Source organism: Populus trichocarpa, chromosome 14 (assembly GCF_000002775.5).
Source record: "Populus trichocarpa isolate Nisqually-1 chromosome 14, P.trichocarpa_v4.1, whole genome shotgun sequence".
Taxonomy (NCBI): domain Eukaryota; kingdom Viridiplantae; phylum Streptophyta; class Magnoliopsida; order Malpighiales; family Salicaceae; genus Populus; species Populus trichocarpa.
In genome coordinates this window covers 13,310,605-13,382,693 of record NC_037298.2, presented here as the reverse complement: position 1 = coordinate 13,382,693, position 72,089 = coordinate 13,310,605, and the positions used below count along the sequence as shown (strand labels likewise).

Sequence of the window (72,089 nt, the reverse complement as noted above, 5' to 3'; positions counted from 1 at the left end):
AAAAACACACACTTCCACATCACTTTTTAATATGTTTTTATGTTACAATGTTTACCACATAACATAAACTAAAAACATTTAACAGAAATTTAAATACATATTCAAACATGTAAAATTACAAAAAAAAAAAAAAAGTCCCTAAAAAGTCCTGGAACTGCAGAGGAGGCCCTCAGGAACTGTGGAGCAGTGGCGGCACGTCTCCCCACGCGCGGCGTCACTGGCGGCGCGTGGGTTCACGCGCCGCCGCGAAATCCAGAGAACGTGGGGAGATCCGTAATGGCTTCCTCCCCTCTTCGAGCATGTTTGGGAACGCGGCTGCGGCGGCGTTCCCAAAAAATTTGAAATTTTTTTTTTTTACTAAAATTTAATATGGTTTGTATGTTTTGGATCGTTTTGATGTGCTGATGTCAAAAATGATTTTTAAAAAATGAAAAAACATCATTGGCATGCATTTTGACACGAAAAGTTATTTGAAAAGCACCCGCAACCACACTGCCAAACACGCTCTTCACCTTCCTGTCGGCTGTGGGCAACGCCGTTACCTGCAAAACACCCAAAATGCAACAAGCAAGTCTGTTTTAATTTTTTTTTAAGATCGGCTCCTCTTCCTTCTCCTTGTTCAGATCTGCTGCATCTCTGCAAGTTTTTTGTTTCCTCTTCTTCTGTTTCAGGTGGCCGGTGGCATGACCAAGGGCTGCCGGTCGGTGGGCGCTGCTGGGTTGTTGCTGCCGCTGGAGGCTGTTCGGCGGCTGAGGAAGGAAAGACCTGCTGGCTGAAGCGGGAGCCGTGGGTCTGAGGAGATGGGGAACGGCTCTGCCCGTTCTCTGGTCGGGGGAGATGAGGTTGTTCTGTGGTGCTGCTTGTAGTCGGTTGAAGGAGAGATAGCTGGGTCTGTCGGCTGTGTGGTTGGCCGAGAGAGGGTCTCTGGTTTCTTTGCCAAGGGAAGGGAGGTGGCTTCAACAGGGAACAAGGGACCCCTGTGTGGCTTCTGGTTTTGGGAGCCAAAAATCCCAATGGCAGGGTGGCGGTTCCTCTGGTGGTGAGCTGGGGAAGAAATGGTTGTGGGAGCGAAAATCCCCAAAGCTCTCGTTCGGGTCAGGGAACTCTGGTTCTCTATTTTTCAAAAGAGACCCTGCAGTCGCGGCTCCCCAAGGTGGATTTAGGTTTTTTTTCTTTTCAAAGGAGAAGGGGCGGCTCCAACAGGTAAAGAGAGGGAGAGTCTCTGTGTTGTTGTTGAAGAGGGAAGACCAAATGGCCAAGGGGGGTGCGGCGGCCTGCTCAATGTTTTTTTCCAAAAGACAGGAAGGGGGTTGCGGCTCAGGAAGAAAATCCTTAGGTTTAGGTTTAGGTTTTTTCTTTTGTTTTCCCCCACATTTTTAAAAATAAGTGATTGTAAAATTAACGCGTTAAAAGTTGAACGTGTTTAAAATACTTTTGAAAATTTAAATTCTTCTAAGATGACATTGAAAATGCTAAAAATGATGCAGATATATCAAAATGTATTTTTTAGAGGTTTTCGTTGTTTTTTTGCTATTTTTGATTTTTTCTAAAAATTTATCAAAAACATGGGTAAAAAATTGAGTAGCAACAAAGTCAAGGTAGGAAAAGTAGATTGTTGATAACACATGGTGAAGTTATATGTTTTTTTTGTTTTGAGCTAAAAGAAATAGATCATTGATAACAAAATATGAAATTTAATTTTTTTAAATTGAGGGACAAAAAAAGCATTAACAAAAAAAAACCCATATGTTGTAGACTAACTCATTAAACCTGTGACCCAACCCATGGACTCAATTGGGTTCAATCATTTTCTTTATCAATTTTTTTAACCCAAATATAAAATAAAATAAATAAATAAATTACAAAGTCTAATTCTCAATCAATCCAATATTGAAGGACGAGATTTAAAAATAAAATGAATTAAAAAAAGGACAAAATATAATCCAAGTTGACGCGAGTTAACCTTCTAAACCTGTGATTTAGGTCATAAGACCGGAGTTACCCCATAGAAAGAAAAACATAAAAAAAAAAATACGAAGCCTAATCCTTAACCAATCAAATGTTGAAGGATTAAAATGAAAAAAATCAAGTTAAAAAAGCTTAAAAAACAAAAATAAAAAGAACAGAGACCAAATTTTTTAAAAAAATAATAATAAGTCAATTTGCTATTTTGAATAGGGCTAGGCGCAAAAACTAAAGAGAGAAAGTAGAGAGGATAAGAAAGAAAAGAAGTAGAACCCAAAGAAGACTACATTGGATTCTCATCATTGTCATGCGCCACCTTATAAGGAAGCCTTCATCGAGACGATTTTAACAACACCAATGAAGGCTACCATTGAATCCCAAAGGAAGCCGCACATGACAACATATTTGACTTTTTCATAGCATTGTGAAAACCCAAAACCAAGCCAAACAAAACAGATCATCAAGTCTAATATCACATCAACAATATATAAAAGGATCAATTTGAAGAAAAAAGATTTAAGTGACAAAAAAAGGGGTTTGACATTTAGTCTCTGATTTGGCAAAAGAAAAGATTAAAAATTTATTTTACTTTCAAATTTAGTCCCTAAAGCTTCAATTGTTTTAAATAAATAAAATAAAATTTTATTTTGTTAATTCAAGCATTAACCAATCTCTAGACTTTTTCCTGATATTGTGAGAACCCAATATCAATCCAACCAAAATAAATTACAACCAAAATAAATTACCAAGTCCAATTCCAATTCCACATCAACTAAATGTAAAAGTATTAAATTGAAAAAAAAAGTTAAATGACCAAAAAGATAAAAACAAATAAAAAAAATCATTGAACATAATTAAAATTCATGATGGCTAGAATTGTTGTCAATGCAGACTTTTTGTCTCTATGCTGGAATCTAGTGAACCTCTCTCTCATCTCACAAAAAAATTAAAAAAATAAGGGAAATGAAATGAAATTTGGTACCGAAATTGAATTTCTAGAAATGAGAGAGACCAACCACCTATTAACTGAAAAAGATTGGGAACTAAAATAAACTTTTCAAATAAAATTTGAAATAACCACCTACTTTCCCTATTTGTTTTTACTTTGATTCTCTATCTTTCAATTCAACCCTTTCATCCAAAAAAATATGCAATTGGGCATCAGTTTATGCTCAAAAGGGTTCAATTGTGAAAAAAGAAGAAGTTTGAGGACTAAATTGAGAATTTAGAAAAAAATAAGTATTCCAATCCACAATTATTTGTAAGAGAGTGAGCAGTGCCACATTAATAACAAAATCACCACATAGCTTAGTTTTTTTTAATCAAATCCTTGGCCACAGGTTAGATTATTCTATGAAAAAATATAAAAAATATCAAGGTATTGCTAAAATGTTTGTTGGCAGAGAAAAAACCAACCATGAAATCAAGACCTAACGTGTTTTGGATGATATCCATTTAAAATACCGAGACAACGACATGTTGGACAACACCATTAAAAAAAATATTTAGACGGTGATATATTGGATTGACTCGGACCAAGTCAGGTTAGCCTAGAAACCAAATCATGAAATCGTAATAACCTCATCGAATGCAAAATGAAACAAATTAGAAAGGTCAATGCTTAATAAGCTAGATATGTAAGGAAAAAAAACGAATCAGTTGCGACACAGATGGGTATGCATGCTACGAAAGATAGGGTCGAGTCTGATACATCAACCGTCTACTCAATATCCTTCTACGAGTCCACAATCACGATAAAATATATTTAATTTAATAAATGGACCAAAAAACTCGGCGTAATTCAACTTAGGTAAACCTATTAAATCCATGACTTGAGCTATGAGAACTAAATTACCTCATAAAAAAAAGAATAACGAAGCCTAACTCTCAACCAATCTATTGTTGAAGAACAAAATGAAAAACAAAATAATTTTTTTAAAAAAAAACATTCAAGTCAACCAGGTTAACCTAGTAAACCCACCATCTAGGTATGAGACGAGGATAAATTAATAGAAAAAAAATAAAAATAATAATAAAAGCCAACTCCTGACCAACTAAATCCATGGCAAGAATCATGGTAACAAGATTACCACACATAAAACAAAAACAATTACTAGGTTAATCCAACAAACACGTTACCTTGGTTATAAAACCACGATAACTTAATAGAAAGCAAATAAAAAAATCATGAAGCCCAATTTCCAACTAGCTAAACTTACGATCCAAGTTATGAGAACGTGATTACCCCAAAGAGAAAAAATAATAATAAAATCCATCTCCCAACCAACCCATTATTGAAAGATAAAGTTTGAAACAAAATAATTAAGAAAATGATTCAACTCGGGTCAACTCTGCAAACTTGTGACCCAAGTTATGAGAATGTGACAACTTAACTAAAAAAAATAAAAAACAAATCATGAAGCCTAATTCCCAAATAAATAAACATTAAACGTCAAAGTTGAGAAAGAAAACAAAGTTAAAAAATCCTAAAAAAAGACCTGAGTCAACTAGACTAACTTTCCAAATAGTGACTTAGATCGTGAGACTAAGATAATCCTATAAAAAGTAAATTGAAAAGAATTATGAAGGTCAATGACCAAACCCACCTAATATTGAAAAGCAAAATTGAACAAAAGATCTAATTTTAAAAAATATAGATTAAAAAAAACCTGAGTCAACCTAGGATAACCCACCAATCTCGTTGACTAGATTATGAGATCGAGATGCCCCCATAAAAAAAAATTAATAATAACGAATGTCAATCCCCAACAAACCAAATGTTAAAGGATAAATTGAAAAAAATAAATTTTAAGAAAGGACAAAAAAAAAACTAAAGTCAACCTAAGCTAACTTTCCAAACTTGTGACTAAGGTCATGAGGCTAGGATCACCTCATATAAGGCAACCAATAAGAAAATCATGAAGTTCAATTCTTAATTAACCTAATAATGAGAGGTCAAATTGAAAAATGAAATCAATCAAAAAGGATTTAAAACAAAACAAATAACAATAAAAAGAATGAGTATCTAATTTGGAATACAAATAAAAATGACATGACCCCTTTTGATTTTGGAGAGTGGTGCAAAAACTTTGGAGAGAAGTGTAAACCCCTGCATAAATATAGAATTGAAGGTAATAAGATCTCGATGAGTAATGAAAACTTGGGATGAAAAGAAATAGATAAATGATGGAAATAATAATAAATATGATGTATAATAAAGGGGATGACCTCCATGAATAAATTTAAAGGTATTGTTGAAGTTAAAATAAGAATTATCAATTTTAGTTTAGAATTCACAACGTCAGTGAAACCAATAATGAGGTTCGACATATAGAAGAATTATGAAAAATTTAAAATAATTTTTTTTTAAGAATGATAGAATAATTTTGAGGAATTATAATGGAAATGAGGTATAAAAGTTAAGAACAAATTGCACAAACAAGTGTTAGTGTAAATCCCGGAAAAAAAAATTAGTAATGTTACCGAGAAACTGTAGTAAGTCTGTAAGTGAAATAAATAATAAAAATGCAAAATAAATATATGTTGGAATAAGAAAATAGTTTCGGGGACTTAGTAAAATAACTAATATGATTTCAGTAAGGATTGAACAAGAAAATTCAGATTTTTAACTTAAAATCACTGACTGACTAGTTTTTGTTATCGAGTATAACTTTTAACCTGACCATTGGATCGAGTTTAAATTCTATAAGGAATCTCCTGACATGTTTTTCTACCTTGGGTTAAGATTTTAGGTCAATCATAGTCGGTAAAGCCTTGGAATTTAGGTCATAAGTTGGGTATGTTTCACAAAAATACAGGGGATAATCATAAGGGGCAAAATGGTAAATTGTGATAAAATCTCATTATAAAAAGGGGTTGTTCCTGATGAATTTTCCTGTATCCATGATATCTTCACCTTTTCTTTTAAAAAATAAAAAATAAACATATTAAAATGGTTAATTTAGGGAAGATTGAGTTAATTTTAAGGAAGAAAAACATGAACCAAGTGGTTTCATTGAGAGAAAAAAAAATCATATTTTGGAGTGGTGAACTTAATGAGAGGTACTAAAGAATTTAAGGAGAAGGAAAGGATAACTTGAGCAAATCTTCCAAATTCTTTTTAATTTATGTTTTAAAAGGTAAGTACACATCTTTTCCTCCATTTCTATATAAGTTTGGTGTGATTTTGTTGCAAGATTGAAATGTGTGTATTGGAAAGTTAGGGATTGGATTAAAATGGGTGTATCTAAGTACTTAAATTGTATTGATGAACTCATAATTGAGTAAAAAATATGAACTAATGGACATTGAACTTGAGTAATGAATATGGTCAATTAAGGACAAGAGTCTTGATCTTTAAATGAATTATAATTCAAAATAGACTAAGGTATGAATTTATAAGTGATGAATGAGATTAAAGAATGTATTGTTTCAAAGTAAGACTTATGACCCTAGAAAGTGAGTCACAAGGTTAGAAGGGAATTAATACATGAACTAGGAGTATTAAAATGTTTAATGAATACAACCCGCTTTAAGCATGAGATATAATCATTGAAAATGGTCAATCAATCAAAGATGCAATATGTGATGATGAATATGTTAAATTATAGAGAGAATATGATGATAGAGATATTAAGGGAAATGAATATATATGAGTTCGAGTTATTGAAGTAGTGTTACTATAAAGTCTAACAAAGATAATTGTAGTAAGAACCCATGTGGTGAGATAAAATGTTAGAAGTCGTTGAAGGATATCATAGAAGAGGAGATGAAAACTTTAGTAGCATATTAAGGAAGAAAGTAAGAGGAAGGTGTGTCCTTAGATAAAAAGAGAAAAATGAATCCGAAATTATAGTTGAATATGAATATACTTGTAAAATGACATGAATATTTCCAAAAGTGTGATAAAGAAAATAATGAAATATATATCATTAATTTATATTCTATTATATTATGTGTAACAAGTATATTCAACCAAAGACCTCAACTTTGTGATCAACCAAAGACCTTAACTTTGTGATTGTTTTCTAGATTTTTCTATGAAATTAGTATAGAAATTAGGAGATTGTAGAATAATCCAATGTATTATATTTAGATTTATTTCTTGTATTGGCTTAGCATAATATGAGAATTTGTAAACAAGAAAGGGAAGACATTTTTTTCTTGATTTGTGGATATTGGTAATGGTATAAATATGTATAGTGAATTTAGTAAATGAAATTATATCTATGTACATGTATGGGTCATATAGGATTATATTCTTATGGAATAGATGAAGATTTTGTTGTTAAGTGGTATGTCTAAGGCAACCTCAGTTGTGATAAATGATGGAGATTCTGATATTTATTATATACGAGGAATTTAGTAGGATAAGTTATTAGATAAGAGTTCTGTATGAAAAAAAACTTTGCTGAAATTCTGTTGAATTAAGAATAAACTAAATTAGGTTAATGTTACATAAAGGTAAGAAAATAATTCATGAGTTTATAAATGTTGATGGATAGTAAAAAAAAAAATTACCCTATTTTCTTTGAGTATAAGACTTCAAGTATTATTAGACATTGTATTAAATTGTAGGTGTTATAAGGAAGAGAAAAGAGAGAGGAGAAGAAAAAGAAAAATATATTATCATGCGTCTCCGAAATCAAAATGTGTTGCACATCAAAACAAGCTTGCCGAGACACATTCAGAGACACCAAAGAAGGTGGTGGTTCGACGTAGAAGAAAGTTGCATACGCCGCTAGAGACCTTTTTTGTTTTTTATTATTTACCATAATTATTTTTTTAAAATTTGATCCCTTAAGTTTTAATTGTTTTAAACTAATACAATTGAATGTTAAGCATTAATTGCTTGTTATAATTTTTCCTTGACACCACGAGATCCCCCTTTCTAAACAACAAAAAAATTATTAAGTCGAATCCAAAATAAACTAAACTTAAAATGATTAAATTGAAAACAAAAGAAATTAAATGACAAAAAAAATCAGGCTAATCGTTTACCTAACTATACAATTCAGTCCCTAATTATTTAAAAAAAATGGCTAAAGTAAGCATCAACCAAACAACATTTTTTATTCAATACCTCGAGATCCTATAATTAGGCATTCAAAACATATAGTAAAGTCAAATTTCAAATAAATATAATTTTAAATGAAAAAATTAAAAAAAAATAAAATAAAAAAAATTAAAGAATCAAAACTAAAAAATGAAGAAAAATATCATAAATTACTATTGTAATCCATAATAACATGAGTGTGATTGAATATTACTTAGGTTGTTTATATTTTGTTGTGTTCCGAGTTAAACTTCTTTATCTAAAAATAATAATGTAAATGCCTACTAATATATTTAAAAAATAAAAAAAACTTTGCGATTAGGATCATAAACCCTATCATGTTTAATAAGATAATTTTATTTAATTATATAATTAAAAAAATAATGACAATAAACTAATTGAATTTAACAAAAAAAAAAATATAATGACCTGCAAAAAGAGAACGTATTTTAAAAAAATTAAAAAGTTAAAATTTAAGATAATTGCACGATAAAGTACAAAATTTATAAAAAAATAAAAAAAAACTAAATTAAAAATAAATAAATTAAGTAACCAAAATAGAAGAAAATATAACAAAAAAAAAAAAAGTTTTCAGGTTGTAAATAGACAATAAACCTCTCAGACAGCATAGTGAAACACTGCCCTTTAGTTTTTTTTCTTATATAATTTGAATTTAATTTAATTTTAATATAATAACTTTCTACTACCCACACTGTAAAATAGAGGAAGAAGCACCCCAACACAAAGAAATGGCAATATCAACTCTCAACAGACTCTCCTCTCAATTCAACCGCCTCCCTTCTCTCTCTCCCTTCACCAAATCTCTCCTCACCCGCTCCTCCGCCAAAGTCGCTGACAGAATCGTGAAGCTCTCCGCGATCGACCCGGACGGTCAGAAACGAGAGATCGTAGGGCTCTCAGGTCAAACTCTTCTCAAAGCCCTAGCAAACAACGGCCTAATCGACCCAGCTTCGCACCGCCTGGAGGAGATCGAAGCTTGCTCCGCCGAGTGCGAGGTCAACATCGCGCAGGAATGGCTTGAGAGGCTGCCCCCGAGATCTTATGACGAGGAGTATGTGTTGAAGAGGAATTCGAGAGCTAGGGTTTTGAACAAGCATTCAAGGTTGAGCTGTCAGGTTGTGCTTACCCAGGATCTCCAAGGTATGGTCGTTGCTGTCCCTGAGCCTAAGCCTTGGGATATTCCGTAATTTGAATGTGCTAACTTTGTTTGGGATTAAATTTTGAATAATGTGCACATTTGAAATGTTTTCTTGTTTTGATTTTGTTGGGTATCTGTAAGACTTTCCTTCAATTGGGCTTCCTATGAATTTATTTCTTTGAAGTTTTTATGTGCAGTTTGATATTTATTGAAGGTGTTGATGAGCATGTTTGGTTGGCTTTACAAATTTACTAAGTTAGTGACCTTTGATTAGAGAAAGAAACAAGTAGGAAAACTTAGGATCACTTGTATAAATCGGTTCAACTTTGTTCGATAAGGATGTTACTCGGGAGTAGATTTCTTGAAGCAATTGGGGAATCATGTTTACTTTATTTGAACCTTGGAATGACATTTTGGTTTAGAAATGCCATGTATGAAACTCTGGCAATGGCTATCTAATCAGGTTCCATTTTTTACGGTTGCAGAGGTGGAGACTCTTTGAGGGTATATATATATATAAGGGAAAAAAAAAAAAGAGCAACTTGATAGAAATTCTTCCTTTGGAGTGAGACTTTTCCTTTTAGTGTTGGGTTATGAGGTGTTGTTAGAATAGTCAGCAAATGAAGGTGAGTGTGATTATAGAGAGTATCGTTGAGAAAAAAATGCTCCAGATGAGTCAAATGACTGAACTTTGTAGAGAGAAACCAATATATATATATATTATTTTTAGGGCCTGATTGCTGCTTCTAAAGCTTGCGACCATAATCATCTCAACATTAAATTTTAGAATTTTGTATGATTTTTATCCATTGAAAGGGTTTTGACTTTACTTGAGATTCTATGTGGTATTTTGAGATTAATGGCGAAGTTCAAGATTCACACGTAGTTTGAGATATTGTAACTCTTAGTTTAGCATTAGAAAATTTGTGTTGTGTGCGCTACTTTGAAGATCAACATTCAGTTTTTATGCTATGGCGTGTGCTGCCAAAGAAGTCCTAGGCAACATGGAGTTGTAAATCCTTGGAATCCTACATCAAATAACTTTAAGCAAGCCCATGCTGGGGTTCCATTTCGAGAGAACTCTGCATGGGTTTAATCATGAGCATATTTCCTACTGCAATTGAAGGGTAAAAGAAAATTTGAAAATTGTGGGGATTATCTCCTCATTAGGGCTTACCTTGGGTGCACACCTGAGTCATTCAAAACAATCCAGTCTAGGGAGTTTTTGTTTTGGTTGCTTGTGCTGTTGCTGGTTCCTGGGTTGCCTGTATTTTTAAGTTTGTGAATATACAATGAAAAATGAGCACGAGGAATATCCCAGTTGTCAATTCTCTGTATAATTGTGATATTATGACCTTCAAGTTTATGACAGTACACAATGGAGGAACTTGTGGGTTGATTTTGGGTAGGTCAATCAATCTGTGAGAATCGGTTTGGGAATGTCCAAGAACTTCTATTGAAATCACATCCTTAATTAATCTTTTGAGAAATGAAAGTATAAGACGTCCTTGATGCCTTCTGGCCTCAAAATTGGTTGACAAGAATCTCTTAGAACACCTGTAGAGAGGATAGCCTTATGCACTCCCCTCTCCATCAGTCTCACCCTTTTTTGTTTACTTCACCCAAAAAAGGGAGATTATTAAGACTGTTCTAGACGTGAATAGAAAGAGCGTCCTCTTGTGCTCATCTGTGTGAGTTAGAGGTGAAGAAAAGTGTTGGTCAATCTCATTTCCTAATGTTGTGGCCATCCATCCATCCATCCACTGGCCAGTACGGGGCTGAATAGTTAGAGAACTGCCCTGCCTGTTTTTTTTCCATTCCTATTTCCTCCCACTGAAGTGCTTGTAAATTTAGAAGGGAGGATTTGTTGTTCCTTGTTGTAGTTTCAACCTTCAAATCTAAAATGACTGTCACCACTCAACTTATAGAAGTTCTAGACTGGGGAATGTCTTGCACTTAGTATTTCAAAATGTTGATAATGGTAGAAATTGTTGCTTATTATTCCCAATCATCTTGTTTTGTATCAACACTATTTAAAGAATCACAGGGCAACACGATGACTTTGTGTGGTCACCCTTTCACATGCAACAATGATATTTTTTTTGGTGATATCTGTGAATGGCTTTTCAAGCCTTTTACGATGGTGTTGGGAAAATTGCCCTGCCATTTATAAGCATGCCATTAATGGGTTTGTCCGTGGCTTTGAAAATACTTGCGAGAAGCTTGTGGTTTAGGTGTTAGGGAGTATTTATTTTTTCGGTTTAACCTGCTTTTCAAACTTTTTTTTATCTAATAAAGCATCAAAATGATGTTTTTTGATAATTTTAATATATTGATGATAAAAATAAAAAAAATATAATGTGTACTTTTGAAAAATATATTGCAGTGCATTACTAAACACATAATTATAAAATCAAATGTTCCATGGCTATCCCTTTGCCTCTTTTGAAGAGTGAGGCACACTCTGTGCTGCTGCTGCTGCTGCAAGTGGGTGTTCAACAAGAAATCTTAAAATGGATCAAAAACATGTTTCAATGTCTAATTTCAATCATGATGAACGGACTCTCCTCTCTTTAAATGGATCAACAAAAATTCAGATGCAATCAGAACACATGAGTGGAGTTCACCCCTCCGTAGTAAGTAGAATTGTATTTCCTATTACCTAACCTCATATCATAAATTGTTTATCTGCAGTATTTATCCACACTTATATCATAAATTGTTTGCTTACAAATTTCAGCTCCTATACGGCAGTTTAGTTTCACTGGACTTGGTTTTTCCTCACCATTTCACTCATGTTTACTAAGTCCTTTCCTTACTGTTTTGCTTATGTTTATCTATAACTAGGTGTTTTGCCCATCTAAAGAGGTTTCCACACTTTGACTTGTCATGAGCAATCAAAATAAACGCAAGCAAATAAATAGAATAATGCACAACATTTAAAAGAAAATTCCAAACATTTATTCTTATATATGTCATGCATAAAACTTGCATGCTACATAATAAAGGCTTTACAATCTATTTATAAACAATTATATGGAGCTAACAAGGAAAAATTGCCATTCTTCTTTTTCATGAAGTAGTGAGGCAATTTCTTTCTTATGTTCTCCATGAACTCAATGACCTCTTTTCCAGCAAGTGTTAAGTAGTCTCCCCCATGTTCCCTATAAACTTAATGACCTGTAGAGCATTCTCAGCCATGCCTCATGTTCGACAGCCCATCTCCTATGATTTGGATAGTCTTGACCCTTAACTAACCATGTTTAAAACTACTAAAAACTTCTCACAACTCTGATACCACTTTCTCCCATAAACTGCCATCCCTTCATTATTAGTGTTATTGTGTTTTCCAGCCATTTAGAAAGTCCATCATCCTAGCCTTATATCTATGCCAAGCTAACAACTCATGACTTGCATGAATTGTTGCACGCTTCATGTCGAATTCATTTTTACCCGCACGGGTTGCCATTCACTATAGCAGCTAAATTTTAGGCAGTATGTATTCATCGACGCATTCTCACGCCTAGGTAGTCAATTTGAACAACAACTTGTCACCCTCATTGAACTTCAATGATCTTCATTTCTAGTTTGCATACTTCAACATCTTTTTGTTTGTGAGCTGTCTTGGGCTTACTCAAACAACTTTTGTCTTCATAGCAAACTTGTACACAATTAGGCTTCTCCCACCAAGCTTTTGCACAACAATCTCCTTGGGAATTTGGAGCTATGTCCCCAACACCGACTCAAATATGCTAGCTTCAGTTTCCAAAGACTTATGGAGATTGTAGTAAAACTATGCATTGTCTAACAACTCCAACTAGTTTTGCTACATTGTCGTCATATAATGTCAAGTATTTTTCTAGCAAAGCATTCACTCTCTTCATCTACCCTTTGGTTTATGGATGATAACAATAGAAAACTTTAATATTGCCCCCATCATGTTAAACAAAGTTGTCCAAAACTTACTCGTGAATTATACATTGCGATCACTAACAATATCTGAAGGAACTTCGAAATATTTTACTATTATTTGGTAGAATAACCCAGCAGCAACCTTAGTCGTGTATACTATCAGGGTAATAACAAACATTATATACTTGGTGAGTGTTTCTACAATAACCATGATAGTGTCCATGTCAGCAACTCTTGAAAAGCTCACAATGAAGTCTATTGAAACTGACACCTAAGTCCATTGCAAATAGTGGCTGCAACAAACATGTTTTCTTTTGCTATAATACTTTGTCTTGTTCACATATAAGACAAGTCTTGAAATATAACTTTACGTCTTCTTCTGTCTTTGGTCAATAGTAAGTTTTGGACAAAAAAGCCTACACATCCTTTACCTTTCAAGATGTTCAGCTCATTACAGGTCATATGTCTCCAACATCAATTACTTTTGCAGTTTCCTACTTGGCATATAAATTCAACCTTTTTTTTTCATCAAGTAGATTATTTTCTGATCAATATCTTCAGATTATCCTTTTTCATACAATACCAACCAGTTTTTTATAAGTTGTATCCTCCTCGACAACTTGGCGAAGTTGATCCTGCATGTCGACTCCTTTTGCATAAGAGCAAAAATAGTACTAAAAACCTTATCTTCAATATGATTATGTCGCCTTGGCTTGTGCTCCCACACAAATTTGACTAAAAATTATTGCCACCAAGCTTGGCGTTATGATAAATTATTCTGGGTTTTAAAGAAAGTGTTTGCCACATTGTCGATCTTCCCAATGAACTTTGTCCCTGACAATTATATTATCCACACCTTAAGGCAATGCACTATTACGATCATTTCTTTTTCATGTGTTGCATATTTATGCTCGGTCTTATTTAGTTTTCAACTCATGATTGCAACCAGATGTCCATCTTACACGAGCACTCTCCCTATGACCTTATCTAAAGCATCGAGAAGCCCTTTAAATGGCCTTTCAAAGTCGAGCAGCCTCAAAACTAGAGTAGACATCACTGTTGTTTTCAACTTTTAAAAAACTTGTGGGCATTCAAACGACCATTCTCACCTATGCTTCTTCTTTAACATATTTGAAAGAAGGGTTGTTTTCTTGTTGTAACCATAAAGGATCGTAAGTCCATAATCATCTTCAATTCTAGCCACTAAAAAATAACTTGAACTTTTTTAGGATTCATTCTCATTTGAACCTCTTTAACCAAGTGATCTATGAACATAATTTTAGATTTTACATACTTGCATTTTTCTTTATTTACATATAATTTTTGTTCCCTCAATCTACGTAGAACTTTTGAAAGATGTATTACATGATCCTTTATTCTCTTATTATAGATTACAATGTCATCCAAGTAGACCACACTAAAGTTGTCTAAATAATCATATAATACATCATTCATAAGGTTGCAAAAAGTTGTTGCAAAACAACATAACTAAGAATTTGTATGCCACATACCTTGTTACACACGTAGTCTTATGTTTATATCCTTTGACAATCCTAACTTGTTAATATCTAGATCATGAGTCCAGCTTCATACAAACAAAAGCTCTACACAATTTATCCATCTAATCATGAATTAAAGGAATTGGATATTTATTTTTTATTGTTACCTTATTAAACGCTCGATAGTCCACACACATGCTAAGACTCCCATCTACCTTCTTTTGGAATAGAACTAGAGCACCATATAAAGCTTTGGAAGGATAGACAAACTCATCATCAATTAATTCTTTCAACTACTTCCTCAATTCTACTAATGCCATTAGTGATATTTGATAAAGGGGTTGAGATGGTGGCAACTTAATAGGCATCACATCCTCATACTACTCCAGCATATAAGTAATGGCACCTGGCATCTCTTCACATCGGTCCAATTTCTCATCCACCATTATCACAAGAAACACCTCCATTTTTTTTGCAATCTTTTATCAATAACAATAACTGAAACCAAGATTTTCTTTTCCTATTGATGTTATTTGCCATTAAAACTTCACAACATTGAACAAACACACGGTTAAGCTTCATCTACGATCATAATGTCATCAAGATATGGCATTAGACCAATCTTGGCCTTTTTCAAGAAGTCTATGTTAAGAATTATGTCAAAGTCATCTAGATTTACAACTAACAGATCTTTCTTCCCTTTTTCATTGATCTAAGACTATCAACATGCTATAAGCCATGCCAATTATTTTATGTGCCTTGAAACTTACTGTCTTCATGGTGATGTGGCTACTATTCAGCTGCAAACCCAACTTTTCCTCTAATCTGTTTGTTACAAAGGTATGAACACTCAAATCTAACATAACATTGACTTCTTTATTATTTATTCTAATATTTACATACATCAGAGCATTTAAGGCACCCAACTTTCCTTGTCGCAACACATCAATTTGTGTTAGGTAATGTTTGACAAGTCTTAAATCTTCAGTTGAATCTCTCAACTTAGCCACCAAACAATTTAACACATGCATTAGGTTTACATGTTTGACTACTTCATCCTCATCGCCTTTATTAACCAGAATGACATTGAGTTTTTACCTCTTCGGATATTCCTTCACAAGCAAGCAAGAGTGGTCCATCATAAATGAAGTAAGCAAAGATTGGTTTAATGTCTGTACTTTGTCCACCTGATGGTTTAACCTTGCATTTATCCATGGTAGAGTTTGATGTACCCTTATTAAACTTCTTCTTTTCTTCTTTGTACTTTGTCTTAGATTTGAGAAGGATACCACATAGCACTTTCTCGTGATAGATATAAAATTGACCAGGTTATCGGCAGTTGTGATAGTAGAAGACAAGTTTTTCACCATCTGTCATCTTAGCTCTGTTTATACCCATGATTAGAGACCCAAAATAAAGTTGAACAACATGTCTATTTAAGACATATTCTCATTGTCAAGAATCAAAGAATTGAACCTTTTAACATACTCCTAAACTGACTTGTCATGCTTTAGCCTTTTTTAATCCTCCTACACAATTCATGATGTATTGTTCGACATGAATTGTTGTTTAAATTCTTACTTAACTCGATCTTATATCTCAATCTCGAGACGTCTGTCATTCAAGTCTTCTGTAATCCTTGTTCTCCACCAAAACTTTGCATCATTCCCGAGATACATTATATTGATATTGACTTACTCAACCATTCCAATCTTATCCATGCTGAAATATTGTTTCATATCCCACAGAAAATTCTCAAATTCCTTGATACTTCTCACCCCATTGAAAGGCTTCAACTCACGAGGTTTAGGCTTTGAAGTACTTAACCAACATGAGTGTTTGTTACCGCCTTCTTTAATATGGCAATTGATTTCTTAGTATCTGCAATCTTTGACTCGTCTCTATCGCCAAACCAACATACAAAGTCCAAGTTAAGAATTATGTCAAAGTCATCTAGATTTACAACTAACAGATCTTTTGTCCCTTTTCATTGATCTAAGACTATCAACATGCTATAAGCCATGCCAATTATTTTATATGCTTTGAAACTTATTGTCTTTATGGTGGTGAGGCTACTATTCAGCTACAAACCCAGCTTTTCAAAAAAAAATTCTCATCTAAAAATGTTATGACCCTCAAATTAAGTTGGTACTAAGAGAGAAACCACCATTTTAACCTCCTTATCGAATGTAGCCAGTGGAATTGGCATAATTGAGAAAGTAGTTGAGAGAGTTGATTGACAATGGATTTGTCCATCATTTTAAAGCTCCATATGGTGGTTCAATTATATTCCAAAAGAAGACAAATGAGAGCCATCACATGTGTGTGGACTATCAAGTTTTTAACAAAGTAACAATAAAAAATAAATATCTAGTTCTTTTAATTCAGGATTTGATATACAAATTATGTATAGCTTCCATCTTTATGAATCTAGACTTGTAGTATGGATATCGATAAGTTAGGATTGTCAAAGGGGATGAATATAAGACTATAAGTGTCACAAGGTATGATGCATATAAAATTTTAATTGTGTTGTTTGGTTTAACGAATGCTCTAACAACTTTTTCCAACCTTATAAATGATGTGCGACATCATGACAATCATCCTCCCGGATTGTGATCTTCATGGTGATGGGTAGAAAGAATAAGGAATTATTGTTTCTTATCAGTAAAAAAAAATTAGAGTTGTCACCTAGTATTTTAGTCACTAAAAACCCTAAACGATCTCAATGTTTGGATAAGGGGACTAATTATGTATACGGAGAACATATCACCCCTAATACAACTTACCAAAGGTAAGCTATATTGTTTGTTTGTTTGATATAAACTAAGGTATGGTTGTGTTTTCTAACTACTGGTTTGTCTAAGGTTTAAGAAAAATCATTCTCAGTGAGGAGGTCCTTATCTTATTAAGTTAAAACCAAACCATTCTAATATCAAAAAATATAAATAAAAGAAAATGTCTTTTTTATTCAATATTAGAAATATATCTTACGTATAAATTCATAATCTCATATATTAAAAGAAAAAAAATAATTTTTTTTGTGTTTTTGAAATATAGGTCAAGTTCTCATGACTTTAATAAACTAATTATTAAATCAAAAAATGCATGCAAAAATATCAATAAAAATATTTTTTGAATTTTTAAAGATGTTAAATCATGTCTTATATTTTTTATTATTATTTATGCAAATATGATTTTTATTTTTATTTTTGAGAGATTTAGTCATATGCAATTTAAAATAAAATTGTATTTTTGAAAGAAAGATTTTTTGTTGTTTTTTTTTCCAGAATGAAACTGATTTACTTGATATCAAAAAAGTATCTCGCATGTAGGTTATAATTCAAAATATTAAATACAAGAGCGTAACAAATGTAGGGAACTCAAAATTAATAGCAAGATGAAATTCTAAAAAAATTTGAAAATTTATTTAATTTATACAAAGGCCATGTTTTGGCACAATACAAAAATACATTTTGAAATCAAACTATTTTAATCAGGATTTTATCTCAAGACAAATTATTGTTTGTCAACTCAAGACCAAGCAAAATAAAAAATTCACTAAGTGTTGTCCATCGTATTTTAAAAAAAGAGATAACTAAGTGAGCAGACCTAGTGTAACATCCCAATATCCACGATAAAACAACAATCTCATGTCGAATGAAAAATAGGTAAAAACTTTATATATATATATATATATATATATATATATATATATATATATATATATATATGATTTTCATATAAAAGTCTATTGAAATTTCGGCAGAGTCTCTCCTATACCGAAAGGTCCCAAGATATCGACATATAACCTGTTTACACTTCTAATATCTCACATCTCATAACTCAATCACGAATCAATCATTCTGGGTCTCAATCCCACAAACATCATCATCATCACAACCATAATATTTATAACATACATTGAACAACAAATATCATTATAGAGGAATAATGAGATAAACACACATACATGGACATAATCTTATGAATTTCAAAGTTAAGATTTTCTATTCAAGTTTAAACATTAATTTTACAAATTAAGTTATATAAAAGTTGTAATGTTACAAAATACAAGGATATACTCCCTAGAACTAGATTACAAAAAGTGAACATAAGCTAGGATCTACTCCTATCGTGCATGCGATGATCCTAAAATAAAATACATATTATTAAAACATGAATATCACAATAAGCATAGAAACACAAATATCCAACAATTTAAAAAAAGCAAACATGTATTCATATGTTATTCATTTCTCCCTTCTGGTTTCCATTGGAACTCTTTCTCTTTCAACTACTAAAATCGTTTCCTCTTTCATTATTAACTTCCATTCAAGATTTCATAATATGAACCACGATTATTTCCGCCTAACACATTATCGATACTAATTTCACTGGTATCATCATTCACCCGTAGGTGTCGATGCATAGCGATCCCCTTACCCGGGACCCTAACATACACTAAATATATGTTAGTCGATGCATAACGATCCCCTTATCCGAGACTCTAACATACACGAAATATATGGTAGTCGATACATGGTGATCCCTTTACACGAGATCCTAACATACACAAAATATGTGTTGGTCGATGCATGGTGATCCCTTTACCCAGGATCCTAACATACATTAAATGTATGTTAGTCAAAACATGGTGATCCCCTTACCCGAGATCCTAACATGCACTAAATATATGTGAGTTCATGCCACATATTCCACTTCTCTTATTCCTTTTATCAGTTATAATTTCAACACTCGGCAATTTACATAAGAACCATTCACCGTGAACACACATACATTCGGAATACTATCCAAAATATCAATATCATTACGCAAACTTTCATCCTTTCACTTATTATCCAACAGTTGCTAATTCACATTTCACATCAATAACATATTAAATCATGGAATTTAACTAGAAAGAATAGGTGTGGATCACCTACCTGTAGTAGAAGCTTTATTCGTGCTCCCCTACTGCTACTGCACCACGCCTGTGGTCCCTCCTAGTAATCATAAGCATATCTCCCTCATTCAAGGATACATTTTATAATAATTATATTAACAGTCAATACAGGTCTTTCTTTTAATTATTCCTTTCTTTATATTTTACGTTCTCTCATTTCATCCATTAATATCGCCATTCTTTGTCCGACCATAGTTAACATTATAAATTTCTATTTTGAATGTGACTCGTTTCTTTTGGAAATTAAAATGCAATATCACATGTTCCCCGAAGTGAAAAAAACCCAATTTTCACCCTTAACGCGTCTAAATAGTCACTTTAGCGACTTTTCAAATCTACCAGTAGAGGTTATATTTCGACCTCTCCTTAGATTTTTGACTATATCTGGAGCTCTAGGACTCCGTTTCAAGCAACGCTAGTCACTTTGAAAAGCTACAACATGGGGCTACAAGTCCCTTGAAGGGAGGAGAAATTACTCATCAATGAACCATACCTCCTACTCTACAGGGTCTATCATGACCCAGTCTCAGTTGGTGACCTATAATTAGAGTTCTATAGTTCCAAATTGAGCAAGACCAACTTCCTTGGTTAGTCAACATCCAAAACTATAATTTTTAAAAGGAACCTGATCGTAATCCCCTCATCCTTCTACTTGAATTCTCTCCAAAACTCAGGAGATGAATCTGTCCAGATTCGTCAACATTTCCATTTACACACCACGTCCACAATTTATCTTTTCCTCTTTTCTCTTCATATGGTCGGCCACCCCTTACTTAATTACCCATACATTTTCTTTGATAAATTATCATAATTTCATGCCCCCAATCACATACAACACATGAATTTACTTAATTTTAACAATTAATACATTTCCCCAAATCATGTCTAAGAACCCTAATCCAAAATTCAACATCAATGCATCAATTCGTAATTGCATTTGAAACGACTTATAGGATCATGTTTAGAGCTCCTTACCTGGTACGAATCAAGGCCTCCATCTTCAACCAGTCAAAAAAAATTTACTTCCCCTTTTTCTAATGGCAGTCGGCCCTTCCTCCTCTTTCTTTGTTAAAATTTTCTTATTAATCTCTTGCCCACAAGTGTTTACTTTACCTATAAACTCTTAACCTTGGATGGGTTAATAGAATTTTAGTGTTTTTCTCTTGGTTTGGCAAGAATAAATTCAAAAAATCACTCACTCTCTCTTAATAGCTGCTGTCGGTTTTGATGAGCAAGGAAGAGGGGTATTTATATCCTATAATTTATTTTATTCGCACTTAGGTTCCATTTTCTCTAAGTGTATTATTTCCCCTAAATCTTTTCTTCTTATAATTAAGCTATATCTCTTTTCTTTTCTTATAATTCCACCCCTCAACTTTTTAGTTTTGTTCATTTTCTTTAATTTAATCCAACCCTCAATATTTTCAGTTTAAATTTTATAAAATCTCGAAATATTTCATCCGAAAATTTATATCTGAAAATTTCTGAATTCCTGTCTTATTTAAATCTGTACCTGAATTTCTTCACTTTTATTTTCCATTTATTTAGTTTGCAATTTATGTAAACATTTATTTTCCGGGGTTTACACCTAGCATCCAAGCTCAAACATGTATGGTCCTTGCTTTTGGGCCATATAAGCAAGCTTAATCTTTCAGGCCTAATAATATATATATTTTAAAAGGAACTTTAGCCCATCACCTTTTATTTTATTCTTGTGATTATTATTTATTCATTTTTTCAAATAAAATTATAAAAATAATATTTAAAAGATTGTGGGTTTTGACATAACTATTAAACAAGATTGTAGCATTTTGTGGTGATATTCAAAATTATTTTATAAATAATTATTTATGAATCTAATATGCATACCTTTCTTAAAAGAAAAATTCTAAAGGATATTCAATGAGAAGAAAATATATATTTTGTTATTATCAAAATATATATATATATATATATATATATATATATATATATATATATTAAAATTAATCATTCCTTTTCTTTTTCATAAAGTTCAATAAAAAATATAGAGGCTTGATTTTTTTTTTGGTTTTTCGAACATGTTTGGAACGCATTGCAAACCGCGTTCCCAAAAAATTTTAATTTTTTTTTTTGCTAAAATTTAATATGGTTTGTACGTTTTGGATCGTTTTGATGTGCTGATGTCAAAAATTATTTTTAAAAAATAAAAAAAATCATTGGCATGCATTTCGGCACAAAAAGTTATTTGAAAAGCAACCGCTACCACACTGTCAAGCACCCTCTTCATTGAAGCTATGATAGGTTTTTATATAAAAGTTTTGTTTATGATAAAAGGAATGTTTTTGTTTTAAAAAAATGAAATTTGGACTCAAAATATATATTTTTTTACACTAGAATAGGTTTTGAACATGGCCTGCAGCACCTTTTTTTTTTAATTTTATTTGTAATTAATATCATCTCTTAATTGTTTAGTTTAAATATTTCTTAAATAGTAAAAAAATTGTTGGATAGTTTTTATCTTTATTTTAAATTTTGTTTCTGTTAAATTAAGATAGATTAGTTTTATTTGCATTATACATTTATAAGAACAAAAATCATTGTACATAGCAATCATTGTAGATCTTTATTTATAGTTAAGGTAATATATTTATATTTGTATATTTTTTCACTTCTTATCAAGAAAATTAATTTCTCACTTTAATATTTAACTATTTTTTTGACTCGTGCTATACAATTGACTAAATAGTTTTTTCAACATTAACAAAATTATAAAGATAATAGGAAGTAAAAAATTTGATGCATGCTAGCCAAAACACTTTTAAAATGCTTAAATAGTGACATGTTAGAAGATATATTTTCTAAAAAAAATTGAGTCATCGGCACATTAGATTGTCTAATTATAATGAACTAAATATTGAAGGCCAAAAGCAAATAAAAAAATAACTTGAGTAAACCTGTATCGGCGATGAAAGCAACAACGTTGGAAGGGGCAAATTTTTCCAGATATAAGAAGAAAAATATCAAGGCAACTCTAGGATTTTTAAAGAAGCAAAGAATATGCTTGATTAATTTAATAATATAAAAAATAATACTAATTTAATAACATGAAAAACAAAGCAACCCCGAATTAATTTCCTAAACTTGGATTAATATTCTAAAATCATAACATATGAAATCTCAAATCCGGGCTTAATCAAGAAAGCCAATTCCTAATGAAAGAATGGGGATCCTTGTCAAAGCAAAGAAAATAGAAATAAAAGAATAAGAATCAAACTTGATAAAAAAAAAGAAGGATGAAATCACAAAAAGAAATCAATTTTATAAATCACCTTAAATAAAAAAAATAGCAATTAAAAGAGATGAATTTTTTTTAAGAAAGATGAAATTAAAAATAATTTTCAATTTGAAAGAATTTTTTTAAATAAAAAATTACAATTAAAAGAACAATGACTAAATCTAAAAAGGAAAGCAATTGAAGGGCTAATGTGATTTTCAGGGGGCAATGCACAAATTGAGGTGGAGGAGAGAGAAAAGAAGAGTAAAAAAAAAGTGAACCAGCGCAAAACCAGAACGAATCATCATGCACACGCCACTTAAAAAGAATGAAGACGTCGAGATGAATCAAATGATGTGGCGACATCACGACTGTAACCACCAGAGTTAATTGCATGTGCCACTTGAAGGTAGCTAATACGTGCAATACATATATCAACAATTTTTTTTTCTTATTTTATTTTTACAAAGACAAAACCACTCATAGGACTAAATGATAAAAACAAAAAAAAAACATTTATAAAATCACTACTAAGCCCCTGAAGTTAATGCTAAAAAGTTTTGATGGTAAAGGCAATAAAGTCATTACATTGTTTATAATAAAATAAAATTCCTATAAAACCCCTAGACCCAAGGGTAATTGTTTCAAAATATTTAAAAAGATAGCCCCCTGCTTTTCCCCAATGTTCCTTATAATTTTTATTAATATGTGTTGCGTTTATGAAAAATATAAAATCAATATCTTTTCTCAAATTAATTAAACAGGGAATTAGGATACATGCTGCTACTATCTTTTTAAATTGATTACATTTATTTTCTTGTATTTTTGCTTCTGGTAAAACCAAAATAATAAGAATAATGATAGCAAAACAAATTGAGAGGGTTTATCCAAAAGAAAAAAAAAATATTAATGTGAGTTTCGTAACATGGTGTATGTGTTGTTGTAAGAATATTTTTTAATCAAAGCATCATATTAATAATTATAGAGTTGTATTTTATTAATTTTGAAAATTATCTAATATTTTAAAAATTAGAGGTTATCATTTTCAGTTCGGTTCGGTTTTTATCAAAAACAAAAAGTAATCAAACCAAATTTTGTTTTTTTCTAAATCAAAATCGGTTCAAACCGACCGGTTTCGGTTCGGTTCGGTTTTTAAGGACAAAAACCGGTTCAAACCGGTTTGGCTTAGTTTTTTTGGTTTGACTCGATTTTTTCCGATTTGGCTTGATTTTTTTGGTTTGACTCGATTTTTTTCCGGTTTGGCTCGGTTTTGCAAATTTTTAATCGATTTTTTTTTCACAATTCAGTTTTTTTGGTTTTTTTTTTAATTTTCTCAATTTAATTAATTTTTTAATTTTTTTACTTATCTTATTGAAAAGTGTTTTGGAATGTATTGAATTGAAACTACAGTAGTTAGAAGACTGAAGTTCAGAACGCAGCTTTATGAAGTGTTGGGCCTTATAACTATTATCGGCCCACTCAACAAAAGAGCAGAAAACCCAATTTGCATCCTTGAAACCCTAATTCCTGATCTTCACCATCTCTATAAATACTTCTGCTGCTGCCACTTCTTCTTCCTGTACAGCTCAACCCAGCTCCGCCTCCTGCATCATCAGTTTCTACCTCATACTATGGTACGGTAAGCCATGTTTTCTCTTCTGCTACTGCTTTATTGAAATATTATCTAACTGAAAAGGAAATAGGAAAGCAAGTCAGCTTCTTGCCTGGGTTTCGAAATAAAACGATCCAGGCAGTATATTATCACAAAACTTGCGATATAGACGATAATTCAGCCAGTATCACTCGCCTGGATCTGATTTCTTCTCTGATTTTTCAGGCCCTTAACCTGCTGGCACATCACTTCACATCTTCCTGATTATGTTTTGTTTTTATTTCCTTACAAGCTAAGCTAGCAAACGCACTCTGTCCCTAAACCTTCGATGTTTTGAGGCAATTTCTTCGTTTGCAACATTAAAACGATGAAAGTAGTATAACTATTACTTTCTGTAATTCCAGCTAACTCGCCCATATGATCTTTAATCCTGTGATCTTATGGGCACATGACTGGATTACATCACAAGTCAACGTTTTTAATTCTGGTTTTATTGCCCAATGACGGGGGTTTGAGACTGGAACCTCACCTGAGAATCCTATGCCATAGGGATGAGAAATTTACTATAAAAGTCTTCTCAAATAATTGGTTTGTTCGACAATCACCAAACAGTGAAGAACATTGGCATTTGGCAAAGCTCCCTGCACTTATACTTTACCTCGTTAATTAACTAAAATCCCTAATTTCCTTTTACTAATTTACAACCCATTACCTTAACTAACTTGGGTAAAACATAAACAGCAAAAACATAAAACTTCAGGGCGAATGCAAATATAAAAAAGGATAAAAACATGCTTTTCGAGAAATGAATAGGGAAGTGGCCCGTGCCATACGAGATCTGCTCAAAATGAATTCATTGGGTATAAAAATCTCATGTTTTCCAGTGTTGCCAGTGGCCTATGTTACGTGTAGTTCGTTTCTAAATTTGCAAAATTATAATGTTATGGTGTTCTCATTGTGTTTGTCATGGAGCGAAATGCTTAGTAAAATGGTTTATTATTACAAGATCAGGATAATATGATTACAAATCGACAATAATGATAAAAATAAAAAATAAAAAAATATCAGCCTAATGAAGCTGGATTAATATATGAAACCCTTCATATACAAAATCAAATCAGTATACAAAAGGATATAAAAAATTCAATTATAAAAAAGAATCTCGAAGAAAAGATCTAAACAAATTTGGTCTAAGTTTTTAAACTTGATTTGAAAGGTTAATAAAATTTTGATAAATATAAAGAAAAATTAAAGGATTGTTTTGAAAATTTACAAGGGAAAGCTTTGATACTAAGAAAGCGTTTGGGAACGTGGTTCAACCCGCGTTTCTAAAAAATTTGAAATTTTTGTTTTTGTTAAAATTTAATATGGTTTATACGTTTTAGATCGTTTTGATGTGCTGATATCAAAAATGATTTTTAAAAAATAATAAAAATATTATTAGCATGTATTTTGATATGAAAAAGTTATTTAAAAAACATCCGTAATCACACTGCCAAACACAATCTAAAAATAGAGAAAAGAAGAGCAAAACTGAAGTTTTTTATGGTGTATGCTCACCTCATTAATAGAGGTGATGCTGTGAAGAATAAAATGTCATCTAGAAGCCTGATTTTGTCCACACTAAGATGATGTACATGCTGGAAAAAGATAGCTGGAGACTCATGTGTGTTTGCGTGAACGTCACGCATAACCTACATTTTTGAATTAATTATTATTTTATACATGTCTAAATACTAAATTAGTTATTATTGATCAGACTTGATAATTAAAAAAAAAAAACCAAATAGAAAAGACATAAAAACCCCTTGACCCCGCAAAAACATTTAATTGCAGTAATTTTAATGTACAATTGGAATGAAAAATTGGAAAATACGCTTGCCTGCCAGCTTGCTAATTTTTTTCTCTAAAGATATATAAGTTATTTTACCGTACACAAAACGATAAAAAAAACCACTTTACCCTCGTTTTCAAAGCTAGTTGTGTTTTGTTGTAAAAGCCAACATCATAATTTTATTATTCCAATATGCAATGCTAATGAATCTAGAGCAATAATAAAAAACGCTATAGTAATTATACTATCCCTTTTAGATTTTTCAATGAGCAAATAAATGTAAGAAGAGATTCTAACTTTAATTAAGACAATATATAGATAAGTATAAAAAGAGATTACAATGCTAACTAAATATTTAAGTCGTGAAGTTGAGAGACATGTATAATTAAAAATTACTAATCTAAAGACGAGTTAGATGACTGAGAAAATCTCGATTTGATCTAAAACAAAATTTAAAGTCTTTTTATGCAAATAAATGTAAACAGAGATTCTAATGTCAAGTAAAGATTAAAAGATTTTAACTCTAACTAAAATTAAGTTGTGAAGTTGAAAGACCTAAATAGATAAAGATGCTCAATCTAAATGTGGGGGTGGATGACCGGTCAAAGCTCGATTCAATCTAAAACAAAACTTGAACTTTTCATATTTTTTTAATATTTAGGCGATGATATCATAGATCAATATGGATCAACCTAGATTAACTTACCGTGCCTATGACCTTGATCATGGATCCAACTGGGTTTAATAACTTTATTTTGTAAAAACTATTTTTATTTAATTATATGATAAAAAAATAGACAATCATAGTAAAACAACCAAATGAAATATAAAAAGAATGATGTTGTATAAAAAAGAAAGCTCGCTAATAATAATAAAAAGTCTCTATAATCTTACAAAAAAACACAATAAAAATTTAATAGTATTAAATAAAAGAATATTTACTTAGTTGAACCACATTTAACCACAAATCAAATTAGAAGTCTTTTAACACAATAAATGAATGCATGAGCATTTCTAACATATTTGTTTTATATAAAGATTTATATTTGCAGTAAAAATTAACAGATTGAATATACATCAAAAAACAAAACGACACAAAATACAAACAAAATACGAGGAACCCATAAATAAATCAATGAAGATCCCTAATTTTTTTCTAGAATTTTCTGATATAAAAAAGAAACTTATTTGACTAGATATCAAAACAAATGAGAATAAAATAAATGGGAAAGGCATAAAGGTGTATTTTGTCAAACACATCCTTAGCCCAAAGCTATTCGGGTTGGCTGAGCCTTAGGCCCAGACCCGGCTCGACATCAAAACAAGGTTTTTCTCTATTCTTTTTTTGGGCTGGATCTAGCCCAGCCGTACTAGCTGGGCTAGACCCAGCGGGCCTGGCCTGGTCACTGGCTTGAGCTAGTGACCAACCCGGGCACTATCGCTTGGCAATAGTGCCAACGTAATTAAAAATGCAACGCGAGGAAAGAAAAAAAAAGTACTGACTTAGAGCTTGAAGACCGAAGATGAAGAGGTTGGTGACGATCTGGCCAAACAGCGTCCTCTCCTTTGTTACTCTTTATCTCCTCATTTCTTATGCTCTCTCTCTCTCTCTCTCTCTCTCTCTCTCTCTATATATATATATATATATATATATATATGTTTTTTTTTCTTTTGTTCTCTTTCTCTCTCTCGTTCTCTCTCCTCTGTTCTTTTTTCCTCTCTTTTTTCCCTCTGTCCTTTTTATTTTTGTTCCTTTTCTTCTTTTTTTCTTGGATCAATTGCAATTGAACCCCTGCATTTCGGCGTCATTTACAAAACAATCCTTGGTTTCTAATTTAATCAATTTAGTCCTTAATTGACTCTTTAACTTTTATTTTTTTTTCAAAATTACCCATGAAAAAATCAATTAAACTCCCTATATCCCCGCCTTTTCACTTTAGTTCTTGGACTTTAATTTTTTGCAATTTTAACCCTAATCAACCTTGAATTTTAATATTTCTTCAATTAAGCTCCCAATTCCATTACTTAAACTAAATCAAAGTTTAATTAAGTCCCTAAATTTATCAATTCTTTTAATTTCTACCAAAAATGACTCCCTAAATTTATAATTCCACCCTGATTAGTCCTTAAAACTCTCAGTTTATGTTGTCTTGACCCCAACTTCAATTTATTCTTCGTTTATTTTCATTTCTTTCTCTTTTTTTTTTTTTGTGAATTTGTGTTGTAAAAAATAGGTTATGACAATAATAATCATCCTCCCTGGCATGCTCAAGAAAATTACTATAATCTCTTATCACGCCAAAAGGAAAGATCATTCTTCCTTGGCACACCCAAGGGAATGCGCATCCTTCCTTGGACACCCCTAAAGAAATGAGGTAATGTGAGTCTGGTAAACATGCTAGACACAAGGTACTTGGACTTAACATATAATCAAATCTAAGGTAACATAGGTCTGGCAAACATGTCAGATCCAAGACACTTGGACTTGGTAGTCAACCAAGTCCATTGCACTTGGACTTGTCAGTCAGTCAAGTCCAAGAAAATGTGAGTTTGGCAATCATGCCAGAACCAAAGTAGTTGGACTTGTCCATCCGCCGAGTCTAAGGTAATGTAGGTCTGATGAAAATGCCAGACCTAAAGTACTTCAACTTAGCCCTCCTCCAAGTCTAGGGTACTTAAACTTCAGTTAACCAAGTCAAAGATAATGTGAGTCTAGCAAACATGGCAGACCTAAGACATTGAAACTTTGCAGTCCGACAAGTTCAAAGTACTTAGACTTGGCAAATAGCCAAGTCCAAGGTAACGACCATCTTCTCTTGGCATACTAAGGGAATGCACATATCCTTCTTTGACACATTTAAGGGAATGACCATCCTTTGTTGGGCGCGTCCAGGGAAATAACCATCCTTCATTACCATGCCCAAAGGGATAATCATCCCACTTGGGGCACGCCCAAGGGTAGAACTCTATTTACCCAATATAAATAGATAAGAATTCTTTTTATGTGAATGGATTCGAGTAGAACTTGAGAAAAAAAACTAGTTTTTTGAGTTGGGTATAAATACTCTTCAATCTTGCTTGAACTTGATCCAAAATGCATTAATAACCTCAAAGTATTATATATATATATATATGACAAATATTGAAGAATTTCTTTTTGTTTGAGTGTATAAATTAGTCAAAAGAGGACATCCCACTTTCTCCTTTGTTGGTCGCAGTAGCCTTCTAGCTCTCTTCTTAGCCATGCAACAATGCAAGTGATGTAGATATTTATTTTTATTGTGATCTCAGGTTCGAACCATGTGATTATCAATATTGATGGTCATTGAAGGTTTATCTGGTCGTTAATTTCAGGGTCTGTAAGGATTAATTAAGGTGTGCGTAAGCTAACCCAGATATCTCACGTGAATAAAAAATAAAATAAAAAATGCAAGTGACACTGGTTGATGAAGCCATTTGCTCTTAAGCTTTTTTTTCCTCCCTTAACTTCTACAAAGTCGGGTATCTTCCATTACATGATGGAGATCTGAAGCCCAATTCGGTTTAATCTTTATTCGGATTTTGAATCAGATATAAATAATAATTTTGATTTTAAAATTGATTATAAATAGTTGTTCTATAACGGATTGAAGTCTAATAGTTGCGATTCAAGAATTAAATAAAAAAAGTGATTGTAGCAAGGTTAAAATTGTATTTTTAAAAAATTTAATTTTTTTATTTAAATTTAATTTTTTATCTTTTTAAATTATTTTAATTTAAAATATTTTTTTAAAAATATTTTAAACCATAACGTTAACTAATGTTCTGTGCCTGATACCTTTTGCCGTAGGGCTAGCTATTTACGTACTTGGAGCCCATCGCGTATTCTTGGCTAAATTAGCCCATACTCAATCCTAAAAACAATCTCGCTCGTTCAGAAGGCAGAACGGACTGTGGCTGCCATAGGGGAGCGTGGAGAAGAGAAAAATGGCGGTGAAGAGGTTTATAACTTTAGAATCTCTTGGTCTCTGCATATCTCACCAACTTAAGAATTTCCACCCAAATCATTTCACAATCTCTTCCAATTCATTTCATTATAGAACCAGGTAACTCTCTCCCTTCCCTTGTTTTTTTTTTTTCCTGTTTTTTTTAGGTAAATGATTTTTTGCCTGTGAAGTGTGCATTTCACTTCAGCTTCTGTCATTTTCTTTTTCTTTTTTCTTGAATTCTGGAAAAAGAAAAAAGAAACATAAATTTTACCTGCAGTGTTTCTTAATTAGGTTTGAATTTTTCATTTTTCAGTAAACTTCAAATTTTAGTGAAGATTAATTAAACTCATGGTTTAGTAGTTTGGTTGATGTGATGTGCAAGGTTCTTGGTCAGAGACCAGTGTATAACGTTAAAGGGCATCTTGTTCCTTTGGTGGGTCATTTATGGATTCACTCTTGTCCATCTCTAAACAATGTTGACAAAGTTGTGGAGCCAACCGAAAATTTTGAGAAAACCGCGGCGGTCTTTAGTGGTAGTGATGTTAAAGTGAAGAGACCAAAGCTCAAAGGAAAACGAGCGGTGGTGAGGTGGTTAAAGTTCTTCAGGTGGAAGAAGAAGAAAGAGTACGAGAGAATGACAGCTGAAGAGAAAATCTTATACAAGTTGAGAAAGGTGAGTTTTGGTTTTGTTGATTTAATGTGAAATATAGTGAGTATAATAGATTAGGAAAATCCAAGCCCATTGTTATTCTCTCTAATTTGAGCTGCTTCAACCATATTGATAGACACCTTGAGATTGATGTATTCTAGTTTACCATATTTATAGACACCTTGAGATTGATGTATTCTGGTTTAGTAGCTTCATAATATTCTTTTGTTGAATGTTATGTTTTGTTTTCTTCGTACGTTTTGGTTGGGGGATTGAGGTGGGGTGCTGCGGAGGTTTACTGTGTAGTTGAGTTTTTTATTTTGTTTCAAAATGTTTACTGTATAGCTCTTGTGATCTGCTTCAATGTATCTTGTGGCTTAGCTTGTTTTTTCTGCAGGCTCAAAGGAAAGAAGAGAGGTTTGTTCAAGCTTTGAAAAAGATTGAACCAAAAGAATCATCGGAAGCAACTCATGATCCAGAGATATTGACTCCAGAAGAGCACTTCTTCTTTTTAAAGATGGGCCTTAAGTGCAAGAATTATGTGCCCGTCGGCAGAAGGGGAATATACCAGGGTGTGATTCTTAACATGCACCTGCACTGGAAGAAACATCAGACTCTGAAAGTGGTGGTAAAGACATTCACTCCAGAGGAAGTGAAGGAGATTGCTGCTGAACTGGCACGATTCACTGGAGGGATTGTGCTGGATATTCATGAAGAGAACACAATAATCATGTACAGAGGGAAGAACTATTCCCAACCACCAACAGAGATTATGTCACCCAGGGTCACTCTCTCCAGAAAGAAGGTTCTTTTTTCCCTTTCCCTTTTTATTTTCTGAGGTCTTGATGACTGATTATGAAATTGGGTTTGGATGAATATCCATCATCATTCTTTTAGGTCGTCATGTAGAAGCATGCAATGCATGCACAAAGTTTCACTTTTTATCTTGTTATTTGATAAGAGAGATCTTAAAGCCGTAGATCTTGCCTTCCATGAGCTGATTTCTTCTCTCCTCTAAACCTCGTGCAGGCTTTGGATAAGTCAAAATGCAGGGATGGTCTAAGGGCTCTCAGGAGGTACATACCAAGACTACAACAGGACCTTGAGTTGCTTCATGCACGGGCTGGAGGAAAAGTTGGAAAAGGAACTGAACCTACTGAAGAAACCCCTGAGACTGACATTGATGGTGCAGAATCTAGGAGCATTTCAAGCAAGCAATTGGAGAATTCAGAAAAGCTGAAAGAAATCATTGATAGGCAAGATGAAGGCTCTGAGGATGGTCCTGATACTGACTTAGGGATTGCATCAGACTCGGAAGATCTATCAGACATTTTTGAGACTGACTCTGACGCAGACACGGAGGAGACATCAAAACGTCCACTTTATTTGGAAGAGTTTGAAAAGTTCTCAGTTGAAGCAGACGGAGAGCCTGAAGATTTTGAGGAGCACTTGCGCCAAATATCTCTGGGCTCAAAAAAGGGAGTGACATCGGGGAAAGATGTGGATATCCCCACGGGGGTAGATGTCGATTCACCATCCTTTGACGAGGTTGATCGCATGTTTCTCCGTGCTGCTTCTCTTTTAAAGAGAAAGAAGAGATAGGAGACGACTGACTTATGATAGCGGTCATCATTCCGGACGATGGGTTTCTTTACTAGTTCATACGTGAAGCCTAGCAATATTTGATGGGCGTTGCATTTTTTTTTTCTGATTTAAAACCATTTTGATAGAAATGTTTGCAAAATGTGTTAGAATATGATGTTGTAGCTTTTCGTATTTTATTGTAAACATAACTTGGAACTTCAGAAACGTAGTTATGGTGATTACTTAGGTCCTATTTTATGTTTCATGGCAACTAATCATTTTTTAGATTTTTCTATGTTTATTTATTATTAAAAAAATTAATTAATAATAATAAAAAAATTTTTTATAAAAAATTTAGCTTTTTAAAAAAGTTTTTTATTTTATTTTAGAAGGAATATACTTTCTAAAAATTATAAAAAAAATATCTTTTTATTTTTGATTGTATCAAATTTAATTTTAATTTTTTTATTGGTATATAATTTGTTTTGATTTTTTTTCTTTTAAATTTTTTATTTTATAATTTAAATTAATTTTATTTTTATATTAATTATGATTTTTTTTATTGTTATTTATTTCTCTTATTTTTTTTTAATTGAAATTTTTTTATCTATCTATTAGATTTGATTTTTATTTTTTTATTACTATTTATTTTATTTAAAATAATTTATAAAATTATATATTTTTTAATTTCATCGTTCTTTAATTTTTTTATCATTCAAATTTTGTTTTTGTTTTTTTATTGCTATTTTTTTTATTTGAAATAATTTATGAAATTGAATTTTTCTTTCAATTTAATTTACTTTCAACTTTTTTATTTGTTAAATTTAATCTTTATTTTTTTATTGCTATTTGTTCTATGTGAAATAATTTATGAAATTAGATTTTTTTTTAAATTTAGTTTTTATTTTTTAATAAACTTGAAAAAATTAATTAATTTTTTTTTTGAAAAAGTGTTACTTGCAGTTTATTTTTCAAGATGTAGTCGAACATTGAAAAAAAATATTTTTTAATTTACTTTTCATAATATTGTCAAACTTTAAAAAATAATTTATTTTTAAAGAATTTATTTTCCATAAATAAACAAGGACTTAATATAATTACATCTTCCCAACATGGTTCTAAGATTATCATTCGCTTGGTTTTCTATCATGCCTTAAACATAGAGATTAAAGTCCATCAATTTCTAGATAATGTTTGCTTCTTGGACTCTTGGTGCTGTCAGCCCAAACACTGAGCTAAACCTAATCTACACAAGTCTGTTGGACAACTGGACATTGAGTTCACAAGTTTAATCACCAATGAAGCGAATAATTTTAGGACTAGGAACTATATCAAATTGCATATAACAAATGGCAATGAATAGTGTTATTCTAAGATTAAGATAATAATAATACCCATGAGGGAGTGAATTAGGTGTTCTATTATTAATAACAAATATTGCAATTAAATCAATTAAACACAATAAATACAATTAAACAACAATTTAATTAAAGTGCTTAAAGTAAAGAGTATAGGAATATAAATTGTAAACTTGGTTTTTAACGTTGTTCAGCAAGCCTGCATCCAAACCTCAAGCACCAAACCGGTCTTGAGTATTGTATTCTTTACTAGTACAAGCTAAATATTACAATGTCTTTGATGAATCCTCAGCAAGCTCCTTTTTACCACTTGAAGAAATACCATCTTCAAGATTTTTCATCTTAGTGAGGAACCTCACCAATGACTAAGAGTTTTTCACTTAAATTATTGAAGGATTATAATTGTTTGAAATATAACAACACTCTCTTACGGAGTAGATAATACAATTGAAGCTTATATCTCTATAGCTCATTTAATAGCGTTTAGTAGAGGTATTCACGGTTCAGTTCGGTTTGGTTTAGACTAAAAAAACCAACCGAATCGAATTACATTAATTTTGTGAAATATTAACCGAACCGGACCGAAAACCGGTTCAAACCGAACCGGTCCGGTTCGGTTAAATCCGGTTTTTTTGGCAAAAAACCGGGAAACCTAATCCCATCATCTAGATTTTTCATATGGCAAGGAGAAAACACAGGCACAGAAAGAAGATGGATTTTGCAGCACCTTTTGCATGAAATGCACAGAAATTCAAGACATAAACTTTCTTGATGGAGCTAGATGAAGGATAATTATCTTTAATATCCAAAACAACTCCTCCATGGTTTCCATTGCCATTAATCCCATCGATCTCAACCATTACCACAAATACTTACCACAAGAAAGACAGCTAAGAATGAAAAGGGAGGAAAGATAAAAACAAGAAAAAGATACAAGAAGTGACAAAGATGCGCAAAGATATTGTCTATATGGTAGCTTTGTTCTTCTTCTATGGAGTATACATAGCAAGTACAAGCTACTATAAATTTTCAAGTTACAGAGGCTTATAAATATACAGAAGCAAGGGAGAGAAACAATTGTTAACTCCTATTTTCTTTACTATGTTTTCGCTGAAAATCACTGGACATCAATTTTCGTATGTGAAGTTGAAAAATGTGACCTTTGCACTGAAAGCTCATTCAACAAACCCACTGGAAGGAAGATTGGGAAACGGGAAAGGAAGATTAGAAATTAATTGAGAGGAAGATTGGGAAACTAGGAAAGGAAGATTAGAAATTAATTGGGGGGGTGGGGCGACGACTTTTTGTGAGAGACAGGAAGGTTATATTAACTATTAGGGTTAGGTTACAATTTAACTATTATACCTCAGAGATTTGTGTAACTTTTGGTTTTTAATGGGTCCGGTTCGGTTTGTTCCGGTTTTTGGTTCAAAACCAAAACCGAACCGGACCTGTTAAAATTTATGGTTTTGACAATCGGTTTAATCGGTTTTTCATTTCGGTTCGGTTTTTTCGGTTAATTTTTCTTCGGTTTTATCGGTTTTCTCGGTTAATCGGTTATTTCGAACACCCCTAGCGTTTAGAATGTATGAAAGTATTTAAGTGTAGTGAGTATGAGAATTTATACTCTTGTGCAAGAATATGAAGGTTTTAATGCACAAATATGAGTATGATTTAGGATTGATGATTTGAAGTTGTTTTTGCTCTTGAAATAGCTTGTGTGTGTGTATAGTTAAATTTTGTACTAAAGTTTTCAATTAGCAAGCTATATATATGATTCTAGCAAAAAATAGTCATTTATAGCCATTACTGTTCCTCTAACAGCTCAATCGTTCGACTGGTTCCTTCAAATTCCCAGTTGTTCATGACGTATGAATAAACGATCGATCGATTAAATTGGTATCAACAAATAATCGACCGGTTCATGTAGAATTCTAGATTTATCAATTTTAATCCTAGTGAATTCTTAGAACCGTTTTATCAATCCTTTTTAAATGCATGCAAAGTAAAGTGTGTGTATTCATTTTAATTTGTACTATCAAGTATGATATAAAAATTTACATTTAAGCACTAAAATGAACACTTAAAAACCAAGTCTTCACTTGTTTTGCATCTTGGACTTGTTGATTGATTTTTTCATTCATATGATCTTTATATAAACATGTTTAAACTTAATATCATCCAAGTATATCATTAGTCCATTTCTATTTAATTGTTATCATCAAAATACATCAAATATTAATATGTGACCCAAAGGTCAACAATCTCTATTTTTTATTTTGTATATATATATATATATTTCTCTCCCCCTTAATCATAAATCATGTTTTATATCTATTCTTTAATTCTTTCCTCAATCTCCCCAATTCTCTCCCATTTTGTCATCAACGAAAAGAAAATTGGGAAAGTATAACAATTATAGAGAAATAAGACATAAAACCATTGCATAATGTTCAAAAATGAAAAGCAATAAAAACAAAAAAAAAATGAAAACATTAAATGATTGTGGTATAATCGTTTAGGGTGGTGAGAAAACTAGCCATCATATCCTTCATATCGTGCACACCCTCTCGAATATGATGCATCCCACCTTCAATATGCTCTAATCGAACTTCCATCCTTGATTGCCAAGAGCTTGTACCAACATCTTTTGAAGAGGAAGCTCTAGGTGGCGTCTCAAACATATCAACAAACTCAGCATCACCACCAATATTCTGCTTTTCTTCCTCAACATGCTCTTCTTCAACATGAGCACCAATCTGGTCTTTAGACATCCAAGCACCGTCATTAGTCAAGACATACCCCATTTTGTTAAGTGTCATGGTGTCTATTTCCATTGCTTTTGAGTATGGATTCTTATCTGTATTGGTGAGCAAGATATCAAAATACTCAAAAACAATAGTTAAACATTGACCATATGGTAAAGATTTTTGTTTCTGATTATGGACCGTAATGATAATATTCATCATAATATAGGGGAGATTAATGCGACGTCCTCTAATCATACAATCTATCAAACACATATTCATAAAAGTGACCTCATCATAATACCTCTCTTTGGACAAAATATATATGCTATTATGCAGTGAAGAATTCTAGGATGTAAAAGCAAATCCTAACTCTTAATCTTAACACCTGGAGCGAAATTCAATTGATCAGTATGTTGTGCTATGACTTTGTCATACACAAAATCTCCAATGATTGATATGATTTTAACTTCATAAACTGTAGGACCTTCTAGGAAATATATGAAGTTAAACTTCATACACAAAATCTCCAATGATTTTATTGCCCAAAATATTGTCTAAAGTATCACAGTCAAATTCATTCTGCTTATTTTGCAAATGACTTACTATTCTAGGCTTCACATTGATTCGCATATTTACAAAAAAAACATTCTGATAAGCTTAAAATAGGTGAGTTTATTCAAATGAAAAAGATTTTGCCAACCCATATAATCAAATACTGTATCTATCCCAAAATCACTTAACATGCTTCCTAAACCTCTTTCGACAACTCTAAATAGATTAACATGTACCATTTTTATCCAACTTGTTGTCTCAAAATCTAAACCAAATGAAATTTCAAAATGTTATTGTTCATCCAGTAGCTAACCCTCTGTTTCTTTGTTTCAACCGATCAACCAATTGAATTGGTATGACAAACCGGTTGACCGGTCCATCCTAAATCTGCATTGTCAAAGAATTTTACAGCATAATAGATTTTTCATGCTAAAAAGGGTATACTATTTTTTATCGTTTAAACATATCCAACTTATTTCTAATAATGTATTCACACAAGCATAAAACCTCGAATGTCATTAGCATGTATAAAGCCCAGATTCCTTATAATTTCATAAAAGAAATCCTTACCTAAACGCTACGTAAAAACATCTACAAGTTGATGTTTTGTGCTAACAAAATCAAGTATAATGTCACCTTTCAACATATGATCTCTTAAGAAGTGATGTCTCACTTGAATATGTTTTGTACATGAGTGTTATATAGGGTTCTTAGGTAGACTTATAGTACTTGTGCTATCACACATGACAATAACATGATCAAAATTTAGTCCAAAGTCTTTTAAAGTTTGTTTTATCCATAAAATCTTAGCACAACAACTACCCGCCATAATATATTCCGCTTTTGTTGTTGATAGAGCTATTGAGTTTTGCTTATTGCTAGCTCAAGATACTAGGGATGATCCTAAAAAGTGAAATATTCCACTAGTATTTTTTCTATCAACTTTATACCCAGCAAAATCTGCATCCAAATAGTTAATCAAATTCAACTCGCTTCTTTTCGAATACCACATCCTTAAGTCAATTGTACCATGCAAATATCTAAAAATGAATTTAACAATAACTACATGGGATTTTTGAGGACATGCTTGAAAATGTGCGCATAGACAAACACAAAACATAATATCGGGTCTACTTGTAGTTAAATATAAGAGTGAGCCAATCATACCTTGATATTTGGTGATGTCTATGTTCTTACCATTTCCATCCATAGTAAGCTTGGTTGATGTTTCCATAGACGTGTCAACTTTTTTGGCATGCTCCATCCCAAATGTTTTTATTAGATCCTTAATGCACTTGCTTTGGTTGATAAAAATTTCATCTCTTGCTTGCTTGATTTGCAATCCAAAGAAAAAGTTCAATTCTCTCATTATGCTCATTACGAATTCATCTTGCATGCATTTTACAAATTTCTTACAAACAGATTTGTTAATAGCATCGAATATAATATGATCAACATATATTTGTACAAGCAATATATCTTTACCTTTTCTCTTTATAACGAGGGTGGTGTCAATTTTATCAACGTTGAAATCATTTTCAATAAGAAAAGTCTTTAATCTATCATATCATGCTCTTGGTGCTTGTTTTAAGCCATATAAAACCTTTTTGAGTTTAAAAACATGATTGGAAAAATAAAAGTTTTCTAAACCTTGAGGTTGTTCAAAATATATATCTTCCATGATAAAACCATTTAAAAATACATTTTTTACATCCATTTGAAAAGGTGTAAAATTGGCATGACATGCAAAAGCTAAAAGCATTCTTATGGTATCTAGTCTAACCATGAGTGCAAAGGTTTCTTCATAATCAATATCTTCTTCTTGATTATAACCTTTGACAACTAGTCTAGCTTTGTTTCTCATTATTGTCCCATGTTCACCAACTTTGTTCCTAAAAACCCATTTTGTTCTTATAATGGATTGATTTTTAGGTCTAGGAACTAGTTCCCAAACATCATTCATTTCAAATTGGTTTAGCTCATATTGCATGGTTAAAATCCATTTAGCTTCCTTCTTAGCTTCTAGGAAAGATTTAGGCTCTATATACGAAACAAATATACAATGCTCATTGATGTTCCTAAAAGATACCCTAGTCTTGGTTCCTTTAAATAGATAACCAATAATTAAGTCAGAAGGATGAGAGTTTACATACCTTAGTTCTTTTAGTGGTACAAAAGAGTTACTTACCATTTCTTATTGATGACTTATGCTTGGTTGATCCTTGTTCATTTCTTTATTGTTGTTCTCTATAGGTGTCTTATCATTAAGATTTAAATGTTGAACACTTTCATTTATGTCATCTAGAATCTCATCAATTTTATCATTTTGAGTTTCCTTAAAGGCAACATGCATAGATTCTTCATGACAAAGTATTCCATTATTATAAACTCTATAAGCTTTACTAGAAGAGGAATATCCAAAAACAAAAATAATACCAACATTGGATTTTGAATCAAACTTGTCCAAGTTATCCTTGGTGTTAAGAATAAAGCATTTTGAACAAAAAACGTTAAAATATGAGATGTTGGGTTTTCTTTCTCTTTAAAGCTCATAAGGAGTCTTTTTCAACTCCAGTCTAAAGGTAACGATTTAAAACATAGCAAGAGGTGCTTATGACTTCCGCCCAAAAACATCTAGGGGTATTAAATTCATTTAACATTGGTCTTATCATTTCTTGAAGAGACCGATTTTTCCTTTCCATAACCTCATTTAGTTAAGGAGTTCTACGAGTTGAAAAGTTATGGTGATATCCTTTTTCTTCACAAAACATTTCAAAAAATCACTTATAAATTCACCATCATAATCACTCCTTATGTTTATTCTTTGAAAACTTAACAAATTCAAAAATAGTTTCATCTTTTAATTTTAAAAGCAAAACCCATATATATCTTGTAAAGTCATCTATAATCACAAACATATATCTATAACCGTTTATGCTTCTAGCTCTAGTTGGTCTAAATAGATCTACGTGTAGCCATTCTAAAGGTCTTTCAATAGAAATATGGTGCTTACTCTTAAAAGATGTTTTCACTTGTTTACCTATTTGGTAAACATCACATAACTTTTCATTTTTAAATGCAATATGAGGGAGTCCTTTAATAGGCTCATTTTTTACAAGTTTAGAAAAAAAATATCCAGGCTTATATGAGCTAATTTTATATGCCAAAGAAAATTATCATTAATGCTAGCAATAAGACAACTTTCTATCCTTATGCATGCATCAATTTTAATCTTATAAACATTTTCTTTTCTATTACCAACAAATAAAACTTTATCATTTCAAGGATTAAGTAACATGCATGGTTAAATATGATTTTGTAGCCTTTATCACACAATTGACTAATACTTAGCAAATTATGTTTTAGACCATTTACAAGAAACACATTTTCTATTGAAGGAGAGGACTTACCTTCAATATTGCCAACTCCAATGATATTTCCTTTTGAGTTGTCTCTAAAAGTGATTTTTTCACCATTAATCTTTGTTATGCTTTAAAATAATAAATCATATGCGGTTATATTTCTTGAACAAGCACTATTCAAGAACTAGTCCTTATATTCCTTTAATTCCTACACACACAAAATCAAGATGAGTTTTTTGGTACTCATACCTTCTTGGGTCTTTTGTGGTTAGTGGTGATTCATTTTGGAACCCAAGTCATATAAATAACTTTGCCCTTTTTCATAGGACATGCATAAATCAAGTGACCAATGCTTCTACAATAATTGCATGTTTGATTTGGGTCATGTGATTGTTTGACTTTTAAAAAATAGTTATTGAAATATATTTTATTCTTCTTAGGTTGATAGCCTAATCATTTTATATTGAAGACACATCTCTGACTAGCTAGAATGGTTTCTAAGATCTTAGAACCTTGAGTAAATTTAGTTACTCTAGTCTTTAACCTATTAACCTTTTTCTTTAAAGCTTTATTTTCCTCTTCAAGTTGGTTCATCTTATCACAATCTTCAACTACAATGCATGCTTTTTTTTTTCTAATGTATTTTTCTCAACAAGTAAACATGCATGGTTTTTTTTTTAATAAACTATACTTAGAACCTAACTTTTTGTATTCATCATACAATGTCCCAAATGCAATATGCAATTTATTATAAGAGAGGTCAGATTCATCATCCGAAGAAAGTATCTAATTATCGCTTTCAATTGCCATGAAACAACGTTTGCAACATGCTATCTTCATCACTTGAACTAGAATCTGAATCGTCACTCTATGTTGCTTTCATTTCTTCCTTGTGATTATGTTTCTTCTTCTTCTTTTGAAAGAGAGAACAATCAACTTTTATATGTCCCGTTTTATTGCACTTGTAACATCCAAGTGTCTTTTTACTAGATTCTTTTTTATTTCCATCCTTTTTAAAGTTTGAGAATTTTCTATTTCTTTGCTTCTTTCTTAGGAAGTTTTAGAATTGTCTATGATTAGTGCGATGTCCTCATCCATTTCTTTTTCATCATCATCATCATCACTATCAACATGGTGTATGGTTTTGAATGCCAAATTCTTCTTTGGCATCTCTTCTAGTTCTTGCTTTTCCATTATGATTTCATGAGTCATTAGTAAACCGATGAGCTTTTTCAATGAAAGTTTGGTAAGATTGTTAGCTTCTCGGATTTCCGTCACCTTTGCTTCCCAAGTCTTTGGCAAGGACCTAAGAATTTTGCTCACAATATCGACACTAGTATAAGTCCTACCAAAAGCATCCAAATTATTAGTGATAATTGTCATTCTTGTAAACAAACTACTTATGGATTCTTTTGGAAACATTTTGAATAACTCATATTGATGTACATGCATATCAGTTTTGAATTATTTAACTTGATTATTACCTTCATGAGTTAATTTTAAAGTATGCCATATATCCCTAGCTTTTTTACAAGATGATATTCTATTAAACTCACTTTTATTCAAGGCACAATACAAAGTGTTCATAGCTTTATCATCCATAGAAAAAAAAACTTCTTATCACCGTCGGTATACTCACTTCTAGGTGTAGGAATCATTATATCATTTTCAATCTTAGTAGGCTTGTGAGGTCCATTTTCAATAAATTGACATAAATCATAATCAATATAATGAAGATATATAATTATCCTAGCTTTCCAATAGACATAATCATTACCATTAAAGAAATGTGTCCTAGATGTTGATGATCCTTCATTTTAAAATATTAAAACTACTAATTATTATTCTACTCAAAGTCTAAGCAAACTTATATAAATAAGAACTAGGCTTTAATACCAATTGTTGTTCTAGGATTAAGGCAATAATAACACCTAAGGAGAGTGAATTAGGTGTTTCACATTGCAATTAACTTAATTAAACATAATAAACATAATTAACCAACAATTTAATTAAAGTGCTTAAAGTAAAGAGTATAAGGATAGAAATTGCAAACTCGGTTTTTAACGTGGTTCGACAAGCCTACATCCACACCTCAAACACCAAACCGGTCTTAATTATTGTATTCTTTACTAGTCCCAACCAAATATTACAATGTCCTTGATGAATCCTCACCCAAGCCCTTTTTCACCACTTGAAGAAATACCATCTTCAAGATTTTTCACGTTGGTGAGGAACCTCACCAAAGACCAAGAGTTTTTTACTTAAACTATTGAAGGATTATAATTGTTTGAAATATAACAACACTCTCTCAAATAGTAGATAATATAATTGAAGCTTCTATCTCTATATCTCACTCAATAGCACTTAGAATGTATGAAGGTGTTTAAGTGTAGTAAGTATGAGAATTTATACTTTTGTGTAAAAATATGAAGGTTCTAATGCACAAATATGAGTATGATTTAGGATTAATGGTTTGAATTTATTTTTTCTCTTTAAATAGCTTGTATGTATATATATATATAGTTAAATTTTATATTACATTATTCAATTAGCAAGCTATATAATTGATTCTAGCAAAGAGTAGTTGTTTATAGCCATTATTGTTCATTTGACAACTCAAACGGTTGACTGGTTCAAATTGGTCAAGCCAATCAATCGACCGGTTCCTGTAAATTTCCAGGTCTTCATCACGTATGAACAAATGGTCGACCTGTTAAATTGGTATCATTAAATGGTCGACCGGTTCATATAGAATTCTAGATTGATCAGTTTTAATCCTAGTGAATTCTTATAACCGTTTTATCAATCCTTTTTAAATTAATGCAAAGTGAAGTGTGTGCATTTATTTTAATTTGTGCTATTAAGTAAGATATAAATATTTACATTTAAACACTAAAATAAACACTTAAAAACTAAGTCTTCACTTGCTTTGCATCTTAGACTTGTTGATTGACGTCTTCATTCAATACCTCATGCTTGTTGATGTGATTTTCATATAAACTTGTTTAAACTTAATCTTATACAAGCATATCATTAGTTCATTTATATTTAATTATTATCATTATAATACATACAATATTAATATGTGACCCAAAGGTCAATAAATAGCTCAATCATATTCACACACACACACACACACACACACACATATATAGACACACACACACAACTTTACTCTATAGTTTAAACATCTTATGAGGTCTTTGCACTTGCAATGATAGCTATAGAGGTTCTAATTGAGACGTGTGCATTCATTATTGTGATTGAATACAAAGTATTTTCAAGTAGTCCATTGAGGTTAAGTAAAACTGGAGATATGGTGATTTGATGTCGTAGATGAGACAAATAAGCAGAGAGTGTTATATGAAAAGTGTCGTAGATATCAATGCAGGATTGTGCTCTCTAATGAATTTGGTGACAACACACCCTACCCTAGCCATCTTTTGAAGCAAGTCTTAACATTGCATAACAACCTTCTTAAGTCACAGGTAGGGTAGGTGAGGAAGAACTCTATCTTTCCTATATACATATTTCTTTCTAGGAAAGCCTTCTTTCAAACAAACAAAATCCTGACCAATAATATATTTATTTGAAAACGCTGGTTATGATGGATACACGTAGTAAAACCTGTATGTCATCCATAAACAATATAAAATTCTTGTTCATGATTTCCAAAATCCAAGATGCTTAAGAATAAGGTTGATGTATTAGATAATCAATTAATCTTTTAGTTCAAACAATCTAATTCATTCTCCCTAGCCAAGGTATCTAGTAGCTTGATATGAAAAGCTCAAGTGAGTGATGGCTAGTGGTGCCTAGTAAGCCAATGTGGTTGATAGCTGGTACCTACAAAAGGTCCCATTTGATGGATGTTGAGACTCTCATATGCTTAAGTCAAGAACTTTGTAGAGAGAGAAAGTGCAATGATATTTTAAAGAGATAAACTTTGAAAATATATATGTTGAAAGTGTTAAAAATGAAGAGATTGTGAACCTTAAGTTTGAAAGATTTATGTTGTATTTATAACTTATGAGTTTTGTCATTTTGTGAAGAGGGGCTGAAGTGTAATTTCACTATTATGATATTTTGAGTTGTACTTTACTCAAATTAATATGTATTGGATCAATATAAAATACTGTGAGATCCACGTGGAATTCTAAAAAAATTCTCAATAGAGTGTTGGGCTCGGATAAGGTGCCTAAACCTATTAGAGGTGAAAAATAAGTCCAGATGCACTGTTTGAACCCAAGCAAGTTGAGCTCGGGAGTAGTAGCCTAAGCCCACATGAATGTTAGGGTGCATGCCCAGCACCTTGGTGCTGGGCATCACGCCCAACATCAATTGGGCATGTCAAGCCTACTACCAAGGGGGCAGCATGCCTAGTAAGGCCAGACATGTCATGCCCAGCATGCTGGGCGTACGCCAAAATGGTGGGCTTGGGTTTCCATGTCCGAGCTCAGGCGTACGCCTAGTATGGGCTCAGGCTTCCATGCTCGAGCCCATGCACCTTGGTAGTATTTGGGTTCGGGCATGGCATCCTAAGCCCATGGGGATGTTTTTGGATTTTTTAAGGTTTTATGGGAATTTTAAAAGTTTTTAGATCTGTTAAATTTAGATTCATCAATCATGCATCATTTTCTCTTGACTTTGAATTCTATGCCAATGTAGGGTTATTATACAAGGTAAAGTTTTACTAGACTGTTCTATAATCTTGTCAACCTTATCCAGACATAATTCAATATTTTCTGAGAGCTGAGAGCTCATCATCTGCTAGCTCATAATGTTCATCATAATTTTTATCTTGAAAACACCTCTGTTTCGTTTGATTACAAATATTGTTCATTGGACTCTAAAAATTTAGACAAGCTAGTCATTTATCCATCCATCAACTATATATGAAAGCAAAATAAAATTATTTCATTTCCTCTAGAGTAACACAATCTATTATTACAATCTAACCTGATTATTTCATCTAGAAATTTCTCTTTTTTTTTTGTTTGAAAAAATAAAAAGAGTTTTTAAAAAGGTTCTTTTAAAAGATAAAAATAAAGGTCTCGATAAACCTATTATTAAATCTTGCTAGTTCAATGAGTTTCTTTTAAATTGTTTTAAAAAGTATTTCGTTTAAATTTAGATGATTTAAATTTAGTCAATTTATTATCTAATTAATCCCGATTTAAACGAGATTTTTTTAAAAAATTATTCAAAACAATATCATTTAAATTTTTTCTTTTAAAAATAAAACTAGAGTAACCTGCTTATTCGTGAATATACTTGGCAAATCCACGTTGGGCATCGTCGAACCTCTTATAACTATAACCATCATAAATAGTAAAATGTTTTTACTAACAACCCGAGTCCCGACTGCAGAGTGTTTCCCTTTTTTCTTTATTATTTACTGGGCTCGGCTTATTGGGCCCGATATCACCTTCAGTTTTAATTTCACTGGCCTTGGCCCACCCCATCCAAAAAGAAAAGGAAATATTTCAATATCACTTCCATTACCTTAAATTAATTTTTTTCCTGTTACTTGACAGTGAAGAATATCATCCAACCAACTTGCAATCTGGAACTGTCACAACATTAAAAATTAATGCCAGCAAGACACTGCCTTTCCGTCTTACTACAGTATTCCAACTTCAATTTCGTAAATTGCTTACTTTTATGCTTCTAAAGGGTTTTCAGTTCTTGTGCAGTGCCAAGGCAATGCCAAAAGATTATTTTTTTTCCCTGTCATTCATCCAAAGCATATTCGCAGCTCATTAGATGAATGTCCAGCTTTGACCAATGCCCTTTATGGACTGAAAGGAAGAAGCAAACTTGTTCCTGAACATTATGAATAAAGGAAAGAAACATAGACAATGATAAACAAAACTTGAGTGGCATGCCGTTTCATCTGAAATTGCAGTTGGCCTGTGTAAGCCTCACTTGTTGCGAAAGAGAGACTAAAACCTGAGACCTCTTGGAAGAGAGGGAAATGGATGTTAGTTGAGTTACAAGCTCATTAACATATGCCTGACGTGTTTGTCTGCAGTGTATCGGCAGATAGTTCCTGTGTTGGTGAACCTGAGACGCATTGCAGCAAGTATATATCAGAAAGTAGTACATTATCTGACCGTATAAGCAGGTAAAAAAATATTTTTTTAGACTTCAGGACCATAGAAAACATATATTTTACTTTGCATTTAATGAATAATGTTACCAAATCGAATCCTAAAACATCTTGAGCAAAATAAAATGATTATAAGACACTAAGAACGATCAAAAGCTTTCATGACCAAAAGTAAATACTTACGTTAAATGCCAAGGCTATCCATGACGGGAAAACTTTTGCACTTCCGATTCAACTTTCCTGACACTGTCCACAATAACTTGAATTTTTGAAGCCAGTTCTTCTGCTTCCTCCACAACGTTGTTCATAAAACTGAGTAATTTTTCACGATAAGTTGCACATAATTGCTCCTGATGCTCTAACTCTTGAGTAAGCTCTTCAATTTTCTTATCCTTGCCACCCTACATGCTCAAAAAAGCAAACAATTTGCTAAGGTAACTAAATCAAATCACAGTAAATATGTGAAGCTAGATTGCATAGATGTTTTGTGCCTGCTGATTCTGCATAACTCAAGGAGCCACCAGAAAAAGGTTCACTGGACTGTCCGTCCAGCCATATTGCAAATATGGATGCCATTGGAGACATGCCAGCAAATATCGTACTCATACAGAAAAAATGGTTAAAACTCTGCAAACTGTTTATCCTGATGCAATTATTTAATTCAATTAAAACACAGAGCATACAATAAATGCATACAGCTGCGGAAACGCCCAAGAAAGGTAATAGGAGCAGTCCAATTAAGAGCCACATTCAACAACGTGACTGGTAATTAACGTGATGTAAGAACAGCAAACAAGAGGTTTAGATGTAGTTAATGGCAGGGCTAAGAGTAAAATGTGATATGATGACATGGTGTCATGCATATCCGAGCAAGGACCATAAGTAGAACATCCTGTCATGCTTGCTGAGATATGGTAAGCCTAAGGCCACATACACCGGTTGAAAGTGTTGAAAAAAAAGCCACCCTTCTCTATTCAAGAACTATTGCAATCTTTGAAATAGCACTTGATTGATTCACAAAGAAACAGTCTTTTTACACATGCATGTAGTTGTCCGGTTTCTTTAAGCATTGAGAAAGCTAGATAAATGCAAATCAGGAAACGCCTATTTGACCAGGCTAATCATCACCATATATATAAGCCACAGAAATTCCCTCCCACTTTAAGATTTTGATGAGGAGCTAAATTCATATGCGAGAGAAAAACAAAAGATGTCAGCACAGCGAAACCCATCCCAGGTTTTATACTGCAGAATATACATACCACTAATACTGGCGATTGTAGTTTCAGAAAGGCAACATTGGTGGAAAACTTTGGGCTGCTTCACCCACCTAAGAGTTGGGGAAACAACTAAACCTGTTCTAAATACGTATAACAAAAGGTAATGACACCAAGTAATCATGCATTGGCATTTGGCACCGAGAGAGAAAGAGAAATACACAAAATATATTTCCCCAGAAAGATTAAAAAAAAAAAACCTAGCCCGGCTGGTGAAAATGATTGTTGAATAGATTCTAATTCTATGAACAAACAAAGAAGCAAGGAGTTGAGAGTTGAGATACTAACTGATGAACTGAATCCAGAGGTGGTGACAACTAAAGGATGATTATGATCCTTTTCAAATCTAGTAACCACCCATTTTCCAGACTTTTCCATTTTAACCAAGATTGTAGCTTTGCAACCATCTCGTGCACCGGGCCTAGGCTTCTTGTCCGGGCCAACATCAGTCCTGTGATTAGGAGAAAAACCCTGTTTGTTACATCCAAGACGACGAGCAAGAGTTCTTCCATCAATCCCCGAACGTCGACGTTGCATAACACGCACAGCAAATCCTACCCGTCTGGCATACTCTGTGTAGAATCTCCTGGCAGCATCTTCAGATTCAAATTCCATACCAACATCCGGTTCTGCAATTCCATCTCCAACAGTTTCTTCTTCTTCGACACAACAAGTAGAAGTGTCAACGACACCCTTGTCCAAATCCACTGATACAGTCATTAAAACATGCCATCATTAATTCTTTCCTGTTCCAATTACCTTAATTAAAAAAAAAAAAAACCATGCTGTTCAAAAAATTAATGCAATCGAAAAAATTGCGGAGTTGAGCGGAGGAAAAAGGAGAGAAGAACTTACTGGGAATCGAAAGAGAAGGTGGACGTGGATTGGAGGCATCAAATAGAATATTTGATATATCCAATTAATGTTGAAAATAAGGTCAAGCTAAGAGATTATGGTAGTTAATAATTATAGAATTAAAATAGGCATTACGAGGGATTCACACTTTTACTAATCTTATTTTGGAAGAAGAAAAAAAAAATAGAAATAACGATTTAGTTTTATTTTATCTTTATTTCTTAACGATCTCTCTAATTTAAATATTCTTTGTTTTGTATATACAGAGTTTTGAAATCCAGCCTGTTAATCAACCCGGTTTAAGATTCGGGTCACAAGTTTTGCCTGGATCACCCGGATCAATCATATTTTTTAAATTAAAATAACATCGTTTTGGTAAAAATAAAATAAAATAAAATAATCAACAGGTTACAATCGAGTTTTTAACCTAATTATTTCTGGTTCACTGGATCAACCGGCCAGATCAGTAAGGTATTTATTTGATCAAATCTAAATCAGAAATTAAAAAAAAAATCCATTAATCTATTCTTAATTGAGACTTTAAATGGAACATCAATAAATCAAAACCTCAATACAAGAAATTAGATTCAATCCAAACTTTGCTGGTAAAATTTAAATGAATCCTTTGTGTCAATCATGACTTTTACTTGGATTTTAAGATGAGATTTAACCGGAAAATTAATTGGTAGTTGTTATTAAACAATTTTTATATCAATGGGCTCATGACGTTTTCAGGAATAGAAAGAATTTATTATTTCTTTTTTTTTTACTTCTAAAGCCTATATAATATGATTCTTTATCAAAGAAAATTATTTTTTAAGTTTTTATTATCCAAATAAAGCCTCCTCTAAATGATTTTTTCTTAAAAAGAATTATATTAATATTAAACAAATAGGAATAGCAATGGGGGCAGTTATACTTTCACGTCTCCATGTCATATTAATCATTTTTGGGTTGTGGGTTTGGAAATTCCTGAAAAATAGTGTGTGTATATATCATTTGATAGTTAATAACTAATTAAAAAATAAATATCAAATCCATATAAATCTTGAATTTTACATATTTCTCATACATAGTTAAATATATATATATAAATTCAATAATAAATTTATTTTAAAATTTTAATTTTGTAAGAAATAAATATATGATAAAATATAAAATATAAAAAAGCAATATTGAAGAATTTTGACACAGAGCTATTTGCATAATAGAATTCTTGATTCATTCTTCAACTATACACATGTATATATATAGCAAGGAAATTATGCAGCAACGAAAGACATTCTTACATATAATTTCTCTTAAGATTATTGCTAAAATTATATACTAATAATAAAAACACAATCATATCTGAACTAGGTAAAACATAAGTTATATTAGCCAATGACATAATGGTAGAATATCTATAGTATTTTCAATACTCCCCCTCAAGCTGGATCAAGCGGATTGGTGGATCCTAACTTGCTCAATAACCGGTGAAATTGAGTAGAAAGCAAAGCTTTGGTGATCACATCAACTAGTTTATCATGAGAACGTACATATTGAGGTTGGATAAGTTTTGCTTGAACTTGCTGACGTATATAATAATAATCTACTTCGATGTGCTTGGTGTGTTCATGAAACACCAAGTTGGACGCAATATGTATAACAGCTTGATTATCACAAAACAATATCATTATAGTAACACCAAGAAATCCAAAATATGCAAGAAGGTGTTTAAGCCATATCAGTTCACAAGCAGCAGAGGAAATAACACGATACTCTACTTTAGCACATGAGCGAGCTATGATGGATTTTTCTTGCTTTTCCAAGACATCAAATTCCCATCAACAAACATACAATATCCAGTGGTAGATCGACGATCAAAAGAATTTCATGCCCAGTCATAATCAGTGTAGCCCATGATGTTATTATGACCATTGTGAGTCATAACAATGCCACGGCTAATGGTCTCTTTCAGATACCGTAAGATACGTTTTACCATACCAAGATGCTGAACCATTAGAGCATGCATTTATCCACTGCCAAGGTTAACAGAAAATGTAATATTCGGTCGAGTGATTGTTAAGTAAATTAGTTTACCAATAATCTTCTGTTAGTGAGTGTAGGAAGCAAGAGGTTCACTTGAAGAGTCCAATGTTAGTTTGTTGTTTAAAGGGTTTGCAACAGGCTTAGTATGCAACATATCGACATCCTTCAACAGATCAATAATGTACTTACACTGATTAAGGAAAAATCCTTTACGGGAGGTTGCCATTTCAATGCCTAGAAAATACTTCAAGGAGCCAAGGTTTTTAATTGAAAATTGTTGTTGAAGAGATCTTTTAAGCTGAGTTATGGAATCACCATTACTCCCTGTTATAATGAGATCATCCACATATATTAACACAACTAGTTTATGAGTGGAATCAAGCTGAATAAACAAGGAAGAGTTTGTAGTGCTTCTTGTAGAACCAAAATCTTCAGGAGCAACACTTAATTTAGCATGCCAGGCTCGAGAACTTTGCTTTAGTCCATATATAGATTTGTGAAGTTTGCAAACTAGTGTAGAGCTTCCATTCTGAGGATGTTCGAGAGGAAGTTTCAGGAACACTTCTTCTTCAAGATCTCCATGTCAGAATGCATTTCTTACATCCATTTGGCAGAGAAACAACCCCTGGTTGATAGCAACAGATAGAAGAACTCTGACAATAGTCATCTTAGCCACGGGAGCAAATGTCTCTTTGTAGTCAATACCAAATTTCTAAGTGAAACCTTGAGCCACGAGATGAGCTTTGTGCCGATCAATTTGCCCATTTGACTTAAATTTTGTCTTAAATATCCAATGACAGCCTATAACCCGTTTTCCAATAAGTAGTGGTATTATACTTCATGTGTGATTTTCAGTAAGAGCTTTCAATTTTTCATTCATGGCTTGCTGCCATACTTTTTATGATTGAGCTTCTGTGAATGTCTTTGGTTCATGAACATTTGATATAGAAGTAAGAAATGCATTATGTGCTCGAGAAAGTCGATGATAAGACATGAACCTGGAAATAGGATACTTCACATTGTAGTTGACATAATCTTATATTCGAGATAACGGTTGACGTGTTTGAAGAGAAACTCTTATAGTAGCTGGCAGAACATTAAGAGAACATGGCAATTCGTGTATGTTGGTATTATCAGGTTGGGGATTGCTAGAATCAGGGATAGGAACAACAACATCACTAAAAACAGATGCAATCTGAAGCTGATTTTGTCGGCCAGTAACAATATTTCTAGGATCAGATGCAATGTGAAACTGAGTCTGTTGGTTAGGAATGAGAAGAGCAGGATCAAAACTAGGGATAACAGATGGAAGTTGGTTAGTATTTTCAATACTAGGCAAAGGAAAGAAATCGGATAAGGTCTCCCCCGATTTCCTGCAGCAAAATATGGTGTCTTCAAGAAATCAAACATCCCTGAAAACATATAATTTCTTCAACAAGGGGTTATAACATTTGCATCCTTTTTAAGTTGTGGAGTAATCCAAAAATATGCACTTAATAGCTCTAAGATCCAGCTTGTCACGATGTGTAGCTGGTAAGTGCATAAAACAAGTGCAGCCAAATACTTTAATATGAGATACATCTGGAATTTTATCCTGCAAAACTTCAAGAGAAAATTTAAAATCCAGCACTCGACTGGGTAAGCGATTTAAAAGATAAGTAGTTGTAAGGACTCCATATGACCAAAAACCTTTGGGAACATTCATTTGAAGCATGATGGCACACTCTTTTTAAGCAGATCATGATTTTTGCGTTCAGATTTCCTGTTTTGTTGAGGTGTGCCAATACAATTAGTCTGATACATAATTCCATTAGAACATAAACATTTTGACATGTCTTTGGACATATATTCGGTGCCATTGTCAGATCAAAAGATTTTAATGTGAGCTAAAAACTGATTAATAGCTAATAAATAAAAATCCTTAAAATAATCAAATACGTCATGCTTAGCTTTCAGCAAATACACCCAAGTAACTTTAAAGAAATCATCAATAAATATAACAAAATATTTAAAACCATCAATGGAAGTATAGAAGGGTCCTCATAAATTTGAATGAACAAGTTCAAATGCATGAGTGGTTTTTGACACTGAAGAAGTAAAAGGAAGTCTTGTTCATGTATTTGAACCGATTTTATTTTACTAAGAACAACTCTGAAGGGTGAGCTAGACAATGATGCCATAAGAGGAGCTCATGTGAAGGATTAGCTGTTGCTTGAAAATCCCTGGAGACTTAAGATTTATGAGAGATATAATAGATACCATGTAGGAAAAATCCTTCGCCAATCATCTCCTTGGAGACAAGATCCTGAAACATAACTTTGGAACTTCATAATTTAGAGTAGATGCAATCTTACTGATAAAAAGCAACTGAAATGGAAATGATGGTACAAAAAGAACATCTGACACTATCTTATTACAGAGTAGGTTGATTTTTCCCTTCCCATTAACATAAGCACTTTTCCCATCAACTACAGACACAAACGTGGGATGGACAAATGACTTAAAGTCATGAATGTTATTTAATTTGTTTGACATGTGATCGGTGGCACCATAATCAATTATCCAAAGATCATGTAAATTTACAAGTTCTAATGTAGTCATGAAAGCAATCAAATTACCTTGGCTATTTTTGGGCTTGTTTCTGCTAAAAAATCAATAAAATATCTGAGAAGAGCAGTTAGTTGCTTCTGGCCTTGACTTGTTAATTCATCATATGACTTTTCTTGGCCATGTTTGTCTTGCAAATAATTTACAAAATCAGATATCAAAGTTGCATAATTGACAGAGAAGCTCTCGGTAGAATTTGCATCGTTATTTGCAAGATATAACTTATGATTATTTGCATGTTTTGGCTATCTTCTCATATCCTTTGTAAATTTTGGGATGAAGAAGCCAACAACAATCTGCATTATGACCAAGATTGTGACAGTATTGACACTTCAAATCAATATGTTTTCCTTTGTAGGATTTAGAATTAGATAGTGGTCTGTACTGACCATGATCAGAGAATCTAAAATTCATGTTCTGGAACATCAATTTGGTTTGATAAGCACAAGTATTAGATGCCCCAACTTCACGTGTCATTACTTTTCTGCGTATTTCTTCACGTTAAATGGTAGCGCAAACTAATTTCAAGGATGACAATTCTGGATTCATCAGAATGTGGCTTCGTAGGTCTTCAAAATCTAGGCTGAGACTTGTCAACAATTGAAAAATTTTATCCTCCTCAATTCTTTTCCATAATGTGGTAGCATCTATAGTGTGAGGGCGATACTTTTCCAATTCATTCCACAAGCTTTTAAAGCTTCCCAATAGCTGAACACAAGGTTTTCCTTCCTAGTGAGGTTGGCAACCTCGCGATGAATCTAGAAAATTATGGTAGAGTTTTTTTTTTTTTCATACATGTCACGAATGGCATCCCATAGGTCCAATGATGATTATAAGAAACTAAAATTCTCAGCAAGGTTCCTCTCCACGGAGTTGAGAATTTAGGACACAACCAGTTGGTCTTTGGACAACCATGCTTCATATTCTCGATCATTAACTTCTAGGGAAATGGTAGAACCATTTATAAATCCCAACTTAGATCTTCCACCAAGAGAAATAATGACAACCTTTGACCAAGAAAGATAATTGAATTCATTCAATAACACATAGCTTAATCTTTGAGAGGTGTTTGTATCATCAGAACAATTTGCTAGTATGGAGATCTTTGAGCAAATATCAATGACATCCTTCAAGTGATCTTCTATGTTAGCACAATTGATTCTGCCTACAGTTTAAGAATTTAGAGACCAATGCTCTAATACCATTAAATTTTTTGAGATATAGCTATTTGCGAAAACAGAATTCTTGATTCATTCTTCGGCTGCAAACATGTATATATAGCAGAGAAATTATGCAGCAATGAAAAATAATCTTGCACATAACTTCTCCCATGATTTTTGTTAAGATTATATACTAATAATAAAAACACAATCATATCTAATCTAGGTAACAAATAAATTATATTAGACAATGATATAATGGTAGAATATCTGCAGTATCTTTAATAAATATCTAATTAAAAGATAAATATTAAATCCATATAAATCTTCAATTTTACATATTTCTCATATATAGTTAAATATATATAATTAAAATATAAATTCAACAATAAATTTATTTTAAAAATTCAATTTTGTAAGAAATAAATATAAAATATAAAATATAAAAAAGCAATATATATGAATGTTTATAATTATATTCGACTTCTCCATTTCCGTTCTCAATTGAAAACATGCCTCTCATGTTCACCTTTATGGAGAGCAAGTACTTTTACCATTCCTAGACGCAAAAAATCCTTCCATGGCAGAAATAATTAATAGGCAGCCCAGATTTCTGAGACACAAGTTACTGCTAACCATTAAAGACTAGGTAGGTTACCCGTGGGCCAAATTTCATCGTGTAAATGAAGTTTTGTCTGGGTAGTTGGCCAAGAAATTATTGCATAAGTATTTAACAAGAATTACTGCAAAAAACAAATGTATTTAGAGTGACAAAGCAATCTAAAAGAGCTCATAATTTATGCACTAAGATCTTAGACAGCTTCTAAGAAAAAGAGCAAAAGTTAGCATGGAGATATCACAATTGCTAAGCCAAACAAAGCCACAAAGCATGTTTGTGTATAGAAAAATCATAGAGTGGCAATGGTAAAAGCAATGTTCATCACAAATACAAAATCCCCTGTTTTTCTTAGGAGGGAGAGACAAATTATAAAAAAACAGAGTATGTGGTGTTGTTCTACACCTGTCAAATCCCAAAACAGAGTAGTAATGATGTGATAATGGATAGCCTCCATTGTCTCTCGGATTTCTCCTGAAGCTAGTCCTCTGGTCCTTTAAAGATGCATCACTCGTCCGATGCCGACCATCACGCTAAAAATGCTGATGATATGCACTTGGACCATTTTTCCTTCAGCTCTCGTGGTATTTTTTTGCTTTGCACGCGCAGTATACGCTCCTGCAAACAAAAATACAATCAAAGAAAAGAGCCTGCTTCAAAATCAGAGTAAGATAATTGATATCTGACAGCTCAGAGAAAGACCTAGGCATATGACGACTGCCATAGGGCGCGAATGAAGAAATTCAACCTACGCTATAACCTAATTTTAGCCCCATTTAATATTAAATGTCATGTACGCGTGATGATGTGAGTTTATAATATGTTTATATGTTGTCGTGGTTTAATAAAAAAAATAAAATAAAAAATATATGAAGAAAAACTATTTTTATCCATAATTTTTTCAAGGAAAAAGTTACAAAACTAAATTTTTAACCAGCTTAATATTAAAAAAATTAAATTAACAAAGAAAATTTTGGAAAAAATCATAACAAAAAAAACAAAAGGAAAAAAAACCATACAGGAAAACACTGTAGCAATTTATAGTGTTTCATGAGAAAATCTACAATTGTAATTCTCAACCAGCTCAATATTAAAAATAATAAAATCGATAAAGATAATTTTAAAAAAATCATAAAAAAAATCATGTGTGGAACACTGTAGCAATCCACAGTGTTTTTTTTAAAAAAAACTACAAAGCTAAATTCTCAACCAGCACAATATGAAAAAAAAATCGACAGACAATTCTAGAAAAAAAAATAAAAAAAATCATAAAAAAATAAAAAGAACCATGTGGGGAAACACTGTAGCAATCCACAGTGTTTAAAAAAAAACTACAAAGCTAAATTCTCAATCAGTTCCATATTAAAAAATAAAATCATCAAAAACAATTCTGAAAAAAAAATAAAAAAATAGAAAAAAAAACATGTGGGAAAAGTTAAAGCTAAATTCTCCACCAGTTCAATATTAAAAAAAAATTCAAAAAAGATAATTTAAAAAAAAACATGTGGGGAAATACTATAGCAAACCAAAAACCATGTGGGGAAATATTGTAATAATCCACAGTGTTTTAAAGAAAAAACTACGAAGCAAAATTCTCAACCAGCTCAATATGAAAAAAATAAAATCAACAAAGACCATTTTGAAAAAAAAAAAGAAAAAAAATTCATTAAAAAAAGAAAAAAAATCATGCAGGGAAATATTGTAATAATCCATAATGTTTTAAAGAAAAAAAATACAGAACTAAATTCTCAACTAGTTCAATATTAAAAAAAATCGACAAAGATAATTTTAAAAAAACACAAAAACAAAAAAGAATAAAAAAAAAGAAAAGAAGAAGATAGTCTTGGAAAAAAAAGAAAGAAAAAAGCATGCAAAACCCAAAAACAAAAGGAGAAAAAAACAAAAACAAATGTGGGGAAAAACAAAACAAAAAGGAAAAAACAAAAAAGAAAGAAAGACAAAACACAAAAAAACAAAAACAAATGAAAAAAAAAACATGTGGGGAAAGCTATAGTACTTTCCCCGTATGTTTTAGAATATTAGTTAATAGTTTGTTTTTTCTAAACAAACTATTAGATATATTTTTTTCAGTTTTGATTTTTAAAATTTAATTTAATTTAAAGAAAATATATAGATTGTGTTTGTTTAAAACTTTGAAACTCTTTATTATAAATACATATCTCAAGTTTGCATCCGCTTTGAGATAGAAAAAACACTAGCATCTAGATGGTGTTTAAGATAGTGGTAAAGGTTACTTTGCAAAGTACTTATTATTTGAAAATGCATTATAATAATAATTTTTTTATTTTATAATATTTATTTTTAACATCAATACATCAAGACAATTTTAAAACACTAAAAAATAAGGAAAAAATTTTTTTAGCAAAACAAAGATTGCACCGCTGGGCTAAACGATGCCCAAGTCCCAAAACCACTCAGCAATTCCAGTCTTCCCCTTTTCCCCTCTTCACTGACAATTTTTCTCTTCTCACTTCGCACATAAACAAAGCTTTCCTTCTTAAAAAACAAACGGTCATCACAACCCTTATTCTCATTGTCATTGCCATCCCCTTCATCTTCTTCATCGGCTACGACCCATTATACTAGCAACAACTCATCCACCTAAAGTCGTAACAAATCATCCTAACCACCATAATCGTAAAAAGCACAATAGTTATCTGCCTCCCATCATTCACCTGAAGCCCGGACCACACTTTCCATTCTTGTTTCTTCTCTATTTTTTATAGGCCAAACTCATTATATCCAACCACCCCTATGGCGTTTTTATCCTCCCCTTTAATTCACACATAACATCTCCACCGTGAACACCAACCCATTCTCCCTCATATAATTGAAGACCATTAATCGTGATCTCCACACTGAAACCAGCCACCGTAGCCACATAACCAGTAGCTGTAATCATCTCCACACCACTAACTCACAAATGACCGAAACTCTTTCTCACTTTCATTTCCTCATAACCCACAACTATTCTCCCCATGACTAGTAGCCTCCTCACAATCACCAACCACCAGATCGACCACTGTGGTTTAACCGTCAACCGACAAACCATGAGGAAGAAATAAGCAAATAAAAAAAAGGAAGAAATAATCGATTGTGTGTTTGTGGGTTTTTCTTTGTTTAGCAGGTGAAGGAGAATCTCACCACCGCTACAAGGTTTTTTTTTTTTTTTTAAATAAAATATTAGATAAATCTATTTTCATATTTTATTTTTAAAATTTGAATCAAATTTAAATTTGAAAAAAAAGAAGGAGATTATGTTTATTTAAGACTTTGAAACTCTTTATTATAAATACATATCTCATAAAATAAAAAATGGGGACCTAAAAATAATAACTTTTTAAAGAGACTGAAGTTTGTCGCTGCCTTGATATAGAAAAAACATTAACATTTAAGGTGTTTGAGATTTGTGGTAGAACTTGTTTTGTAAAGTATTTTTTGTTTGGAAATATATTAAAATAATTTTTTTATTTTATAAAATTTATTTCTTGACAATAATACACCAAAATAATCCCCAAACACAAAAAAAAATTGAAACAAGAAAAATTCAAAATTTAGCAAAAACAGTAGTTGCACCATTGCACCAAACAAGACTCGAGTCCCAAAACCACTCAACAATTTCAGCCTTCCCCATTTTCCCTCTCTACTAACCATTTTTCTCTTCTCACCTTGCACATATACAAAGCTTTCCTTTTTAAAAAACGGAAGGTCATCACATGTAATATCCCACATCGATGGGTAAGGATTTGGTAATTAGCCTTTTTTGTAGTGCTGATTGTTGACTTATCAAGCGCATTTTGGGGCCATGTGTGCTCACCAAGAACAAATCTGTGAGAGCTGTAAGGCCTAAAGTGGACAATATCTGGCATGCTAGCCCGAGCTGTTATATTTGGTATCAGACCCAACCTCACTAGCTATCCGGTTGTGCTGATGGGATCATCGGGCTCCTTAAAGGGGGTGGATTGTAATATCTCACATTGGCGGGTGAGGATTTAGTAGTTGACCTTATTAATAGTGCTGATTGTTGACTTGTTAGACGTGTTTTGAAGCCATGTGTGGTCATCAAGAACAAATCCGTGAGGACAATAAGACCCAAAACGAACAATATCTGACAGGTTGGGCTGGGCTATTACATCAGAACCCTTTTTTCTCATTGTCACTGCCATCCCCTTCATCTTTTTCACCAGTTGCCACTCATTATACTAGCAACAACCCATACACCCAAAGTCATAACAAATCATCCTAACCATCATAGCTGCAACAAACACAATAATTATCAGCCTCCCATCATTCACCTGAAGCCTAAGCCACACTTTCCATTCTGGTTTCTTCTCCATTTTTAACAAGGCAAACTCATTGTAATCTTCCTTTTTTTTTCCAGCCACCCCCAAGACGTCTTGTTGGTTATTAGGTTAGGCCTGGTCCACCCATGATAGATGGGTCTGGTCCAAGTTATTATAGGAGTTACTAAAGGAAGTAACCACCTCCTCTAATCATATATAAAGGGACATAACCCATATGAAAAATAGTTTTTCATTTGCTGAATAATCATTATTTCTTTCTTCTCTCTCATCTTGGATTCTCTGCATTACTTTGATAAGATTTACAAAGACATTCGTACTGTGAAATATCACTTTGATTCTAGTAATTGAAGTGACACTGAAGTAATTGATCTAGGAATAAGAAAATGAATTCTCACAAGTAAGTTTTCATTTCCAATCTACATTGGTATCAGAGCCATGGTTTTTAATATTGTTTTTATGCAGTATATTTGTTATTACATGAATGTTAAATGTAAATTTTATGTTAAAAGAATACTTCTATTAAGAATTTTGAATTTACAAAATTTTATGAAGTAATTTAGTTATGATTTTGTCTTTTCTATAATTAATTAGAAAAGACTTTCTACGTGCTAGTTGCATAATTCAATTCATCGTGTGAATTGAATGAAAAATGAAGATTGGAAACTGCCATTTCCATTTCCATTTCCATTTCCAATTGACTATAATTACAGTAGTCAATTAGAACTGTCATTTGGCGGTTAAATAACTGTCATATGGCAGTTGACAAAAAAAAAAAAAAACCACCAATTTTGTATGAATTGGTAATGGAAACTACCATTTCCATTTGACTACAATTTCGTAGTTAATTAGAAACTGCCATTTGGCAGTTGAGAAATATAACTGCCTTTTGGCAGTTGAGAGAACAATATATAAAAAAAAGACATGACCACACATTGTAACTGCCATTTGGCAGTTGAAAACAAAAATGAAAGAACACATCTTTAAGAGATGTGTAATTGCCATTTGGCAGTTTAAAAATAAAATAAAAACAATAATAATAAAGCAATTAATATTAATGTATTCTTAATATAAATTGTTTAATTGTGGTGCCAATTTATTCATTTTTAAAATAAATTGCTTAATTTTCATGTGTGTTTTTTTTAACATATATGATGATACATGCCTTAATTAAATATTAAGTATAATATTTATGTGTTTTTGGAATATTTTATTGTAATGGATAGGCAACAATAAATTGATCATTTATTGTGTTATGCCTTTAATCCTGTTCACAAAATTCAAGAGCATATTAATTACATGTATCATTGGATGAGTAGACTGACTATGAGTGGTGTTTACAAATTCTTCATGGAACGTCAAATGTTAATCGTTCTTCTCTGCCTAAGGAATGGATGTCGGTGCGACTATCGTTGGAATATAGGTTGGAATCCTTATATTTTAACAATTTCGCTGATGAAATGCTGCTTAAGAGGGAACATCAGTATGTCAAAAATGGTATACAACGCACTGGAAGAAGTACAGGTCATTTGGATGTTGCTGCTAAATTCATTCCATGATTTGAGCATAATGAACTTGGAGAAGATGACTTTGATGAAGTGGATGAGGTAATTGGGGACCCTATTTATGTGCCTACAATATAAAATAATTCTGAAATTTATTATTCTTAATATTGTATTTTTTTTAAGATGATTGGTTGTTTATTATGAATTGCATATTTTATGTAATTTAAGTTTAATTACATTATATTCTGCAACTTGATTAGTGGGACTTGTAAGTTGAAACTAATAACTATAATTTTGCACTCATTTAAATTTCCAATAATAATTAGACCATATAAATAGAAATTGATTAAGTGTTTAACATTTTTTTCATTTTTATTGTATGTGTTAGATTATTATTTGTTTAATTTAGAATGGAGTGGCAAAATATGTCAATTAAATTCAAGAGCACATTGATTATATGTATCATTGGATGAGTAGACTAGCTATGAGTGGTGTTTACTAATTCTACATGGAACATCAAATGTTAATCGTTCTCAATTCTTTGCCTGAGGAATGGATGTTGGTGCGACTATCGTTGGAATATAGGCTGGAATCCTTAGATTTCAACAATCTCACAGATGAAATGCTGCTTGAGAGGGAACGTCAGTATGCTGAAAAGGGTATACGACGCACTGGAAGAAGAGCAGGTCGTTTGCATGCTGCTGCTAAATTCATTCCATGGTTTGAGCAGAATGAACTTGGAGGAGATGACTTTGATGAAGTGGATGACCTAACTAGAGACCCTACTTATGTGCCTACAATATAAAATAATTCTGAAATTTATTATTCTTAATATTGTATTTTTTTGTAATTGGTTGTTTATTGTGAACTGCATATTTTATGTAATTTAAGTTTTAATTACATTATATGCATATATATGATAATATCTGCAACCTGATTAGTGGGAGTTATTTGTTGATACTAATAACTATAATTTTACACTCATTTAAATTTCCAATAATAATTAGACCATACAAATAGAAATTGATCAAGTGTTTAACATTATTTTCATTTCTATTGTATGTGTTAGATTATTATTTGTTTAATTTAGAATGGAGTGGCAAAATATGTCAATCAAATTGTAATAGATACTAATATTTGTAATTGTTGTCAATAACGCTTAATATGACTGCATCTAAGAGTATTATTGCTGATTTGAACCATGGAGACAAACTAAATGAAAAAAATTACGATGTTTGGCATCGTAAGATTGAGTATCTCTTGGAAGAGCAAGAAATACTGGAAACAATCACACAACCAATGGCTGAACCCGAGCAAGGAAACACTGCTCAACACAGGCTTGATATGGAAGCATATCAAACCTATAAACACAAGGATCGTGTAGCTCGTATTTTGATGTTGAGCAGCATGAGAAATGATATATTGCTGCATTTTGAAAGGCATCGTTCAGCTCAATCTGTTTGGGATGTAGTAAAGATTCAGTATGAAGGAACCTTTACTACTAAACTTCATCAGTTAACCCTCAAATTCGATGGTTATAAGAAGCACCAAAATCAAACGATGAGGCAGCATCTTACAGTCATGTCTAACATGATCAGTGAATTAAGGGGTGTTGGGCATAAGATGATTGATGAACAACAAGTCCAAGCAGTTATTCACTTTTTGCCAAGCAATTGAGAACACATGCGTGTTAACCTTACTCACAATGAAAACATCAAGACATTTGATGATGGTGCTCATCATGTCGAGCTTGAAGAAGATCGACTTCACGCTGAAAAGCCTATAAACGAGGCTTTTATATCTAAGACTAAGATGCGTGGAGCATAAAACTCTAAATATAAAAAGGGTAAGGCTAAGGGTCCTAAATATAGCAAGAGAGGAAAAGAAGCAAGTAGTAGTGGACATAAGCGCAAGCGTGGGAAACGTGGCGATAAGAAAGACAAGAATATGAATTGTTTCAATTGTGGTAAACCTAGTCACTTTGCTCGTAATTACACTGAGCCAAAGGTAATGTTTAACTATAATCATCCCTCTAACTTATACGTTAGCAGTTGTTTAATGTTTGCTGAATCTGTTCCCTTTCGGACTGTAGACTCAGGAGCAACCGACCACATAGCAAGGGATCGAACAACCTTTATGAAATTTTGTCAAATTCCAAAAGGAAGTAGATACATATACATGGGGAATAATGCTTCCGCTGCTGTGCTTGGGATCGGTACTTGCAAACTAGATTTGCGGGGCGGTCGCACACTTTATCTTCATGATGTACTCTACGCTATGAAGTTTGATGGAATCTTGTGTCTGTTCTTGCTTTACTCCAATTAGGCTTTAATATTGTGTTTGTTGGTTGTTGTGTAAAAATACATCTGGATAATATTTTTTATGGTTTTGGTTTTGTATTAAATGGTTTTATGGTGTTAGACACCGTTAATGTATCTATTAATTATGATGCTTCAATTTATGTTGTTCAAAATTCCAGCATTATTAATGATAGTAATATCATAACTTGGCATGCTAGATTAGGATACATTAGGCAAGATCGATTACATAGATTAGTAAGAGCTGGTCTTTTAGGATCACTTACCAAAGAGGAATTGCCCGTTTGTGAGCATTGCCTTGCTGGAAAAGCAACTAGATTACCATTTGGCAAAGCTAGAAAAGCTAGTAGTCCATTACAGCTTATTCATTCAGGCATTTGTGGCCCAATGAATGTGAGGGCAAGACATGAAGGAAATTATTTCATCACATTTATAGATGATTTCACACGATTTGGTCACGTTTACGTGATCTCACATTAGTCTGAAGCATTGGATTGCTTCATTCGATACACAAATCTGGTGGAGAATAAAATAAGTACGAAGATCAATGCTTTAAGAACTTATCGAGGACGTAAATATCTGTCTGAACAATTTAAAAATTTGTGTGATAAAAATGGTATAGCTAGATAGTTAACTATTTGTAACATCCCCCATTTCTGGGATAAAACCACAATCTCATGTCAATAGAAAAATAGACTAGTTAATTTTTTTTATATATATATACATATTCATGGTCTTCGTATTAACATCTACCAGAATTTCGACAGAGTCCCCCCTATACCGGAAGGTCCCAAGTTACCGACATGTAACCTGTTTACACTTCTAACAGTTCGCATCTCATAACTTAATTCCCGACCCAATCATCCTGGGTTTCAATTCCACAATTATACTCACACCTATCAACCATAATATTTATGATATGCATTATATAATAAAAATATCATTATGGATGGATAATTTAAATAAATATAAATACATAGACATGAAATATGGTTATATAAACTACAACGTTAAATTCATCCAATCAAGTTTAAACATTTATTATACAAATTAAGTTATACAACCATTTTCATGTTTACAAAATACAAGGGTATACTCCCTAGGACCTAGACTTCAAAAAAGAAACATAAGCTAGGATTCTACTCCTGTCGTGCATGCGATGATCCTGAAACAAAATACATATTATTGCCAGGTGAAATATTTCCATAAATATAACAATATGAATATCTAATAATTTCAACAGGGTAACATGCATTCATATTTCATTTACTTCTCCCTTCTAGTTTTTTTTTTATTTAAAAATCTCTTCCTTATTCAAACTATTAATAACCGTTCCCTCTGCCACTATCAACCTTCATTCCAGACTTTATAAGATCAACGTGATTACTTTTGCTTATCACATTACCGATACCAATTTCACTGGTATTGTCATCACCACCCCATAGGAGTCGATATAAGGCGATCCCTTTACCCGGAATCCTAACATACACTAAATGTATGTTGGCCATTTCATGGTGATCCCCTTACCCGGGATCCTAACATACACTGAATGTATGTTAGCCAATACGTGGAGATCCCCTTACCCGGGATCCTAACATACACTAAATGTATGTTAGTCCATTCGTGACGATCCCATTACCCGGGATCCTAACATACACTAAATGTATGCTAGACAATACATGGTGATCCCCTTACCCGGGATCCTAACATACACTCAATGTATGCTAGTTTATGCCTCAAATCACACTTCTAATATTTTCCTTTTTCAGTGATAATTTCATCACTTGGCAATTCACATAACAACTTTTCACCTTGAATACACATACATTCAGTAATTTCACATTTCACATCAAAATATATTAAATCATGGAATTTAACTAGGAAGCATAAGTGTGAAACACCTACCTGCAATAGAAGCTCTACTCGTGCTCCCCTGCTGCTGCTGTTGCACCACGTCTGTGGTCCCTCCTGCAAATCACAGGTTTATCTCATAAATTTTCTTACTCAAGGATATGTTTTATAATAACCATATCAACAACCAATAAGTCTTTCTTTCAGTCATTTCTTAGTACTTTATGTTTTTCTCATCTCACTCATGATTACTGTCGTTCTTTGTCCAATCCTAGTTATCATTCCTTTCTTTATATTTGGACTTTCACTGTCCAACTGTTACTGCCTCGTTTTTGAACTGTTACTGTCTGACCTCTCCTCAGATTTTTAACTATATCTGGAGTTATAGAACTCCGATTCAAGCGAAATTTGTGGCGTTGGAAAGGTAAGACATGAGGCTACAAGTTCTATGTTTTGGGAAGAACCTACTTCTGCCTCTAAGGTAGTAAAAATCGCTCATTAACAAACGCTTGGACTGTTACTGTCCAACTGTTACTGTCCATTTTTGAACTGTTACTGTCTGACCTCTCCTCAGATTTTTAACTATATCTGGAGTTATAGAACTCCGATTCAAGCGAAATTTATGGAGTTGGAAAGGTAAGACATGAGGCTACAAGTTCTATGTTTTGGGAAGAACCTAGTTCTGCCTCTAAGGTAGTCAAAATCGCTCATTAACAAACGCTTGGACTGTTACTGTCCAACTGTTACTGTCCATTTTTGAACTCTTACTGTCTGACCTCTCCTTAGATTTTTAACTATATCTGGAGTTATAGAACTCCAATTCAAGCGAAATTTATGGCGTTGGAAAGGTAAGACATGAGGCTACAAGTTCTATATTTTGGGAAGAACCTAGTTCTGCCTCTAAGGTAGTCAAAATCGCTCATTAATAAACATCCAAAACTACAATTTCTATGAAGGAACTTGATCCTAATTCCTTCATTCTCCTACCCAAAATCTCTTTGAAGGTCAAGAGACGAAACTGTCCAGATTCATCAACCTTTCCATTTACACACAACACATGAAGTTCTTTACTTTAACAACTCTTACTTTTTCCTCAATTCAAGTCTAAGAACTCAATATATAAATTAACATCCAGGCATCAATTCATAATCGACTTGAAATGACTCATAAGACCAGGTTTAGAATATCTTACCTGATGCGAATCAAGGCTTCGAACCCTCATTTTCTTTCTAATGACAGCCGACCCTCCCCTCTTCTCTTCTTATTCAATTTTTTCTTGTTAATCCCTTTCCCACCAGGGTTTATTTTACCTATAACCCTCAATCTGGGATGGGTTCTTGAAATTTTAGTGTTTCTCTCTTAACTTCTAAAGATAGATATAAAAACTCCCTCTTTTCTTTCTTTACGTAGCTGCAGATCTGTTTTTAGTGAGAATAGGAGTATTTATGCTCTATAATTATTCTTATTTGCATTTAGGCCCCATTTTCTTTAAGTGTACTGGTTCTTACCCCCACTTCTTTTTAGTTTAGTTTATTTTCTTTAATTTAATCCAGCCTTGGTTTTTCTCGGGATTTACAATCTCCCCTCCTAATAAAAATTTCGTCCTCGAAATTCAAGTTACGTACCTATGTCGGAGAATAAGTGCGGAAACTTTTCCTTCATCTCGGATTCTCTTTCCCATGTTTCTTCTTCTATTTGAGAGCTTCTCCACAATACTCTCACCAAGGGAACTCTTTTATTCCTCAACAATTTCTCATCTCGATCTAAGATCTTGACGGGCTTAGTTTTCATGGTTAGATCCCCTTTAATCTTCATAGGAACTTGTGGCAATACCCGTGAGGGGTCTATCTTGGCCTTTCGTAGCAATGATACATGGAACACATTGTGAATCTTATCCAAATATACAGGCAATTCTAATCGATATGCAACTGGCCCGATTCTTTCTTTAATCTCAAAAGGGCCAATATATCTCGGGGCTAATTTCCCTTTTACTCCAAATCGAATGATGCCTTTCCAAGGAGCCACCTTCAAAAATACTTTATCCCCTACTTGGAATTCCAACGGCCTTCTTCGGCGATCTGCGTAATTTTTTTGTCTATCCTGGGCTTCCTTCATTCTCTTTTTGATCACCTTCACCTTGTCAGTTGTCAGTTGCACCATCTCAGGTCCCAAAAGCTTCCTTTCTCCTACTTCTTCCCAACAAATTGGGGTACGACATTTCCTCCCATACAATGCTTCATATGGAGCCATACCAATAGTAGTTTGATGGCTATTATTATAAGCAAACTCCACCAATGGCAGGAGATCCTCCTAATTCCCTCCAAACTCCAGCACACATGACCTCAAGAGATCCTCAAGAGTTTGGATGGTCCTTTCAGATTGACCATCCGTCTGAGGATGAAATGCCGTGCTCAGATTCAACTTTGTCCCCATTGCCCTTTGTAAGCTAGGCCATAATCTTGATGTGAACCTTGGATCCCGATCCGATATAATTGAAACCGGCACTCTGTGAAGTCTGATTACTTCATTTACATACAATTTTGCCAACTTATCCACCGAATCAGTCTTCTTCATTGGCAAAAACAAAGCAGATTTTGTTAGTCGATCCACGACCACCCATATGGCATCATTCCCCTTCTTTCCCCTGGGTAATCCCGTCACAAAATCCATAGAAATATCCTCCCATTTCCATTCTGGAATTGATAATGACTGTAATTCCCCTGCAGGTTTCTGGTGTTCTATCTTTACTTGTTGACAGATCCCACAATTCGACACAAATTCTGCTATTTCCCTCTTCATATTTGGCCACCAGTAGTTTTCCTTTAAATCCCTATACATCTTTGTACTCCCAGGATGAGTAGCAAATCGAGATTCATGAGCTTCTCTTAATACTTCATCTTTCAAAATCTTATCCTCAGGCAAATAAATTCGCCTACCCATAGCTATTAGCCCATCGGATAACAATTGAAATGATGTCTTTATACCCTTGTTTACCCTCTCCTTGATCTCTTTTACTTTCCCATCTGCTTGTTGAGCCACCAAGACCCTGTCTCGAAGCACAGATCGGATCTTTAACTGAGCTAACAGTGATCCTTCGGGCCCTACACTTAGCCGCAAGCCCATTTTCTTTAATTCCACTATACTTTCTTGTTCCTTAAGCTCCATATCATTCATCACTGTTTTTCCCTTCCTCCTCAAGGCATCGGCTACTACATTAGCCTTACCAGGATGGTAATCAATAACACAATCGTAATCTTTTATTAACTCTACCCATCTTCTCTGCCGCATGTTTAACTCCTTCTGTGACATCAAATACTTCAAACTTTTATGGTCTGTAAAGATTTGAACTTGTGTCCCATATAAATAATGTCTTCATACTCTCAAGGCAAACACCACCGCTGCAAGTTCTAGGTCATGAACCGGGTAATTCACCTCATGCGACTTTAACTGTCTTGATGCATAAGCAATGACACGCCCATTTTACATCAATACACATCCCATACCCCTTTTTGAGGCATCACTATATACCACAAACCCTTCTGTCCCTGATGGAAAGGCCAACACAGGAGCAGAAGTGAGTCTCTCCTTCAGTTCTTGAAAGCTTGCTTCACACTCTTCCAACCAAACAAACCGGACTTCCTTGCGGGTCAGCTTAGTTAAAGGTGATGCTATGGTGGAGAATCCTTCAATAAACCTTCGGTAATATCCAGCAAGACCCAAGAAACTCCGGATTTCTGTCACGTTGGTAGGCCTTTTCCATTTTAACACGGCCTCAACCTTTCTTGGATCTATAAATATTCCTTCTGCGGATATTACATGGCCCAAAAATACCACTTCATCGAGCCAGAACTCACACTTATCCAGCTTTGCATATAATTGATTTTCCCTTAAAGTCTGTAGCACAACCCTTAGATGTTATTCATGCTCCAAATGAGAGTTTGAATACACCAAAATATCGTCAATAAATACAACCACATATTGGTCCAGGTAATGCCGAAACACCCGATTCATCAAGTCCATAAACATGGCTGGAGCATTTGTTAACCCAAATGGCATCACCGAAAACTCGTAATGCCCATAACGGGTTCGGAAGGTAGTCTTTTGTATGTCTTGTTCCTTGATTCTCAACTGGTGATATCCAGATCTCAGATCTATCTTAGAAAATACCCTATCACCCTTCAACTGATCAAACAAGTCATCTATTCGTGGGAGTGGGTACCTGTTCTTCACCGTCACTTTATTCAATTGACGATAATCAATGCACAAACGAAGGGTGCCATCCTTCTTCTTTACAAACAATACCGGAGCTCCCCAGGGTGAGTTACTAGGCCGGATGAAGCCTTTATCTAACAATTCCTGAAGCTGGACCTTCAGTTCCGCCAATTCCATAGGTGTCATCCTATAAGGAGACTGGGCTATAGGAGAAACTCCTGGAATAGTTTCTATGGAAACTTCAATTTCTCTAACTGGAGGTAATCCAGGCAACTCTTCTGGGAATACATCTTGAAACTCCCTCACAACAGGAATACTAGCCAAACCTATGCTACCCTTTTCCAGCTCTCTTACATGGGCTAACCAAGCAGAATAACCTTTCCTCAGTAATTTTCTAGCCACCAAGACTGAGATTACACAACTTGGAATTACCTTTCTTTCCCCTTTAAACACTACTCTTTTATCACCTATTCCTTGGATTGTCACCGTCTTGGTGAAACAATCCACTTGTGCCTTATGTTTACTTAACCAATCCATGCCCAGAATCACATCAAAATCATATAACTCTAACGGCATAAGATCTGCCCTCAACTCTAATCCTCCAATATATAGTTTTACCCCTCTATAAATATCATCAATATGTATATTCTCTCCCAAAGGTGTACTAACCGTCACCCCTACTCCCAAGTTACTAGATAACACATGCAAGTTATTCACAATTCTATAAGATACAAAGGAATGACTAGCTCCAGGATCAATTAAAACATAAACTTGCATTGTATCTAACTGTAAAGTACCTGCCACCACATCAGGTACAACTCTCACATCCTCGTAGGTCATGTGATATACCCGACCCTGAGTCCTCCCCTCCTGATTTCTGGGCCTCCCGCGTGTAGCACTCGTGCCTGACTGGGTAGGCCTGATGGGACGATTGACTGTCACCGATTGCTGTTGGCTCTGAACCTCAATCCTCTGACCATGGGCTCCCTCGGTAGTTCTACGAGGACAATCCTTCTTTCGGTGACTCGTGTCCCCACAATAGTAACAACCTCTTCCTACATGCGGGCACTCTCTCCATCGATGCCCCTCACTTTTACAGATATAACATCTCCCCGGCATCGCAGAGCAATCTCCCGGGTGTCGCTGCTCACACCTTTGACAAAACAGATATACTGGTCCCTTTTGCTCTGTAGACCCTCCAGTAGTTTTGACTCCCTGTCTAGACTGTCCTCCCCAAGCTCCTCTTCCACTGACTTGTCTAGATCCTCCTGAGCTCCCTCCTGGGGTGAAACTCCCACCCCTTCTCTGGAACTGTCCTGATGATGGCCTGCTCTTCCCCTTCTTTGGGAGAGGAGGTCTCCCAGTTATAAACTCAAAATCTCTCCTCTTAGCTCCTATTGCCTGACTCTGCTCGACCACTGGCTTCAGGGTATCCTTTATTACCCTCTCCATACCCTGAGCAGCACGTACCAATTCCCGTACCGACTGAAACTGCATGGCTATCAATATCATCCTTAATTCCCGCCTCAGTCCATCACGGAACCTCTCCACCTTGTGGCGCTTTGTGGGAAGGTAAGTGGAGGCAAAAACTGCTAAATCCTGAAATCTCCTCTCATACTCCAGCACTGTCAAATCTCCCTGCTTCAATTCCAAGAACTCCTGTTCTTTCTCCCTCTTATGCTCCCAAGAATAGTACCTCTCCTCAAACTCTTCATGAAAATCCCTCCATCTCAATACCTCCCCTGATCTCCTTTCTCTAATGGTCTCCCACCAAGAGTGGGCACCTTCAACCAATAGCTGAGTCACACAATCCACCCGTAGCTCCTCTGGCACCTGCATCTGATTTATAACTCTTTCCACTTTCCTCAGCCAATGCCCAGCAACCTCAGCATCCTCTTCACCCTGATAAGTCATACAACCCATCTCTCTCATACCCTTCACCCATTGCACTATGGTGACTATTCCCCCTGATCTAGGAGTCGTATTGGAGGCCCCTGCTACCATTCCTGCTGCCACAGCTCTCACTATATGTTCCATAAAAGTAGGATCTGAAAATAGGTTTGATTCAGCTACCGGTGCCGCTGGTGGAGGTATATTATCTCCCCCCTGTCTGTCTGATCCCTCGGGCATGGATACATCTGCCTGACGGAACGATGAATCATCTCGAAGTCTCACTGACTCGCCCCCTTCTGAGTACACTGATGCTGCAGGTATATGAGAGGAGGTGTCTGCCAAGGGATCCCAGTCTGGATCACTTTCATTACGAATACTTTGGCCACTTCCCCGAATTGGGGATGGATCAGTCCTGGCTCCTTGCCTTGTTCTCACCATCCTGAAACACATTCCAAAACCATATAATCATTCCTATCCCCGGAATAGCAACCTGAGCTCTGATACCAAAATGTAACATCCCCCATTTCTGGGATAAAACCACAATCTCATGTCAATAGAAAAACAGACTAGTTAATTTTTTTTATATATATACATATTCATGGTCTTCGTATTAACATCTACCAGAATTTCGACAGAGTCCCCCCTATACCGGAAGGTCCCAAGTTACCGACATGTAACCTGTTTACACTTCTAACAGTTCGCATCTCATAACTTAATTCCCGACCCAATCATCCTGGGTTTCAATTCCATAATTATACTCACACCTATCAACCATAATATTTATGATATGCATTATATAACAAAAATATCATTATGGATGGATAATTTAAATAAATATAAATACATAGA

At 33.2% G+C, this 72,089-nt stretch overlaps 3 protein-coding genes and 1 long non-coding RNA gene across 7 annotated transcripts; 3 read left to right on the top strand and 1 right to left on the bottom strand.

Moving 5' to 3' along the window:
- Positions 1-8,726: 8,726 nt before the first annotated feature.
- LOC7463374 (uncharacterized) lies at positions 8,727-9,362 on the top strand. The gene has a single exon (XM_002321200.4). The coding sequence runs from the start codon at positions 8,770-8,772 to the stop codon at positions 9,226-9,228; it is 459 nt and encodes a 152-aa protein (XP_002321236.1). The 5' UTR covers positions 8,727-8,769; the 3' UTR covers positions 9,229-9,362.
- A 14,870-nt stretch (positions 9,363-24,232) lies between these two features.
- LOC112324090 (uncharacterized) lies at positions 24,233-24,925 on the top strand. The gene is made up of 2 exons (XR_002977764.2): positions 24,233-24,451; positions 24,650-24,925. It is a non-coding gene; the product is annotated as an uncharacterized LOC112324090 (long non-coding RNA).
- Positions 24,926-30,143: 5,218 nt separating this feature from the next.
- LOC7469379 (uncharacterized CRM domain-containing protein At3g25440, chloroplastic) lies at positions 30,144-32,717 on the top strand. 3 transcript variants are annotated; one of them, XM_024584674.2, is made up of 4 exons: positions 30,144-30,343; positions 30,584-30,899; positions 31,273-31,680; positions 31,905-32,717. In XM_024584674.2, the coding sequence occupies exons 1-4, from the start codon at positions 30,225-30,227 to the stop codon at positions 32,475-32,477; spliced, it is 1,416 nt and encodes a 471-aa protein (XP_024440442.2). In that variant the 5' UTR covers positions 30,144-30,224; the 3' UTR covers positions 32,478-32,717. The 3 variants fall into 3 exon arrangements, with proteins under 3 accessions (XP_024440442.2, XP_024440443.2, XP_024440445.2); XM_024584675.2 differs by having other exon boundaries at positions 30,145-30,343; positions 30,587-30,899; XM_024584677.2 differs by having other exon boundaries at positions 30,196-30,343; positions 30,609-30,899.
- Positions 32,718-46,124: 13,407 nt separating this feature from the next.
- On the bottom strand, positions 46,125-48,849 carry LOC7463373 (protein FAR1-RELATED SEQUENCE 5). Of its 2 annotated transcripts, XM_024584626.2 has the most exons (4): positions 48,726-48,849; positions 48,159-48,577; positions 46,777-46,994; positions 46,125-46,547 (listed from the first exon to the last, which is right to left on the bottom strand). In XM_024584626.2, coding segments are annotated over exons 1-3 (624 nt in total). In that variant the 5' UTR covers positions 48,727-48,849; the 3' UTR covers positions 46,125-46,547; positions 46,777-46,790. The 2 variants fall into 2 exon arrangements, with proteins under 2 accessions (XP_024440394.1, XP_024440393.1); XM_024584625.2 differs by lacking the exon at positions 48,726-48,849 and having other exon boundaries at positions 48,159-48,605.
- Between the last annotated feature and the right edge of the window lie 23,240 nt (positions 48,850-72,089).

What these genes read in the sequence shown, in the direction of transcription:
- LOC7463374 (XM_002321200.4), top strand. Translation starts at nt 8,770, where the DNA reads ATGGCAATATCAACTCTCAACAGACTCTCCTCTCAATTCAACCGCCTC.
- LOC7469379 (XM_024584674.2), top strand. Translation starts at nt 30,225, where the DNA reads ATGGCGGTGAAGAGGTTTATAACTTTAGAATCTCTTGGTCTCTGCATA. An exon ending in TCATTTCATTATAGAACCAG is followed by an intron (nt 30,344 to 30,583) that starts GTAACTCTCTCC and finishes CTCATGGTTTAG; the next exon opens with TAGTTTGGTTGATGTGATGT. An exon ending in TCACTCTCTCCAGAAAGAAG is followed by an intron (nt 31,681 to 31,904) that starts GTTCTTTTTTCC and finishes AACCTCGTGCAG; the next exon opens with GCTTTGGATAAGTCAAAATG.
- LOC7463373 (XM_024584625.2), bottom strand. Translation starts at nt 48,590, where the DNA reads ATGACTGTATCAGTGGATTTGGACAAGGGTGTCGTTGACACTTCTACT. An exon ending in CCTCTGGATTCAGTTCATCA is followed by an intron (nt 46,995 to 48,158) that starts GTTAGTATCTCA and finishes TTGAGCATGTAG; the next exon opens with GGTGGCAAGGATAAGAAAAT.